The sequence below is a fragment of the Hypomesus transpacificus genome, chromosome 4 (assembly GCF_021917145.1).
Source record: "Hypomesus transpacificus isolate Combined female chromosome 4, fHypTra1, whole genome shotgun sequence".
Taxonomy (NCBI): domain Eukaryota; kingdom Metazoa; phylum Chordata; class Actinopteri; order Osmeriformes; family Osmeridae; genus Hypomesus; species Hypomesus transpacificus.
This window is the reverse complement of record NC_061063.1, coordinates 6,911,744-6,972,691: the sequence shown is the minus strand read 5'-3', so window position 1 is coordinate 6,972,691 and position 60,948 is coordinate 6,911,744. Positions and strand designations below refer to the sequence as shown.

General features: G+C 46.1%; 1 protein-coding gene across 1 annotated transcript; it reads left to right on the top strand.

Annotated features, from left to right (window-relative positions):
* Positions 1-1,385: 1,385 nt before the first annotated feature.
* efna3a (ephrin-A3a) lies at positions 1,386-42,275 on the top strand. Its single transcript, XM_047019005.1, has 5 exons — positions 1,386-2,141; positions 34,373-34,674; positions 35,144-35,209; positions 37,374-37,460; positions 40,016-42,275. Exons 1-5 carry the CDS (start codon positions 2,032-2,034, stop codon positions 40,132-40,134), a joined length of 684 nt encoding a protein of 227 aa, XP_046874961.1. The 5' UTR covers positions 1,386-2,031; the 3' UTR covers positions 40,135-42,275.
* Positions 42,276-60,948: the final 18,673 nt, after the last annotated feature.

Genomic DNA, 60,948 nt, shown 5'->3' with positions numbered 1-60,948 from the left:
CGGATCCTGCTGTCTTGGTTGGCTTCCCAAACTGGCATAAGAAGGTAGACTGAAAACAGAGGTAGACAGCAAAGATTGAAGAGGAAAAGCCAGCAATAGTTTGTGAACATATAAAGGTTGATTAATGATAACCACTAAATCTACAGAATCAAAGTACCCATAATAGTACTGGTCATGAATTAGTCACAAGGCTTTGGAGAACCATTTCCACCATTGGTTTTACTAGCATCAGCTATGTGCTAACAACACCACAGCAACAACATTAAAATGTATATATTAGCCAGCATCATATAACATTAAATCAAAACACATTACATCCTATATTACTCGGGAACTCGCTGGACATACCTTACCCTCATGCAAATATGTATACATGCACACGTGCGCACACATACATGCACACAGTATATATTTTGGAGAGGCATAGTATTTCCCTCATGAAACCTACTTGATCCTATTAAAAGTCTAAATCTCAACATTTGTTTAGATTATTTTTGTTTATTAAAGCAAGCAAGCTAGCGCAAATGTGTGCATAGATGAGGCTTACTGTAATGCCACTGGATCATAATGGCTCTAACTTGACTGAGGATGACAAATGTCGAAAGTGATCGGGTATAGAACGAACAGACAGAATAGGAGGATAGGACAGAGTTGGGGGAAAGTGTGTGTAGGTAGCGTCCTCTCTCTCCCTCTCTTTCATCCCCCTTTTCCCCTAGTCTCCACGGCAACATGCCTGGAGGGTACTCAAGAGAGGCGTCATCACTGACAAAAACAACAGAGGGAGAGGGAGAGAGAGTGAAAGGAAACCAGAGCGAAATAGACAGCGTGTGCGTGAAAGAGAGAGAGCGGGGTAAAACCATGTAGGCTGTCGACCTACTATGCCTTGGATAAAATCATTTGACTTATGAATTTGAGTTAAATAAGTAAAATGGAAATCACTTGACAGTGAACATTCACAGATGGTGGAATTATCGCAATAACTGGAAGGCTTTGGATTTTATGGTGCCTAGAAGTAAACTTTTATGTGATTGCAGCAGTTAATGAAACAGGCCCAAATGTTTATGCCTGCAACAGGGAAATTAACAGTTCCATCACTCTTGGTAGATAACATGGTAAAACCACCAGCAAAATGAAGCCTGTTAATTAAAATCTTAGAATTCTGATGAATTAATTAGAGTTTGGGTGAGAATCTCTCTCTCTCTCTCTCTCTCTCTCTCTCTCTCTCTCTCTCTCTCTCTCTCTATCTCTCTCTCTCTCTCTCTCTTTCTCTCTCTCTAACACACACTCTCTCACACTCTCACACACTCACACACACAACGTGGTTGGGGCGGTGCAGAATATGGACAGAGAAGAAGCGTATCCTGTCCATCACCAGAGGGCGGGATTGTTGCATGGCGCGCGAGAAGGTTTTTGAGGCAGCGGCAGGTGAGACAACCTTCAATAATTTCTACGAACAGCCCGAGTCTTAACGAAGCTTACTCAATTGTTCTCTGTAAAACTGGGAACACATATTAAAATAAGGATTAACGTTTTTAAATCAACTCTATTTTACCACATGACTGGCAGCTGTTCTGTAGAAAGAAGCCTGTTCAGGACAAAAAACGTCTTCTGAGGTGAGTTGCCAGTGATGATGAGGTGACTTGCAGCCTACTCTCATCTCTCACACGGGACTTCGAATGTAGCCAACCTGCCTTATCTCTCTTTCTACCATTGTTTCAAATCTGTGGAGAGTAGGCAACATAAAAAGGAATACCCAAAGCGCTGAGACTGACTTCAAAGTGCGCAGCAGTACGTAAAAATAGCAAAGTTGGAAAGAGGATGCAGAAATGGGGCTTTTCGCTATGGAATTTGAGTTAAAGAACACATAAGCAGTCCAAGTAGCATAGTCTGTTCGTCTCATCTGAAGCTGCGGGAAACATTTCAACGGCGTTTTGCTGACCGGTGGGATGTTGTGAGACATTCTCTCCTCAGGACGGAGAGACTAGGAGAGCGAAGACTGTAGAACAAGGGGTCGCGAGGAACTGAAGGATTATGGCTCTCGCAACGTTTTCTTTCAGCCTCTTAACGCTTGCCCTCACAAACTTGCACCTGGCTCGAGCCAACAACCGGCATGCTGTTTATTGGAACAGCTCAAATTTACAGTAAGTGAATACAAATCCTTAGCTATTGTATGGAGTGTAGTTTACAGTGTATTGTATGGTTAATGCTTGTCTGTGCACGTGAGTTGATTGTCACATTAGCAGCAGGAATCCAACCTGGCAGATGTCAACCTTTTCTTAAAAAATGCAAGGACATTATTACAAAGGGGAAATATCACACGTTTTTAAGTTATATAATTTCGCTTAACAAATGAAAATTGTGATTAATGTTCTGCCAGAAATCAATGACCTACATTCATTCCAACATGCCATTCGTGTCAACAGTGTTTGGAAACGCAAAAGTATATTTTTTTGTGTTTCAATAGTTTTTTTATTAAACAAATGTACTACCACAGTCCCCCAAAATAATAGGCTTTGTTTGCATTTTGCTAACAGCTGTGCTGCTTAAATGTTGCTAACCGCATGTAGGCAATATACTGGATAGTCTACTGTATATTTTATGGCCTCTTCTCACAGTTTACCGCCCATCCATGCCTACCACTGGCAGTGATGAGTCATATCTGTCATCTTTTGACCCTCTCCACTCAGTTCTCTGCTTTTGTTGTCTTTCACATTAAATTGACTTCTTTGCCCCCAGCCTCCGCCCCTACTTTGCAAATTCAGGAACACACAGCCTCCAAGAGACACACACGTAGACAGACAGCCCCCCCCTCCACCGCCACACACGTACTCACACACCAAACACTTTGTCCCACCTTGGACTAAACCCCCACACAGTACCTCAGGTACAGTACACCTCCACCTAGACCTTACTAACTCAATACTTGTTAAAGCAGTTGCGGCAGAGATCGATGTGGATTCTGGTGCCTTTGTCCCCTCATTAGTTAACAGTGAATCCATCTCTCTCACATTCTTTTATCTTCTCCCCTCATCCCACTCTCTGCTCCTCCTCCTGCTTTATCTGTTTTCCTCCTCTGGCCATTTATATTCAACTCAGACTCTGCTGGTCTCTCCTATCACCTCTCTCTATCGCATACTTGGTTATTTTCCTCCCTCTCTTATTTTTCTACTGTCTCTCACAGCCAGCTTGTCCCCCTCAATTCCTTTTTTTTTGCATCTCATTACCACCCCCCCCATCTGCTCTCGTTCCCTCATTCACTTCCAGAACCCAGACTGAGAAAGAGAGAGAGAGAGGACATGACAATAATTAAAAGGGACGGAGAGATTTGAATGCGTCTCTATGCCCATTTTAAGCATTTTGTCAAAACCCAAAAACTAGGAACGGCCCCGGTATCCTTGCTTACAGCATTAGTTAGGTATCTTAATCAACTCTTTGAATTAAAGTAGCCAAACGAGCACATTACAAATGGCAAGTCAAGTTCCTTCTAGCTTCGGCTGCGATTGCAATTAAGTGTGTCAGTATGAATATGAATCGAGGGGAAGGATATTAGAGGAGACTAATTAGCATTGAGAGTGTGTGTTCAAAGTGCTGTGAGGATTCGCAGGTTTGTGAGTGTCACAATCTGTATTAGCAGTATCTATCATTGTTAATTATTCATTTGCTGTGTGCTCCGTTTAGAATGACTTGCACAGCATGAGCATGCGAACGTGTTGTACGATACCATCATTCATCAGGTGTTGGCACATTTGGCAGCTTAATATAAAATTTTAAAGAATATTTTCCCATATTGATGTATTCCAGGGGTAATAATGACGTCTGTGTGGGACTGGGGCTGTGTGTATGTGTGTGTGCTTAAAATCTCCCCCCTTCTCCACACTAAGATAAGAATCTGTAAAATAATGCAAAAATTGACCCAGTTTGCAGGTAGCAGCCAAATCCACAGAGGCAATGGCAGGAATACTGATAGGCGATCAAGCTTTAAAGGCCGTAGGCTTCAGGCCACTACACCACTGCTGTGTCCACAGCCTGCCGCAGGCCCTCACTTACCCGACCCAGCTGTGGATGCTATCTCATGGGGAACAGTGAGGAGCCAAGGCTGGGGCAGAAGGCCAGGGACCAGGGGTTTCAGGGCAGAACTCTGGGTGAAGCCTCGCTGTTATACCCTTGAGCGAGGCATCCAGCCCAGATGGCTACAGAAAATACCCAGCTGTGAAAGATGGGATCACATGGAAACCAAGCTGTTTGTGCGAAGGCCATGAAAACAGCTTGTTATGGTTTCTGACTCTGCCGCAACTTTAAAGGAATATTGCAATTTTGGCATAGTTATTGCAACAGTAACATATCCTCCTCGTAGGTTTCAAGTACAGCATGTCACACTGTAGGATAAACTGTTTCATCTTCTCCACTTGGATAAATTCTAAAGAGGTGTCACGAACGTCCAGACAAAGTGTGTTGGGGTTATACGGAACCTTTAAGTGCTTTGATATCAGCTGTGATTTGACTGCTTTAGCGGCTGTACACTTTCTCCATTCAAATGTGTTGCTCTCAGCTTCCACTCTCGGCTTCCGCTCGCAGCAGTGCGCCCAGCCAACTCGTTACAGATGTCCCTGCTAATGGCTGACTGAGGCAGGAAAAAACGCACGCGCAGGCCATTAAATCATCTCGGATCTGAGGCCATCTGCCAATTAGAGAAGGGAGATGTGGAACATCTTGAGGAGCTCGCGGGAGCCGTGAGCGGGAGCCTGTGCGGCTCCATGGAGTCACATCGCTGCCGCAGCCAGTGGCCCACACTCCGGCACCCCATCAGGTGTTGGCTGTTGTCACCGGTGACACGGACCCATACATAATTGGCTGCACTCTATCAACATGATCAAAATAACAGTGTGGCTTTCACTCTGTCACTATCGCACTTTGATCCCCGGATAAAGGCTCACAACTTAGCAGTTGACTAAAAAAATAAAGACTGCCAGGCTTTGTAGAGACGTGGGAGGGGAGCAGGGAATCACTGTGGAAATGTAGCCCACCGTATTGCTCATACAGCATAGCCATGGCTTTCCAAACAAGATAAAAGCTTTCTGTTTCTCCTCCTGGCAGACTTCAGTGAGTTATTGCTCTGTGTGTTTCCATACCACATGCAGTGACCCTGATTTGAGACATTAAATTGAGTCTGTCAGGACCTCCCAAGCCAAATATAGAAAAAAAACAACTGTTCTTGGTACACCATATCCGGTGTTACAAAATAAATTATCACCTTCACAAAGCGCTTTCCCGAGAGTTGCGCAGGGGGGTAGCGGAGGGACATGATCAATGTGTAGCAGGTCTGCCATCTTACTCAACCACATCATTAACCAGTGGGGCTGTGTGGGGGTGTGGTGAGGATGGGGAGGAGAGGCTTGGGGGGTGGGGAACTCTGTGGGGGGGTGTGGCTAGGGGAGATTTGTGAAGAGTAGTGACATCCAAACTTGGTGGTCTGAGATACCCACCATGAGAGGGACAGTGAACGGTCAGAGAGTAGTAAGACAGAAAGTGGATAAGGGAGAGAGGAGGAGAGAAAGAAAGGAGAGGAAGGCGGCAGGTAGTGGAGTAAGGCACAGAGATCTAGTAGACCGATCTACTGAAGTGAGAGAATGAAGGATAGAAGTGTGAGGAACATTTCGGAATGAAGTGGTGGTGGGTAATGAATAACAGGAGATGGGAGTGATGGAAACTGTGCTGGAAAGGTAAAGGTAGAGTTTGAGATTGAGAGAGAATGATTGAAAGACGAAAGGGAGTAGGTGGGAGTGTTATACGTTTTTCCAAACCACATTTAAAGTTATTGTCGACTGTGCTGCAGCTGCCGTTTCTGGGGAGATTATACTTGAGGGAGTTGACCGATGCTAATGTGGACACACGTGGGATCATTCATGTGGACCAGTGCTCAAAGACAATAGTGCTCGGCCTACGCAACACAGCGCAACCGGCGCATAGTGAGACACTAGCGGATTTGCTAGATGATTACATGCAGGGCTGTCTGCTTGACTCGCTCTCTGAGCAGTCTCGCCAATTTTGCATACAAATGCGTCTTATTCACTGGCATTCAATTTGTTCTTTTCCACATCCATTGTGCCTCACAACCGTCTCAAAAAACATTAGATAGCATGCAAATATTTTTCCAAGTATTTTTTTCCCCTGTCTTGTAGTGCCAGGCTGTGGTGCTGAATGATAATAAAGTGTTTAACACGCAAAAACGTGTACAGTGACTTTCAGTACTGAATTAAGTGTTTGTTTATTTATTCATGCAGTTTGATTGTGTAATTCAAAAATGTTTGACAAATGTATTTTCAAATGTTTTCATGAAATATGTTCAACACAAAATACATAAAGTAAACACTGGCAAGGGCTGTCAAAGTGCACACGCGAACAAAGATGGGGGTAGTCTAGGTGGACTAAGGACCTGTTGTTTCCTTTGATGTAATTGGTTGCTAGTCCAGGGTTAGACTTGCAAATAGCTGAAAAGATGTTTCAGCTAAAAGCAAGCTGAAAGGATATTTAATGGTTCTTAAGGGTCCCAAGGGTGAGTGCGTCAATCAATAAAACTGCATGGGATGGGAATACTGTACTGGTTCATGGCTTAAAAAAACACTCAAACCAAGGCTGCACGCCCAGCTACAATCAATCCCAGGCCATCAGGTGATCAATGTTCAAATGCATTTTTAATTTGATTTCACAGTGTCAGTAAATTGCCATAAAGTATTCTTGGGGTGGATTTGAAAAGATCAAGTATTGGCTTTTGGTAATGTGTGTGTGGGCAGGCTTGTGCAGGCTTGCAACATAGTTCCTGAGTTTAGGCCTTGTCATGGCAGTTTTCTTCACACCTGTTGAATTCAGACAAAGGTAGAACCAGGAAAATAACAGAATGTTTCAATCAAAATATGTTTAACATGCTTACAGGCAAAGAGACAGGTAACTCCTACACTAGGTCTCTAACGCACATTGCAAAGACTTGTTTTCTAAAAGGGCTTCAGATAGTCAGTGGACTTTGTGCATTTGCGCAAACAAAGTATCTACAGATGTGTACACACAAGCTTTGTTTTCAGCAGTCAGGCCATCCCTTACTTAACAGCAATGTTTTACCTCAACATAGGTGGGCCTTGTACTGCTGCACAAGATGAGGTGGAGGATTGGAGGATTTTCTGAGGCAGTGAAGTGTCACCTTGTTTTGAAGATCCCTATCAGATGAAATTATTAAAATAGATTTTTTCAGCAAGATAATAGTGTTATCAGTTTAGCAGTGAATGGTTTTTCACCAACAGCAGAAAGGGGGCTGACCTGGTTCAGATAGTTGAGTCTACAGTACGACTGATGTGGAAATGTAGTTTGAAGTACATTTTCTCTGGTATAGAACTGTTCCACGTCATTACATGGTGATATACAGTATATAATCTTAATATTAAGTCTCCCTAACTGAATTCAATTATTATAGACCTATTATATTATATTGCAATATTTTGCATACCCTACAACTGCTGCACATTTCGGCATGAAAGTCCTGGAATCAGACAAGCAAAGCTCCAATTTATTTCTGCCACGATAGTGCAAAGAGTCGTGGTTTCATGAGACTTGATCTCACAAGATCTGATGACAATAATCAGTCCTGAGTGATAAGCCACTGACATTAATGAGTGGCTTATCTTATCTGTTAAAATAGCCCTCCGTGGCAGGACTACCAAATATGCAAGCAAAAGAACAAGGTACTCCAGCGCTACCTCTCAACCTCATTATCATCAGAAGAAATGCATTGTGGGCATTGTAGTCTGTAGGGAGGTGCCATGGGACCAATCTGTGTTAGGCCATGGCTTCTCAAGATGAACATGCAATGAAAACACAGGCCCTTCACATACTATCAAAAGCCATTAGTATTCCATCCGCTCCAAGGTTATAGAGACTGCACTTAACCAGCTCTGTAAACCCAGAGGAGATAGCCCTGATCCAGACAGGTATAACCAATTTCAGACTCAATGATTTGAATGCAAATGTTCCTTAGCAGAGGCCCTTCTTCTTTCAAACTCCTTTTCTTTTGGTACGGACTACAGTACATTACTCCGGCATTGCTGTGAGGCACCCATCTCCTGCTGGGAAATTGTATCGCCTTTGTAAATTGTCTGCCATGTAGGAAAAGATCAAAGCCACTGGATGGTGGATGATGGTCACCAGACAGATCGGCACCATTAGTGTAATGGACATTGCTACATGGACTGGAAAATATGATGTACTTTGTCAATAATGTTATTTTTGTGTCTCTTCCAGAAGGGCCTCATCTTGTGTGTGTGGAAACGGATCCTGTTATGCTACAGAAGCTGAACTAGCACCTTCAATACATCCCAATTCCTTCAGTTTACACACACATCTTCGCCCTGTCATATCTTGTTCACTGATTGTGTAACTCCCTACAGCTCCTGAGTCACCACGGATCTTTGCCCTAATCCTTATGAGTACTTCAACAATGCTGTCAGTTTTGAACAGCAGAAAGTCTCCTCTGAGCTCCATAGTCGAGGCATTAGTCCATTTATCAAATGGGGGCCATTTGAGTTTGGATGTAATAATTAGGGATTCTGTTATAATTGAGAATTTCCGATTGAAGCTGTAATTGTAGGAAGGTTTGAGACCCTTTGACAGCTGCCATCTTCATAATGAGGACATCTAAAGAAAATTGAAATCTCTCTCCAGTGATTTGCACATTTTAAAGTGACTAAATGTAATTTGACCCCCTTCAATGGCAGCAGTAGCTGCCATTGCCTCTAGAAGTTGAGTTGTCCAGTTGTAATGCTGGGGGCTTTAACATTTAAATCAGGACAACTTCAAGCGAAACAGTTTCATTACAAATATGATAGCCGACTCTTTGGAGCCTGAAAGTCAGAAGTAAGTGGATTGGACAGGAGGGCTACCTGAGGGTGCCAAATGGAAGTGAAACGATTGCGTGGAGAGAGAAGGAAACTTGGTTTAAGAGGGGAACTAATGGTGTTCTCACCTTTGTCGAGAAAGTAGCGGTTCTTTGAAAGAGCTATTACCAGTTTAGACTTGAACTGGCAATCAAATATGTACTTTAGGTCTGGCAATGAAACTGTTCATCGGTCCAGTTCTGCTTTCCATGTTTAAATCTCCTCAACCTCATCATTTAATCTGGTCTCGTGTTGGCCTGCATCAAAAATCTATTTGGAATTCATTTGCCGCCTTGATGTGTAAATTTGGTGATGGTTTATACATGAGCTACCACTACATGCATAACCATGCCTTTTTTCTTCACACACATGCACATGTTTTAATCCCTGTGTTATTCACGTTTATTTAACACTATCTATACAGTACGTGACTCATTCCACACTCATCTTTGTATTCCTTCAATGGGCGTCCCCTCATTGGTTCAGTGTATGTGCGCTTGACTGAGCTGTGTGTGTGTGTGTTTGCTCACCAAGGTATTTGCCATGTCAGTCATGCGTTGGTACTGTAGGTAGACTTTGTATGCAGGCAATCTTCATCCTTAGTTCATAGCTTGTGTGCCATTTTATTTTTGTATGCCGGCTTGTAACTGTATGTCTGACAGATGACGGTATTGCGCTCTGGGAATAGTGTATGCTTTGTGTATACGTTGAGCTGTGTGTGTGCGTGTGGCAGAATACTGTAGCCATGGGGCTGTGTGTGTATTTGTGTAAGGACTGACATGTAGTGTATGTGTAAAAGGGGCCCGTCTCGGTGTAATGCCATGTGATGTGTTTAGTGATGGTGCAGAACGATGCAGTACGGAAAGGGGGGGAGACACACAGCGATGAGCCCAGAACCCAGATCCTCAACACGCTGTGTGTGGGTGGACTGAATATCAATGTCCTGCTGTGCTCTGTGCATGTGTCTGTGTGCCAGTCTGTGTGTGTTTTTGACGGAGAGAAGGGGGGGTAGGATTTTAAATCAGAGTGTCTACAAGTTTTAGCACGAAGGAGACAGTGCACTGCATGTCTTTCATTACTTGGCAGTAATTTCCTTTTCAACGTATATTCATGTGGGAACCTTGATCGTACTGTATGTTTCCCAGTGAGAACAAGATACTTATCGCTCCCTGTCTCCCACCCACCGATTGCCGGCGTTTCTCTACCAGCTCACAGACCGCGGGTGCATGTGAGGTTTATGCGTGAGACACGGTTCTATCTCTCTCTTCCTGCGGAGCTGTTTGAAGTGTTGTTGCTCAGCCTCCTGTTCATGCTCTGTTCTCACCTTGTGTGGAGTCAATGGGAAGTCCCTGCGGGCCGCGCTCCACCGCATTGCCGTGCGTGGGCAGAGAGCGGACAGTCCCGCCCATTACCTCCCTTTCATTTAAAGCCGCTCTGACAGCGCCTGTGCGCGCGTATTGATGGGTAGACGGTAGTAAGAGGAGCGTTTGTGTCGGATGGGATATCCTTATGTTTGTTGGAGGATGTGTGTGCTTATATGTGGTTTTCCGTGAGTAGATAGTGAGGAGAAAGATGGTTGTGATAAATAGATTTGCTTTTACATCACTTAAAGGATTCTGTGCCACTTCCCAAGAGGGTGTGGGAGAGGTGGTAAAAGTAATGCCGATATAACCAAAAATGGAGCTGAAGAGAGATATGTAGTATGGGAGAAAGGCGGGAGGAAGAGAGGTGAAAGAGGGAGACAAAGTGGAGGCAGAGACGTTAAAGGAGATTGGAGACAGTGGAGTGGGGAAATGGAGGAGAGGGATGCCAAGGGAGATAGATAGAGGCATTGAGAATATGAATGTTGTCAGGGAGTCTCGTCACAGACTTGTACCCTTTCCCCTTCCTCACACACAGACACAGTATACAAAAATGAATTCAAGACGCTATTGCACCCTTTCAAACATCACGCTGATCTCAACACTCATCAGACTGCAACAATTCTCAGTGTTTCTAGAACCATCCAGAGGAACCACGGGGACTGGGTACGCCAATAAACAAATGTCACCTCACAGTTGTACAGTCCATGTAAAGTCAATACAGGAAGAGTTCTGGAATGAGATAGAATACTGAATGAATCATTCTGGCTAATTGAGAGGTGACTTATCTTCCATCTTTACCCATTTGTAATATCAGGCCGCAGTGCACCGAGGTAGGCTGTCTGGGGCTCCAACACCTGCTCCACTGCCCAATTTACACACAGCAAACATTGACATTCACACAGACACAAGCACACACACACACACACACACAGTGTCTGCTGAGTTACCACTGTGTCAGGGTTTCCAGATCCCTGCCAGCACCTGTCACCAGCTGGATCCACAATAAGCTGCAGGAAGAGGGGGAGCAGAGAGCTGCAAGTGTAGGAGGGAGAGAGAGATGTAGGGAGGGAGCAAGAGAGAGAGAGAAAGAGAGAGACATGTAGGGAGGGAGCAAGAGAGAGCAAGAGAGAGAGAGACTTGTAGGGAGGGAGCAAGAGAGAGAGAGAAAGAGAGAAAGAGACATGTAGGGAGGAAGCAAGAGAGAGAGAGAAAGAGAGAGAGAGAGAGACATGTAGGGAGGGAGCAAGAGAGAGAGAGAGGGAGAATAGGGTGGTGGATGGTGGGTGGGAAGCTGTAGATGATGCTCATTTACAATGCGGGGGTAGGGGCGGTGATAGCAGTTTGAGAGGGAGAGATCCCCTCTCTCTCTCCCAGGAGGCTGTGTGTGTCACAGGTGACAGCCAAACAACAGGACCAAGCATCGGGCTGTCTGGAACTGAGACAGAAGGAAGAGGGACAGACAGGAGGAGGGGAAGGGGATAGACTGATAGACTGACTATGGAGGGGAAGGGGATAGACTGACTATGGAATTTCACATAGAGAGAGAAAGAGAGACAGAGAGACAGAGAGAGAGAGAAAGAGAGAGAGAGAGAGAGCGAGAGAGGAAATGTTTTTTTTTGTCAGAGGAAGGGACCCCATTCTGCAGAGTTAAATGATGCAGATAGGAAATAACATAGGCAGCCTAGGGTGGTTGTTTGTGACTGAGAAACAAGTGTAGCACACAAAAGTAGTGGTGGATTTTTTGCCTGTGAAAATTGTTGTTGAGTTGGACTCTGATGCATTCATACCCCGAAGGGCAGATCGAGACAAAAAAGCCCCCTAATTGTGTAAAGCGGAAAATGGTACTGTAAATGACAATTATGTATGAATATTTATTTGATGTTAAGTAGAGCTCTTTGTGAAAGCATCTCAACGCTTATACACACTGTAGCTGGGCTTACGTAACTGCTGCTAAACTTTGAGTGCTTGTGAACGTGCATTACCAATACAAAGTAGTTGTTCCTCACATGCAGGGTTTTGTACTGAAGGTACAGTATCATTTAACATTTTAATTTGGAAGCAGCATGCATTCTAAGCAGTATATTTTGATACGAGTTTCATTTTCAAGATTTCTTATTAACTACCTATCTGATGAAGATAATGTGTAGTTTATTTACAGAAAAATTGCCTGTCTAAGGCATTAGCATTTCTGCTCTGTGCTGTGTGTGTGTTAGACTTGACAGTATGTGCTTTTTCCATCTGTATGTGTGTGTGTGCCTGCGTGCGTGCATGCACTTGTGTGCGCGCAAGGTTTCTTAAAAAAAAATCTATACAAAAAATAAATTGCTGTTCGTCAGCAAGCCCCTCTACCCCCACCTCATTAGAAAGTTCATCAGTAATCTATCAGCATATGTTTTATTTATGAGCAGGCAGAATTCATTTCTCTTTAAACACATTGCAGGTTCCTTATTTAGTCCTCAATGCTTGGGAGCTCAGTCAGCCCATTGTGAGGGAGTGCTCAGGGCCTTAAGGAAATGCTGCTTTTTACTAAATAAGAACTCATTCCCAGCACTCAACTGAAGTGAACAGGTCTACAGGCTCGCTGTCAGACGCTAGATACATTTGTATGCAAATGTCCATTTTTCAATCAACCTTGCGTTCATTCACAGGCGCTCGATACCAGCTCTGGTTAGGGATCATTTACCCAAGGTTCCCCTGACCCTTTAAGGTCACCTCACGCAATGATTCTTTTAATCACTCAATACCGTACCTATAGACCTAGACAAGAAACGTCAAAGACACTTACTTGCTAGTTAGCTGTTTGCTACTGTTGCTGAAATTACTTTTCGTGGTTTGCTTGATTGTGTCTGAGTGGTTCATTTAAGTGATTGTAAGTTTTTCCTGTTAGTTACATGTGGTGTATTTGGGTTGTAGTTAAAGGTTATTCTTGATTTGACAAGAAGCAGGAAAAAACATGGTGTCCCGCATCTCAGTTAGACAGCAAATTTCTTTGTTAACAAGTTAAAAGGTGAAAAGCAATTTTTTAGGCGGATTACACCTGAGAGCAACACTTCCCTCACTAGAGACATGTCTTACACATACTAACCCTGCTCAACAAAGCAGCCAGCTGCAACCAGTGAATAATTAGCGCCATGGAACATCATCATCCTGTCTACACTTGGAATCCACACTGCTTCACTGCAGGAGCCATGCTGCCATGATTCCCCTTGCCAACCTACAGGTGTGGTCCACTGGTTCATGATTAGCACTGGATATCATTGGTATTCATCCTTCACTCCTGATTCCCCTCCATGGTTTTTTTTCCCTTTCACTTGACAGAGGGCCGTGGGTTAACTGCCGGGGGAGCGCTCCATCACGACTAAATTTGATCCAATTAAATACAGATTTAATCAGATCCGCGGTCGGCATGTGAATACGGAATGTGATCCGGCCGGTAACCGGGATCTCCTTTGGCGTGGGCCGGGGTTTCCGTGACGCCGGGTGGACCGGCCTTGGCCGCGTTTCCCAGATTCGTTAAGAAGCTCTTAACGCTAAGAGCTTCTTAGGAGCGTTCTAAGAGCGTTCTATGACGTTTTTAGAACGCTCCCTAAGAAGCTCTTAGCGTTAAGAGCTTCTTAACGAATCTGGGAAACGCGGCCCTTGTGGGTGAGCCAGGGAGAGCGAGGGGAGCGAGGATACAGAGAGGGAAGGACTGACCTGCACTGCTCTGTGGTGTCAATCAGACTGGCTCAATCCAGCTATTTTTGTAAATTTGCTTCTTCATTTTTAAAGATCCAATTTGAACACATTGTTTTCTTTTCCTCTTGTTACTACAGTTAATAGTTTTGCCAATACCGAACTGGCTGATTTTGGAAGCAGGAGAGAGATCAGGGAGACCAGGGGGGTGGGGTGGAGGGAGGGGGGGGGAATGGGGTGGGCTGGGCTGGGGAGTGGAGGAATGATTTACTGTTGATGTAAACAATTGATTAATTAATGATTTAGTGATTGGATTAAATGTGTGGCGGGGCAGAAACGATCTGGAGGTGTTTCATCTTTCATTTACTGGCATGGACATAATTAGAATCTCACCTTCAGGACTTATAGAATACAGAGAGAGAGAAAAAGAGGAGAGAGAGAAAAAAGGAATCAGCCCCATTCTCTCTTACCAGTCGTCTGCAGACTGAGAGAATGTTCCTCCTCTCGGTAGAGCAGAGCTTCTCCAATATGAAATACGGCTCCCTTGTGACCCATCAACGTCCACTCTAACTGCGGTGTCACCTTCAGACTTCTTGGGGAGGCAAGATGCTGTCTTGAGTATCAATGAGAAGTCTTTGTAGGGAAGAAGCTGCACCTCAACATGTCCCCAACGTCTGGGCTGTCTTCCTGGCTCACTTCACGAGGAAAGACTTGATTACTAACTCTGCCATTTTGTGTTCGGCAGCTGTGTGTGTTAAACTTGGCTGTGACCAACTGTTTTGACAATGCTAATATGGTAGTCTTTGCTCTTTATTCTGTAAATATCAACTCAATTACTCTACATCTCACACTATGTAAATAGAACTGAGCTGTAAGTGCACAGTTTAGAGACTGACTCAAATTCAGACTGGCAAGCGCTGAGGGTAATTTTAACAAGCTGTTGGTTTGTTTCCTATCCAACATGTCAGTCACTTACGGTAATGCAAATAAGTTTTGCCTCCTCTGTGTCTTTCATGTTGGCTGTGATGAATTACGGCCTTCTTACCAGATCACGTCAGCCCACATCCCGTGTACATTCTCATTCATGTGCAAGAAGAGTGTAGGACGAATCATCCTTATCCAGTGGCTCTTAACCGTTCGAAAAACCCACAAATAGAACAAAACTCGAACAAGGATGTCACATTGGGTATCAAGGAAGAAGATCTGTGAGCAATTACACTGTGAAGTTATTCAACTTAACAGCGACGTCTCGCCTCATGCCCCTGGGACTTCCTTTACCCACCTCCACCCACATCTGACCAGGAGGCTTTAATTGGATCCTGCATCCGGAGGACGAGTCACCACACCGGTTATTTCCAAGTGTAAATGAGTGGGAGAGAGAAAGGTTAGCATCATCCCCACAGGACCCTCTGCTCCTCCAGGACTAGATGCGCTCACCCCACTTGTCCTAGCCTGATATCTCAAACAGAGCTGTGTTTGAAGTGCTCGGTTGGGTGCCCACATTCTGCACCCGGCGAGAAAGACGCCGGCGTTCAGCCGCCTGGCAGCCCCCCGTAACTTTCTGTTGTTTGGCATTTGCATACCGAACAAACAGGAAATTGTGTTCATTTGTATGCAAATGTGTTTGTCCCCAAGGCTTGGATTTTGAATTAAAAGTTTTACCGTCCCATTAATTCCAAATTACACACAGGCACTGACATGGGCCCCTCTTCCTAGCTGGGGGGGGATAGGGGGGTCCTTCGCGCCACCCCGATAGCAGCCCTGTCAGTTTAGGCTGTTTAGTTTGCCTTCTGCGAAACCACTTTGGAATTTGGATTTAATCTGGTCTGGTGATTTGCAGATTGATCGTCTGCGCCACATCGCAATCTGCTTTTAATTATCCCGCAGAAATATGCAGAGATTCGATGTGATTGATTGTCCGGGAGACTGCGCGAGACAGGCACGCAAGGGCCTTGGAGTTGTTGACTGACAGGTCGTGAGCCACATGGTAAATGGGCAGGGAGTGCTGAAGGCTGTCCTCTGTTCAGACGCAGAACACCTTATCCGCCTCCCTCAGTCATTTACATGTACATCTTATGAAAAATGGATGACCTCTCCATGATGTGTTATATGTGTAGACTGATGTTTACAATCAGAACAACGTGATGAACTAGATGTGTTGAAGCTGAATAGGGAGAGTAAAGGGCTGACTGACTCTGATTGGCTCTCAGTCGATAGCCTTCCCCTGCCTGTCTGCATTCTATGTTACTGTATGGAAAGAGGTGAAAGCAACCTTGTATTATCTCGTGTCAAAGCACTGGTTCAAAGGCTGCCATAGAATTGAAATGCTTCGAATTTCGTGCAGGGATGAGTTCAGCATGCTTGAAAGACATGAATGAGCGAGTTCGAGAGAATATGAATTAATCAGTGAAACCAGTGGATCGATAGATATCCCCAGACAAATGACAGCCTGCCCCTCGCCCCCGCCCCCCCGCTGCTACACACGTGTCAAGAAGGGGCAAAAAAGCCCCTTGTGTGAGGCAACGTCACACAAATGTCTCTGTTCCTGTAATAGAATTCACAGACCCAGCGTGTCTGTTCAAGTCGCTGGAAGGAAAACAAACAGAAAGAACAACCAGTCAAAGTGTCATGGCTTGTGGCCCTCCATTCAGATTGCATCTATTTCTACATCTCCCGTCTCTCAGACCCCGCGGCATCCAGCCCAGTGATGGAAGCCAGCGCGGCACGGTCCCCAATAATGGAGGCATATTGGAAATCGCATTAAGTCGCCCGAGCAATATGGCGGCTGATCTTGCTGTCACTTTTCACTGTCCCCCGGAGTCCTTCCCTCTAATAACAGAGCTGATCAGCGCCACTGTGAAATACGACACGCGGCACCCGGCCCCCCTACAGGAGACTAATCACTGGTATCACTCACATGTGGCTCCTCTGCAGTTCATCACAAAGAGATGAGATAGAGAGATCTGAAAGGGAGGATGGTTTGAAAGAAGGGGGAACAAGGGGATTGAGGAATGGATTTAGGTGGTTTAGGAAGAATGAGAGTGGAAAACAGATAGGTGATGATATTTGAAACAATGGGGTTTTGATATGGAAGGGAGATATTACAGGTGTTGCAAAAATATTCGGAAGGGAAAGAAACTAGAGAACAGAGAGTCCTAACCATGAAGACTTACATACAGATGGTAAAAAGTGAAAAAAATACAAACAGCTCAGCGATACTGAAATTCAGCATCGCTTTTAGCGACGATATGAGAGTTGTTGAGAAGTGCCAAGTTTTCGAAGGGACTTTAAAGATTCAACATCTGAGAAGTTTCTCAAAGGCGATGGATCAACTTTATTAGTCACCTGCGAGGGCAGGGAAATAAAGGATAAAGGGAGGAAGGGCTGATAATTGTCTTACCTTTCCCACTGGAAAGGTATTGAGAATGTTTTCAGTAAAGGCCTACATTTTTAAAATTCAATCTGCCGGATTTAGTCAAGCTCTTCACACTGCCTTGCTTAACTGCTTAACACTTAAGTCTGATTCAAAGACACACGCCACAGGAAGTACAGGGATCATCTCGCCATTACTGCCGTGTGAACTTGCATGCTCTGCATTGTAAATGTCAGCAGAACGAAATGGAATGGGGACAGGACATGTGTCAGTAATCTGGTACTTCCATCTGTGTGGAGGCCTTGCAGGGAGGTGGATGTCTGGGGAAGAGAAGGTGGTGCGTGGGAGGGTGAAGAAACGGTGCGAGGACGGAGGAGAGGACCAAACGAGGCAATGGACCTGGAGAGCGTTGAGGCGCCGCTTTTAAAGGCCATTATCGTGTACCTTAAACCCCATCTCCCCCTTTCCTACTCCCAACCCTCTCCGCTGCCACCTTCAGTTATTAGCAATGAAAGGAGCGAAATTGAATTAGGCGTGTCTGACGTGTCATTATAAGCGTCCGGAGCTAGGGCGGTGACGCTGTGCTAATCGAGCGTATTCTGCAGGTGGAGCTGGAGTTGGCAGCGGGGGGCTAGCAGGACCAAGCGGACACCGGGTGGGGACCATCAGTGCTCAAAAGCACACAGGAGGGGAGAGAGTAGGCTGGGCTCTGCGGCGCAGTGCAGAGCAGACCTGGCTCTGCCAGCTCCACTGGAGGCTGATAAGCCTTAATGGCGTGGGCACAATGATTCACACCACGTCTCCCTGCCACACACACACCTCTCGGGGCTGTAAAGAGTCATTTTCAGGACCCGGGGCAAATTTGCAATAGCAGGGAGCCTCTATTTACCAGTAATTGCATTTCTGTCCTTCGTCAGAACTCCCTTCGAAATGTTCAGCCTCGGGAACTGGAGCGGGAAGAAACGCAAATGTGTTCCGGGCATCCCGCAACGTTCTGCCACACGCTTTTAGTAGCTGCAAAATGTGTTAGAACTGTGAGCTTGAAGGGAGGATGAACAGAGTTTGTCGCTTATCCTTCTCTCAAACCAATTCTGCTGAAGAGCTAAAGGTGTGCCAATCCCAGATCAATAATTTTACATTGATCAATTAAATCCCCGGTCTTGATAGAGATCTGTACCTATGGGGTCCAACAGGATTGAACGAAAATGCTCCAACAATAGACCATCAGCATTATCCACACGTGTCTTGACCCAAATTATGATAAATAGTCTTGATATGTGGCTACTTTTGCACAAGGGACAAGAGAGGAAGAAGTTTGCCTGCAGGATCTCAGCAAGCCCAAGGGAATCATCTCAAACAAAACAAAACATTACTCAAAAAGACAATAGAAAGAGAGAGAGAGGTTATCAAACTGTAAAATATATCCCATTGGATTGTAATGGACTGATCTAAGGCTTCTACTGAGATGAAGGGGCTGAATGTCCAGATACATATTCGAGCAGAGAAAACAGGAACAAGGTAAAAAAGTAAGAGGTAGAGTTATGCCATGAAGGAGTGCTTTGCGTCACCCACACACACCTAAGATGGAGATACAGAGCCGCAACACGTGCACTAAAATCAATTGACCAAAGCAATTCCTTTTGTGATTTGCCAAATGTTTGTGAGCCAAGTGTTGGCAATCGGTCAAAGAATAGTTTGTCTTTGGTCTATGTTCAAAACAAATCGTTGTTGGCCACAAGTTAGTGTAACGTTGTTGGTCAGTTGCATTAAGATTGCAGAACATGACTCCAAATGCCCATCTGCCCCTTTTTCACTTAATTGTCTGTTTTCACTGGTTTCAGGATTGTGAAAGAACAATCATTCTACCTTGTGACGGTTCCACTGCACAGATCTAATTTTTCTGTAATTGGAGCACACCTACACACACACACCTACACACACACACACCTATGTGCCCCTTACACACACTCAAAAAAAACACTGATAAAGAACCCAAATCCGTATAATTCATGCATGCTTTTCTTACTCTTTCACTCACCGACACAAACACACATATACAGCCTCCAACTTTGACCGTTGACTGGTATGTAGGTGGTCTGTCGTTGTGTTTACACATGCGTGGCCAGGCACTGCAGAGTTTGTTTGGCCTACCGCTTATCCACACAAAGCGGGTGGTTTCCCCCCCTTACTGGAGAACTAGTTGTGCTCAAACCGCAAATAAATGGAACATGAGTTAAGTGATATTTCTAGACTCTCAAGAGAAGGACACGGAGCAGCACCACCTGAGCCCAGTGCCACCTGTCACAACCCACAACACAGCCGGTACAGGGACGAGGAACAAGCCTCCTAGCCCCCCTTCTCTACACTCGAATGTTCTACACCCATTCTCTGGATTAGAGGTTTAATTGAGCCTCATAATCACCACTGTTGTTCTCACTTATTGTTTCCTTGCTCAATTTGTTTTCTGTTTTTTTATTTTATTTCATGCTTCGGCAACACAAATGTTCCTTTGTCATGCCAACGAAGCAATTTCCGTTCAATGCAATCCAATTTAATTGAATTTAAGGAGAGAGAGCGAAGGAAGAGGGAAAAGGAAAAAGAAAAGGCAGTGTTTGAAAGAGAAGCCTGCGGACAGAAGAAAGGAGGGGAATAGAGGAGAAGAACCGTTCGTCTCAAAGTTGGGTTAACATTCTATATCCTGTGGCTGTTTCTACCAGGATAAAGACTACAGAACGATGGAACATGGCTCTCAAATTCTACAATAAAATCTTTAGGAAGGTTGATGTTAATTAGTCTCAATCAATCAACCTGTTTATGAAAGCTTGGGACATTCTGTATTTCCTGTGGTAAGCAAAAGCTATTGTCTTGGGGGATCACATGCTTAAAGAGATTATCTTTGGTGGCTCCAGGTCACTTTCTCTTCATTATATCAAGATTAAAAGAGGAAAGGCTTCCAATAATCCCAGATAGGATTGGATTTTTATCACAGCTGTCTTAGCCTTCTGTATCTGCACCCATTTCACAATGCTCAATGATAAAGGAGAGAGAGGAGTAGCCTATAGTGTATTTTAATCTTAACCAAAGACAGCCTAAAACTACACAGTAAAATCAACCTTAATCTTTCCTTGAAAAATATAATGTATGACCCATCTCTGATGGTGATTGATTAAGAAAGCAGCTATGCATTTGTATGTACATGGGAATTGGTGTGTAGTTTAATGGTATTGCATTGTGTTATTTGAACAGTGTAAGACCTAGTATGGGGAGCAGTGTAAGGGAGAAGTGGATGTTTTAAAGCGGCAGTTGAAGGTTGTGATACCAAAACACAATCAATGTTAACATCCACTTTCCTTGGAAGGACCCATCTCCCCCATACCAAGTTTCACTGTAAGAAGTGTATTACACTAGACCAAAAGAAACTATAACAAAATAGCTGTCAATATGTAACTACATATTATATGTTGTTACTATAGGTATTGCTCTAATCTGCAGTTAAATGGAGATTAATGTAACCGTAATGTAGATTTTTGCCGATTTTATTTTTTTCCATTATTGTGTATATTTTTTTACAAATACAGGGAACACACTTCTCTTCAATACCAGTGCACCTGATCCACAGGAGTGTGCTGGTCACACTCACACAGCTCCTGCCAACGCAGACTAGTGCCTGGGGAAGGCTGAGGGTGTTATCCAGCTGGTTTTACACCAGGGGAATCTAAGCCCCCCACAACACACACACACTCACTTTGCAAATCAATACTGGTCTTGACTGTGGCCAACCGGCTGGAACTGGGTCCAATTTCCTGGTGAATCAGGCTGTGTTCGTTCACCTTACTCATCAGTGGTGACTGGGCAGACAGCACCCCTGCCAACCCTCGACCAAAACACCGTCTGGACTCGCGTCGCTGGCGCACATTAGGCACATTAATAATGCATTATTACACGGCGCAACATGTCGTAATTAACCAAGGTGATTAAAGTCAGTGCCGATATGCTAGACTGCGTATTACCGAGTGAGCACAGGCGATGACTAAGCTACACATCTATCTCTCTGCTGAGGCTGTGTGTGCATCCATTTAGATGATCCAGCCATTCATCCAGCCATTCATCCAGCCATTCATCCAGCCTCTGGATAAGAGCGTGTGCTAAAATGAATAAATGTAATGTAAATCCAGCCATCCATCCGTCCATGCTCCGCTGGCGATGATTGCTAGATTGTGACGTGGTGATTCATGGCTAATGCGTGCTCATTAGAAAGCAGGAAGTGATATTTAGCTGAATACAGTCAAGCATTTAATCAAAATGTCAATCAAACGTATAATGCCATAATTTCTGGAAAGAATTTAACAGGGCAGTAGAAATGAGCACATGCTTCACTCTGTTGCTCGCTCTCTCTATCATTGATTCTTCTCCTTCACCCTCCCTCTCACTCACTCTGCTCTTTTCCTCGTCTCCTTCCCTCTGTAATCTCCCAGACAGGTTTTCTCCAGTCCGGTGGTTCTGCTCCACTACCCTCTGTCCTCCATCTTCCTGGTTCTTCATTGAACCCCAGGGTGTAAAACACTGTTAAACCAGCATCAGTGTAATAGTTGGCATTAGCCCTTTGAACTAACCTTAATCAGACTGTAATAAACTCACAGTTGCTTTTTGATAAGGCGGTACACGCATGCACACACACACACTACACACTTTTGTGTCTAGACACTTCTGGGAAGTGTGTTAGTTTTGGTGTGTTTTTGTCTCTGTGTTTGAAAGAGAGAGAGAGAGGTGGAAAGAGAGAGGCAATTCTTGCCTATTGTTATGGATATAACGTTGGCAATACAAAGCCTGTCAGAATCTCTTCTGCAGATGCAGTGTACTAGAGCTGTGCTCGAGACACAACTTTAATTGGAATGTAATTGGAGAAGCACCATTGATCATAAATCACATTCGGCTACCTCTCTCTCCTTCCCTCCCTTTCCTCGGTTCAGGGCTCCTTCATGTCCTATGCTGTACCTCCCCTGTTCTCTCCTCCTCCTCGCTCCTCCTTCACTTTTTCTTTTCTCCTCCTCCCTCTCTGTCCTTCCTTTCACCAACTACCTTCCTGTCTACCTTCTCTGTCTGTCACGTTCCTGCCTTCTCTCCCCTATGCCTTCCCTCGCTCTCTTTCTCTCCTTCTCCCCTTCCCTAACTCTCGCCCTCCCTCGCTATCTCGTACGGAGAACGTCAGTCATGTGCAGTGGAGCGACGCCGAGGAACAAGGCCCCCCTGCTGGGTCCACAGTGCCAGGGTCAATGTACGTCTTGGACGCTTACCACTATCGAGCAGGAGAGGAGGCAGGGGGGAGAGCAGAGGAGTGGAGAGGCCAAGAGAGGAAAGGAGACGAGAGATCAGGAGGAGAGAGACGGGGATACGCCAACGGATGAGGAGGGAGTGGGGGGATCATTTGTAATTGCCTGTGCTCTACTCCATTGTGTTATTTCTTCCAGCATTCAGTTAAGTGAGATTTGTTTTTCCTTTTTGTTGTTTCGCAGTCTTCGGAGAAGTCAATTTGACGCCTCATTTGTCAACCACTGGTACACGTCAGTGGCCTCTCAACGGTGTCAGAAGCAAAGCCTCCTCGTTCAGCTGGAGTGTAGATGCGAATCAAGCTCGAGGAGATTGGCTGGGCACCATTTTGAATGCAGGGTCTCCCGCAACAATGAAAGCTGAGGGAACTCTTGGAGCACCCCTGTCCCAAATTGATTCTGAAGTGGAAGAGGAAACACAAAAGAAAGAGAATGAGGTGGAGAGGAGAAGCGAGGGTCACAGGGTCATATCATTTTTTTAAGACAAAGAAAAAAAAATATGAATGGATGAACAACTGTTGGGAAAGTTCAACAGTTGATAGAAGGAGGACAGTCGTGGAGATTGAGGGAGGACCATGACCAGTTGCTGATGACCAGTTGCTGATGAAAACAGCACTTGGTCAAGGACCAGGTCAAATTCCTGAATGAGTAAGGCATTAAGAGTTAAGATGGATGGAAAGGGAAAAGGAAAGGGAAGTGTGAGGAAGACAGAGTGAGAAAGAGAAAGAGAGAGAAAGCGAGGGGTCGTGAGTAGATTCCGAGAGGAGGGTGAAATGTCGCGAGCCAGGGGATGGGAGAGAGGCAAGGGGAGAGAAGAGGAGTGCGAGAGAGCGAGGGAAGAAGGCTGTTGTTTTAAGATCAGTACGGATGAGTGCATTTCCGTCCTCTAGGGAGGGGGCCTGTTGGCTCTCTCTGTCTGTCATTCCACTCGTTTATGCTCCGCTCGGAGAGAGAGGGAAAGGGCACTGTCTTGGTGTGATGAAGAAAGTGGGAGGGGGGGGTGGCAGGGTGCCATACTGCCGTTTTCATCATTTCACGCACTTTTTTTGTTTTTACCTCTCCCTCTTGGTCTCTTTTTCGTTTTCCTCTTTTGCATCTCTCACCCACAGCTGTCATCCCTCGCTGTCGCTCTCCCCCTTCCTCACCTCGCGTCGGATGTTCCGTACGTCCCCTCGGTTTGACTTGTTCGGTTTCCCCCGTCTCCAAGCCTGGCAGTCTTCACAGAACATCCCTACAGAAAACAGAGTGTTATCGTCGACACGAAGGAGGATACTTGGGCAGTCACACAAGAACTGTGGCTGGCTCCGTGTCTCTGCTTATGGTTTTGGACCAACATCCGTATATCCAAAGCCAATGCTGTCATCCACATACCCATGATGGATAATGTCCACTCACACTGTCACGAGTGCTCCCCTCCCAGACCCGAGCACACAGCCATTCAGTCTTGCTCCCTGAACCAACTGAAGTCCTCTGCAACACAACCCCCAGGTGTTCCGACAAACAGTCGCATGCCGCTTTATGCTATGATTCTAAACTTAGAAACAGCTTTGAAATCCTGCACTGCAGATTATTCACAGAGATTTTCACCATGTTTTCAGCTCGTCTTTTTTTGTTGTTGGAAAGGTTTGAAGTATGGTGAGGGTTTATTTGATGTGTTTGATGTATTCAGTAACCAGGACAGTGTCAAACTCTATTGTTGTTGTTTATTTCAGGCTGTCTTGTGATACAGGTATGTACGAGTCATGTGAAGGTTATCAGGCTTGTTCTCACTTTGGGCTAGAGGTGGATGGGAAACATGACTGGCTCCCCACTGGTTTGGCATAAGTATTCATAAGACGCTTATTTTTACCCCTTAATGTGCATGTGCCTCACAGTGGGAGCAGCCAAAGGGTGTAACACTAATGTCATCCTGTGGCCGTCCTCCAGCTAAAAACCAGGTTCCCCTCTCCTGCTTACTCCAATGTCACCTTCATTTCTAACACTTTCTCTCTCTCTCCCTCTATCTCTCTCTCTCTCATACTGTCTTCTGCCCTCTCCCTCCCTCTCTCTCACCTCCTCCTCTAACCCCTCTCCCTGTTTGTCATTTTTCATCATCTGTCTGTGTTTCCTAATCTCTGTCCTTTCTCTTCGTCTCCGTCTCAATTCATCATCTCAAGTTCAGTCTTGTGCTGAAGGTTACTGACTCGCTGATAGAGAGAACAGGAGGAACAGACGATCACAGAAAATGACAGAAAGGAGGAGGGGGGGTGGCGGTCATCTCTTCATCCCTTCCTCATCTCTCTTTTCCCCTTCCTCTCTATTTCTTCTGCCCTTTATTTGTGTCCCTCCATCTGGCTCTGCCTTTCACCCTCACCCTGACATCCATCCCTCACTCCTTCTCTTCTCCTCCTGGTGATCCCTGTCTTCCTGACAGTGACAGCCGTCAATCACTGAGAGCTTTCTGCCATGGCTGCAACACGGGACTGTTGTGCCCAGCTCCAGTGTGTGTGTGTATGTTGGTGTGGGGCGTACGTGTGCATGCTAACGTGCGTGTGTGTGTGTCTGCATGTCTGTATGTACCATTTAAGTACTCAGTATGACACTAACTCATCACAGTGTGAAGCAAACCGTCCCACGACCAACATCTCGTAAATCAAACAACCTTAACCCTCTCTCCACCCCGCAGCCATGTAGCCAGAGTCCTGAACCCCACTCTCTGCCATGTCCTCAGCAGTAGAGCTCTTTGAAACACAATGACTCTGACCCGCTCCATCACGCGCCAGCGCCATCACACGCCAGCGCTAACACCCGCAGGCTCACACTCACATCAGTACAAGAGAAGCACATTAGTTGTGTGTGTGTGTGTGTGTGTGTGCACCGTGTATGCTATCTTTACACCCACTCAGGTGCCTGTGTTGGGGACCAGGCCCATGGCATAATTTGACTCTCTACTCTCTTAATCTGGAATTTGAATCAAGACACACACACAGAGACAGTTCGACCTCTGTCTAACCTGCTAAGTTCTGTACAACAAGTTTTGGTTACACCGTGAAGGCCATATCCGAAGCTCACAGTCGTATTACATATTGATAAAACATCTATTTCAAACTTCCTTCAGTCCCTTTCACCCACACCCCGCCTTTCTTTCGGCCTCCCTCTATCTCTCTTTTGTCCCCCGCTCCCAAGTTCAACTCTATCATTTTCAGCTCACCTTAACATATTCCTCTTCCTCTCCCCCATCCCTTTGTCATGATTTATTTATACATTACACATCTTTTCTTAATAATCTTTCCGCTTATCTTTCTATTCCCCCCCCCCCCTCCCCCCCTCTTTGCCTCCCTCCATCTCAGCCTCCCTTTCTTCTCCTCACGGCTAAAGCACATTGCCTCTCCTCTATCTCTGTTTCTGGGTGCTGTTGCACCCCCCCCCCCCCCCATCCACCTCCACCCCCCACCTCCACCCCCTCCCATTCACCCCCCCCCCTCCTCCCCTCCCAAGCTCCAAAGCCACCTCCCCTTATCTTGTCTCCCTATATCCCTTCATCTCTTCTTCTTTCCTACCCTCTCCCTCCTCTATCTCTCTGCCCGGCTTCCTCTGCAGTCCTCGCTCCCTCCATCCCTCCCTCCATCCCTCCCTGGCGCTCTGTCCCTCTGCCCCTGACTGAAATTAAAACCCGGCGGTGCGGGCTTGGCCTGACCACCTCCCCCGCCCCGGCACAGCCATATGGGCCTTAAGAAACAGACCTTGAAAAACAAGATAAAGTACATCAAAACTGCTCCAGAATCACGGCTCTGTGGGCCGTGTGGGTATTTTTAGATACAATTTTTCCAATTTTGCAGTCCGTATTCAGCCTTTTCTCTTCGTCCCTCTTTCTCCCTCCCTTCCTTTTTCTATATATCTCTCTATCTCTCTCTCTTTCTATCTCTCTCTCCCCCTCTCTCTCTCTCTCTCTAGTTCTCTGTATTTTTGTCTCTTTCCATCTCCTTCTCTCCCTCTCTCTCTCTGTCTTTCTCTCCCTCTCTCTCCCTCTCTTCCTGTCTCTGTCTCTGTTAAAGCCAGCCAGACAGGTCCGATTCTGACAGTGGGCCGAGAGTCTGCAGTGATTAACACTGATTAAAGTAGCTAACGAGCCTTTTTCTCATTTGGAGTGTGTGAGTGAGGGGTTATGTGTGACAGTGAGTGTGCGAGTGAGGGGCGATGTGTGACAGTGAGTGTGTGAGACAGTGCATGTGTGGAGAGATTGTGTGTGTGTGTGTTTTACCATAAATGTCACTGGCATCGATTGGATGCACAACTAAATGGGTCTTTTTACGTGTGTGTGTTTACGTGTGTGTGTTTACGTATGTGTGTGTGTGTGCACACGTAAGCTCAGTTTCAGTACGCATGTGTGTGCTTAAAGCAGATCCTTACAACAATATCTCCTTGTCTCTTTGCCACATGAAAAACACCCACACCCATAAATGACAACGACACTGAAGCCTCGCTGCATCACCTGCGTCTTTGTTTCGAGTCAGAGTCAGGGTTTTTGCAGACGCTCATGTGTTGTATCTCCTCACGTAACCTTCCTGCATGCGTTCAGGCCGGCTGAGATGTTTGGTTTAGAGCTTGAATATGCAGCACCTTGACCCACAGCCTCCTCTCCCTGACGGAGTCTGACTGAGTGAGTCTTTCAGCTAGGATTCAGATCCGACATGGCTGCCTCAGCCATAAGAACAACTCCATGAATTATGAAAGGGCACAAGCACATCACTGAGCCACACGGTGCTCCGAGGAGGAGAGGGAAAGAAAGAAAGGGGGGCGGGGGGGGGGGGGAGAAAGAGAGAGGAGAGAAAGATGAAGAAAGATAGAGATACTGAGGGCTGCAGTGCATGTGTGTTTTTTAAGGTGTGCGTGTGTGTGCGTGTGAGAGAGAGAGACAAACGAGTAATAAAAAAAAAAGAGAGATGGAGAGAGAGATCAGCGCTGCATCCTCCCATATCCAGCCAGAGAGAGATCAGCTCTGCATGCTCCCATATCCAGCCAGAGAGAGATCAGCTCTGCATGCAGGTGGTGGTGAGGGGGGGGGGGGAGTATGCTTGTCCGCCACATTGCTTCCTTACCCCCCCCCCCCCACACACACACACACACACACACCCTCAAGCCACCCACTCGGGTAGAAGACGGCTTTTTACACCAATTATCTAATGTGTGATCTTGGAGGGCCTGTCCGCCTGTCATTGCAGTGTTCCCTTCTGTTTTTCTTCCCTCCTCCGGTCCTCCGGTCCTCTCCTCCGTGGGGCTCTCTGTCTCGGCCGTGTTTTGGCAGGCGTGCAAAGGGCTTGCTTCCAGTAGGCGGTGGCACGTGGCACAACCCCTTAATACCACCAGGCAGCTGCTGCAGCCTTGCCGGATCCCAGCGACGCACTGTCCCTCGTCTCAGCGACGCACTGTCCCTTGTCTCAGCGACGCGCTGTCCCTCGTCCCAGCGACGCACTGTCCCTCGTCTCGGCGACGCACTGTCCCTCATCTCAGCGACGCACTGTCCCTCGTCTCAGCGACGCACTGTCCCTCGTCTCAGCGACGCACTGTCCCTCGTCTCAGCGACGCACTGTCCCTCGTCTCAGTGACGCACTGTCCTTCGTCTCAGCGACGCACTGTCCCTCGTCTCAGCGACGTGCACTCACCAAGACACTAACGTGCACACAAGTTCACTAACTGTATCGAGCCTTTAGACAGAGAACATTGATACAAGGTAAACAGCGTTCATGAACGACATTGTTCCCTAGTGGGAATGGATGAAAGCCACGTGTCTGGTCTTGGACTTTCCATGGCGCTTGGCAAGTCGGCTCTTTGTCTAGGGTCTGAAAAAAAAATTAAATGCATCCACGTTAGGTGCTGGCGCAAGGTCTTAACTACCTCATGATAGGGAGTACCTTATGAATGCTTTCTTTTGTACACCTGCTCTTATGTATATATGGTCTTTGCCATGGTCTTGAGAGAGCGAGACAGTGGGGGAAAAGAGAGAGTGACGTGAGAGAGAAAACGTGGGCTAGGGTCAGTCAATTATTCAGAGAGTGAAATATGGCCCATCTTACCTCCGGCAGCTCAGAGCCAGCCCAGCATCACCTCCTCTCTGGCTGCAGAGATACCTTCCCAGTCTGCTCTCTCTCTAGTCCTGCCTTTTTAGAGGGCTGCAGAGAGAGACCTACCTGTCTTCCTCTCTCCCCAGCACCAGTGGGCTGTGTGGACTGACCTGTGCACTCTGCTGTCAGGTGTTAATACAGTAATGACCTCCCCTCCACTGGCCTGAAGCTGTACATGTGGTTGTTTACACAAAGAGACAGTGGACCGGGAAAGGGACGGGTTATTTTAAGAACAGATCAAATATGAATATAGGAAGAGGTCTGTGTGTGTTCTGTAATCTGCGTGTGTGTATGTGTGTGGGTGGCAAGTGTAATTTGTGTATGTTGAAGTGTTTTATGTGTGGGAAGAGGTGATTGAACAATATGTGTGTTTGTGTATGCTTGTTTGTGTGGGTGTGTGTGTGTGTGTGTGTGTGCATGTAGAAGTGTGTGAGGTTGTATGAGGCGAATCCGGTGTGTCTTTGCTAATCATGTATGTGTGGACACGGGTGAGACTGTATTATAATTCTAATGGCACTATGTAGGTGTGTGTGTGCAGTTACATCCCTGCAGTTGTTCTGGCTTAGAGTCAAAAGCCAGGTTCTATTTGGTTGGCACTGTCCCTGTGTGTAAGGTCCAATCTAGAAATAGGTCCTACACTCTTGTTCTCTTTTCCCCTCTCCTTCCATCTCTCTCTCTCTCTCTCTTTCTCTCTCTCTCTCTCTCTCTCTCTCTCTCTCTCTCTCCCTCCCTCTCTCTCTCTCTCTCTCTCTCTCTCTCTCTCTCTCTCTCTCTCTCTCTCTCTCTCTCTCTCTCTCTCTCTCTCTCACACACACACTCCTTCTCTTACTCTCTCTCAGTGCCGACCCAAAGGAGAGGCTTAGAGAGTTAGGTTTGTGAAAGGTAGGACCCCACTGTGGCAGTCTTCCTGTGAGAGTGAGCAGGGGCTCTCACACGCGCCACTTCAAAGCACACACACACGGTGCTTTGAACAGATGGAAGTAGTTCTCTTGTTCTACGGCCTGTGTGCTACTTCACCGGCTCAGCCTGATAATATGACATTTTTGGGGGAGTTACTGCTCAGCAGAAACTCATTCCGCACCCCGGTGTCAGTGCACTTGTACGATATAACCACGTAGCCCGTGTGTGTGTCGAGTGTGTGAGAGAAAGAGTGTGGGCCCACGTTGTGTGTGTGGACTGTGTGGTCCCGTTTGGGCCCTTATCTCACCCATACCGCCTATGGCCTGACTTTAGACGTCTCCCCAAGATAAGAGCTTTTGTTTTCCTTCGATGGCCGCCGCCACCCCCCCCCCCCCCTCCCCCACCCCCTCCCACCTTCCCCCACCCCCTCCCCCCCTCCTTTTCCTACTCTGAACATGGCGATGACATTCCCACTGAGGCGGCGAACGGTGAAAGAATCCGTCCTGATGAAGGGGGCCTCCATTGTCTGACACAACCTTTTACAGTCTCGAGAAAAATCCCTGTCAGCACCGACACCTGCATGCCTCCTTCTGAGCAAACAGGACAATAGGAAGAGAGAGGCGAGGTAGAGAACAAGCTTCACTGTTCAACTGCGGGCTTTGAAAAACACGGATGAATAGAGAGAGCTCAGCCCTTCAGTAGTAATATGGGCATACAAGTAGATGGCCGCCTTGGAAAGGTCCCCTTGTCACTTGTCACTGCAGCAGGACGGGGAAAGACACTCCAAAACTGACTTCTGTTGAGATTTGACGTGCAGCACATTAGTATGCCAATGATTCTTACTACAGTGTCCGTATTTGCGAGATTGCTTTTGGAAGTGATTTGGTTGTCTCGTTTTCTAAATGACTATGGCTGCTGTCGCAGAAGTCCACACAGAAGTCTCCAGCTAATTGTGTACAGCCTGTATCCAGCCCAGCCAGTCCAGCCAGCCCAGCCAGCCCAGCCAGTCAAGCCAGCCCAGCCAGTCAGCCAGTCAAGCCAGCCCAGCCAGTCAGCCAGCCAGTCTGTCCAGCCAGCCAGCCAGCCTGCCAGTCCAAAAACCTCCCTTGATGCCCTCCCTCCCTCCTTCTCCTTCCCACTTTCCCTTCTAGTCTCCCCAAGGTGTGAGCCACCACACTGAGGGGCTATAGCATCGTTTAGATGGCCCAACCCCTAACCCTTTTCCTCTATCCCCCCACCCACCCACCTCCCTCACACACACACACACTAACACTGAGCGCTCAGGCTACGCAATCCAAGCCCCCCCACCCCCTTTTCCACCACCAACCCATCAGCGTCGCCAAAGCCCTGACTCATCTCTGAATCATCACCACTGCTCGCCAATGGTGGCAGCCGGGGACTCTGGATACCCTCCGGTACTGGGAGGCTGCTGCAGTAGCGTCTGCCACTTTTCTCCGCGAAGCCTCTCAGGTCCTCAGTGACGGCTCTCCTCCTCCGCCATTTTGGATTGGAACAACTTCGGAGTATGGGCACTGAATAACGAGGCTAACTCAATCAATTGGCGCGTTGTCAGGAGACAGAGGGCTTGTGGAAGGAGTTTTGAGGCTGAGGTACAGGGAGAAGAAACAGGCGAGACTGGCTCTTCATAGCACAGACAAGACCAGACAGACTGTCTAACACCCTGAGAAAAAATCAGATGAATCCTGTTTTCTAAGCTGGTTGATGTTGTTAGATGAGTTGATGGTGTTTTAGCATCCGTCCATCCTGGTTACCTCATGTAACGAGTGATGTTATGATGACCTCATGGTGGTTTGATCCAAGCTTGTATGATGGTTAACTACAACAGACTGAGTTTGGAATAGAGGTTTTGGGTAATTGTGTGATCACCCATTTAGGTGTTTGTTTAGGAATGGCCTACCCGGTACCACCTGGAAGATTTCTCTCTCTCTCTCTCTCTCTCTCTCTCTCTCTCTCTCTCTCTCTCTCTCTCTCTCTCGTGCTCTCTCCCCACCTCCCTTCTCCCTTGTTGTCCCCACCCCCCACCCCCCTCCCTCGCCTGTCTCCAGTTTGGGCTGGCTTTACTAACGAGGCCTGCTTTCCCACTCAGGAAAATGATGATGAGACAGCAAAACCGACATGGAGACAATGCTCAGCACAGAAGGCTGGAGGGGGGGGGGGGGGGGGGGGGATGGAGGGGGGGGAACGAGAGGACGAGAGAGAAAGAGAGGGAGAGTTTTTCCTTGCGCTTTACTACATATATACGCTACCCTGGGGAACACTTTATCTCTGTCTCCCCCTCTGCTTTTCTCCCCTCGCTTCTTTCACGTTTGTCATCGCTCACACGCTTCTCCTCCATTCCTTTAGCTTTTTACCCTTAACCCCTCCCTCTCTCTTTCTCATCCTCTCCCCAGCTGGTTCTCTTGTTCCCTGTCTTCTCCCCCCCCCCCCCCCGACTCTCCTTTCCTCCCCCCTCTCTTTCCCCATCACTCCATCTCTGTCTGAGGCTCTCTGCTGTGCCTTTCCTCTCCCTCCCAACCTTTGTTTTCCCCTCTTCTCTCTCTCTCCCTCCCTCCCTGTTACAGCATCCCTCGCTCTCTGCCTTGCCCCAGCACCTCTGCGTTGTGGCTCTAAGTGGAGTGCTTATATAAGTCCTTGCCCCTATAGATACCCTCTCCTCTCAGCCTGTCTCATCCGCTCTCCTCTCCTACTCCTGCCTTACACTAGGCCGTGCCTTTGTGACTGAATGATGATATAACCGCGTGGTCTGACGTTCCATCCAGAACAACACTAAGCAGAATATGAAGAAGTCTAAAACGCACACACACACGCACAGAAGCGCGTGTTACCCGCAAGGGAGTCGCAAGGCGTACTCTCTCCCTCGTTTTCTCTCGTTTCTGCTCCACTCAGTGACGGCATCTCTCTTCCTCTCTGCATTTCCACCCCATTTGTGTCTATGATTCCCCATATGTCATCACATTCCTCTTCTCCTTTCCTGTACTCCCTCTCTTCTACCTCCTCTACTCCCACCCTCCTCTATCTCTCTCTCTCTCTCAAACCTCTCCATGCTTCACCCCCTCCTCCTCCCCGCACACATACACACACACATCTCTCTTTCCCTCCCCCCATACCCCCCCTCCCTCTCTAAATATAGTCCCTTTGAAGCATGGCTGTGTTGTTTCTTCTCGCAACACTGCAAGACTCAAATCTGTCATCCTGCATCAGAGAGACATGGGTGGGGGAGAGATAAGATTGATGGCAGGGAAGGAATAGTGGTTAAAAGATACGATATTCATCTGCCTTAGCATGTGTGTAATGGCAAAAGAGGGAAAGGAGAAGAGAGAGGGAGAGAGAGAGAGAGAGAGAGAGAGAGGGCGGGAGCGCAATACAAATAAAAAAGACAAAGAGATGCAGCCACATTGTAGTAAGAGAGATAGTATTTATAAGACAGTTAAAGAGAGAGAGAGAAAGGGAGAGGTGTTGTGACATTCCTGATCCTCATTTTGCAATTGAATAATAATCTCTCTTGAGACCTGACCTAGTACAGACTACCGCGTACGTGTATGTGTGTGCGTGTGTGTGTGTGCGTGCGTGTCTGTTTGTGCGTTTGCATACATATACTGTGTGACAAAGAACAATGACAGTGCGTTAAAAAAAAAGTACAGAACAAGAGAAAATGAAAGAAAGAAGAGCACAAGAAAGTGTAAGAGTAAAGCCTTGGGCAGAATGCAGCACAATACTGCCATCCGCTGGTGGCTAACTGTTACTGCTACTCCAGTAAATGGACCACTCCAACACGCCGCCAGGGAAGAATGCAATCCTACTCCTACGTTCTCCCTTCTGCACCTGCAGGATCATGTTAATGATATCTGCTTGTTATTGTCAACCTTTGTCTAATGATCTTAATAAGTGTACTTAGTACCTTAAACAGAGTAATGACATGGGGGAAAGTTGAAATCCATTTGCACACGCATTGTGTCCTGACTTAGAGTCATCAGAATTGTGTGTGTGTGTGTGGGTTTGTGTACTTGTGGTAACTTGTGTATGTGTGTGAATTTGTGTAAGTGTCTGAGTGATAATGCGACTATGTGTATCGTGTTTCCAGTATATTATGTCCAGTATATGTGTCCAGTATGTGTCCAGTATATGTGTCCAGTATATGTGTCCAGTATGTGTCCAGTGTATGTGTCCAGTATGTGTCCAGTATATGTGTCCAGTATGTGTCCAGTATATGTGTCCAGTATGTGTCCAGTATATGTGTCCAGTATGTGTCCAGTATGTGTCCAGTATATGTGAGTGCATCTCTCTGTCCTCCACAATGTCACGGCACACACCCCAGGACTGACCCTATGTACCGGCTAACACAACGTTGGTCATCAGTGCTATCCAGAAGCCCTTCACATGTTACTGTGTGTTCCCCTGAAGCAGAAGAACACCTCTCAGGCCACTGACACAGTCTCCTTCCACCTCAGTGACTGCAGCCTTCTGGGAGTTGTAGTTTGGGAGAATATTATTTTCCGCAGCTAGGTTCCGTGGCAGGGGCCTTGGGGAACAGAATGAGGAAATGGGTATTTTATGCAGAGGGAGGAAAATATCTCTCTGTAGCAGAGTCTTACAGTTGTGTGATATATTCCTGTATCATTGCACTCATCCTTTCTTTTCTCTTCTAACCTCTCTATCTCCCCCCCCCCCCTGCTTTCCTTCTCTTTTTCTCCAGCTTGCGTAGGGAAGGCTACACAGTGCAGGTCAGCGTTAATGACTATCTGGATATCTACTGCCCGCACTACAACTCCAGCCAGCGGGGGGCGCTAGAGCGCTCCACCGCCGAGCAGTATGTCCTCTACATGGTCAGTTACCGTGGCTACCGCACCTGCGACCCTCAGATGGGCTTCAAGAGGTGGGAGTGTAACCGCCCCCACGCGCCCCACGCACCCATCAAGTTCTCTGAAAAGTTTCAGCGATACAGCGCCTTCTCGCTGGGCTACGAGTTCAACGTGGGCCACGAGTACTACTACATCTGTGAGTCCCCCGTGATGATGATAATGTTGAGGAAGAGGAGAAGGTTGATGATTATATTGATAGTGAGGAGGAGGATGATGATGGTGACGATGATGGGTGGGGGGGGAATCAGAAGTGGGATGAAGTAGGAGGATGATGATTGGAGGAGGAGGAAAGGGATGGTGATTGTAGGAAGAGTAGAACGATCATTAAGAGTAAGAGGTGGATGATGATTGGAGGAGGAGGAAGGGGATGGTGATTGTAGGAAGAGTAGAACGATCATTAAGAGGAGGAGGAGGATGAATGGGGAGAGCAGCAGGACGATGATGATGGTGAAGACGAGAAGGATGATGAAGAGTAGAATGAGAACAACAACATGAGGAGGGATGTGGTCGCCCCCATGGTTGTCTGTGTCTTGTGTCATGAGTGTTGGCTTGTGCGGCGGCCTGCAGAGGGCAGAGGACTAACACATATCTGTACTCTTTGGCAGCCACGCCCACGCATCACCACGGCCACAGCTGTCTGAGACTGAGGGTGTATGTCTGCTGCTCCACGGGTAAGCATCTGTCTGCCCTCTGTCCTTCCACTGTCTGCCCTATGTCCCTCCACTGTCTCCCCTCTGTCCCTCCAGTGTCTGCCCTCTGTCCCTCCACTGTCTCCCCTCTGTCCCTCCACTGTCTGCCCTCTGTCCCTCCACTGTCTCCCCTCTGTCCCTCCACTGTCTCCCCTCTGTCCCTCCACTGTCTGCCCTCTGTCCCTCCACTGTCTTCCCTCTGTCCCTCCACTGTCTGCCCTCTGTCCCTCCACTGTCTGCCCTCTGTCCTTCCACTGTCTGCCCTCTGTCCTTCCACTGTCTGCCCTCTGTCCCTCCACTGTCTCCCCTCTGTCCCTCCACTGTCTCCCCTCTGTCCCTCCACTGTCTGCCCTCTTTATCCTTCCACTGTCTGCACTCTCTTCCTCCACTGTCTGCCCTCTGTCCCTCCACTGTCTCCCCTCTGTCCCTCCACTGTCTCCCCTCTGTCCCTCCACTGTCTGCCCTCTGTCCCTCCACTGTCTGCACTCTCTTCCTCCACTGTCTGCCCTCTGTCCCTCCACTGTCTGCCCTCTCTTCCTCCACTGTCTGCCCTCTCTTCTTCCACTGTCTGCCCTCTCTTCTTCCACTGTCTGCCCTCTCTTCCTCCACTGTCTGCCCTCTCTTCCTACACTGTCTGCCCTCTCTGTCCCTCCACTGTCTGCGCTCTCTTCCTCCACTGTCTGCACTCTCTCATATCTCTATAAAGAAAACATTCAAAAGCACATAAGCACATAAGTTCAGACAAAAGCACTTACTGTAAGCACAGACCAAGTCTCTCTGCTCTGTTGTCTCTCTCTTTTTCTCTGTCTGGCTTTTTCCCTTTCAGGTGTGTGGACTTTCCATACAGTGTTTTGTCTCACTCGATTCCTTGTTGTAGTCTTTGTCAAGCCTATCTTTCTTTCTATTAACCATATGAATCAAACAATGGCTACAGCAATAATGTAACAGTAATGGTTCTTGCAGGCTTTTTATGTTATTCAATGCAATCCTCAACAACAATTTTTATTATTATTTTTGTCAGTTTCTCCATCTCTCTCTCTCTCTCTCTTTCTGTGCTTTGTCTCTCAGATGGTAATGCCTTTCTGTGGCAGTTGATGTGATTTTTTTTACCCCAGTTGCCTCCCTCCCCCCGAGGGCCTTTGATCAGAGCCCGGTACTGAAAGCACCCCACCACACACACAGACACACACACCCCTAACCTTGTCAGCATTCATCTATACCACTCTCAGGCCAGTGTCAGCCTCTGTGTACACATCACCTTAACCCCCACTCTTTTAATGTCACGGCTCATCTATCCTCGGGTCCACTCCTTTTAGTATGTGTGTGTGTGTGTGGGTGGGTGTGTACGTGCATGTCCATGTGTGTTTGTAAGGGACTGTATGTCTGTATATTTGGTTTGAGATTTAGATGGTTGCTGTGTGTCTGTGTGTAGACTCATGTGTGGGTGCATGGATGTGTGTGCGAGCGTTTCTGTGTATACGCTGTTTCAAATGTTCTTCTTTTTACCCACAACCTTTGTCCAGCCAGGTCAGACACAGCGACCCGCTGAACCCCACTTAGTCTCTGTGGTATTCTTTCACCTCTTATTTTGTTTCATTCCTCTCGTCTCACTTTAGAGAGCTAGGCACACATCCAGAACATATGCGTCTTATTTGTTCAGATATTACCTGGTTCAACAACATCCACCACCAAGGCGTTAAATCCCTGTACATCCAGCAACACATGCTGCTTCCACTTGTTAATATGGATCAGCCACATACTCATTTCCCACAGTGACACAGGTAGGAGTTTATTTGAATTCAGCGTCTAGACTCTGTCAGATGCTCTTCTTCTCTGTGCCTCAATGCACTGCTCAACAGCTGTTATTGTCAAGTTCTCTATATACCCGTCATTATGTTAGTGCAGTGGGTGTTATGAAAAACATTTCATATGTTTGGTGTGGGTGTTGGGCACTGAATGCCGATAACACCTTGTCCCTGTGCATACAATGTGTGTGTGTGTGTGTGTGTGTGTGTGCGTGTGTGTGTATGAGTGCATGTGTCAGTACATGCATCCCTGTCCAGTAACAGTGTACACGGTGTGTGTGTGTGTGCGGGTGTGTGTGTGTGTATAATCATGTGTGTGCCTTGCTGTCTTTGTCTGTCAGTGTCCCAGGCAGATGAGGATGATAATGATGACAGCCAAACCCCTCCTGACTACACCGTCAGACCCAATATCAAAATAAACGACATTGGTGAGTAACAACTTGTCTCAGTACAGCCACCTCTTCTTCCAGCTCGGAATACAGTAACCGTACTCACGAAACTAACTGTGCAGACGACCGCACATAGGAAAGACATCCACCCAACTCACTCTGTACACTCAAACACCAAAATCGGAACATGGGGTGTCTTACAATTCGTGGAATATGCCTAGTTACTTCACCTTCCTAGGAAAGGCAAGTGTTCGATCGAATAGTTATGACTGCAGCAGAGTGGTTATGTAAAAGGTCATTCCTATTCTCTCAGCGTAGATGACAATTATTAGGTCTGGAGGATTATGGGAGTTAAAAGGTCAGCTGAAAGTGTGTGACCTGCCTGAGATGGAAACTCCGACCAGGGCACAGAACGAGAGTGGGTGCGTGGGTAGAGAGTAAAAGAGAAAGAGAGAGGTAGAGAGAGGTAGGGAGAGGGAGAGCAAGAGAGGTAAAGAGAGAGAGAACAAGGGAGGGGGACGGGAAGAGAGCACGATGGAGAGATGCGCGAGTGAGGGAGAGAGTGGGGGAGAGAGAGAGGAAAAGCTCCGGGGCTATGGGGAAAGTGCATTCGGATTCTCAGAGAGGCTCAATGGCCAGGCCAGTTCACAGTAACCCATGCCTGAGAGAAAACAAAGAATTACGAAATCAAACAAATCGCAAAGCCTCCGGCACGCCATACCACTGTGTGCATTAGCCCCATGAAAGAGTTCACACACACACACTCACACACTGTCACACATAAACGCTTGCATAACACTGATGGCCTTGCTGACCGCTGGTCACCAGCTCTCTCTCTCTCCCCCCTCTCTCTCTCTCTCTCTCTCTCTCTCTCTCTCTCTCTCTCTCTCTCTCTCTACCTATCTCTCTCTTTCTCTCTTTCTCTCTCTCCCTCCATCCCTCTCTCTCTCCCTTTCTCTCTCTCTCTCTCTCTCCTTCCCTCTCTCTCTCCCCCCCTCTCTCTCTCTCTCTCTCTCTCTCCTCCCCCTCTCTCTCTCTCCCCCCCTCTCTCTCTCTCTCTCTCTCTCTCTCTATCCCTCTCTCCTCTCTCTCTCTCTCTCCTCCCTTTCTCTCTCTCTCCCCCTCTCTCTCTCTCTCTCTCTTTGTCCTTCGTTGACTCACCCCGGCCATCTCTATGACGTTTCGCGCTCCGTTTATCAAAAAGCTCACGTCTGAACGAACTAGACCCCTGATGGTGGTAAAGAACATGTTGTCCAGCCGTGTCTTCTGAATGTGACAACACCACCCGCAGTACGGAAGAACAAAACCCACCACAGGCTTATCCTGGCAACATATGTCTCCGTCTGTAACCCTTTTGTTATTGGACAGATTACTGTAAAGCTGGTCTGGGAGTATTTTTTCTATAATTCTTTTCAATCGAAAATATTGAATGTTATAGCTATAATAATGTATCTATAATACCTAGAGAATTGTTACGTTTTATTGGGGTACCTCTAATGCTTGCTGTGGAGTAAGTAAAACACTCACTTTTAGAATAGTAATATACAGTAATCATAGTAACATATTGAAACCAGTTTGATGTGTCTCTTTACTGAGCTGTCTGTCCACTCTACCTCTCTTCCTGTTCCTCCTCTCCTCTGGTAAAAGTGTTTGTTTTTCTACTCAGATCTATTTCCTTGTTTACTCATTGAATTCCCCAAGTCAGGTGTGTAGATGTCATGGCTTTGTGTCACCAGACAGATAATAACATGGTGTGACTCAGCAGACTTGACAGGGACCGTGCCAAAGGACTAACCAGTCCGGCCAGATCGGATTTTTCCACCTAGAACCAACAACAACAAGAACCTTCCAGACATTCCCCTCCCTGCTTCTCCTTCCAGTCTGACGTCACATGTGTTATCAGCACCATCTCGACGCCGGTCTCCTGTCACACTTGTGTGCTGGACAGAGGACAAGGCCTTGAGACACCTGACTTGCCTGACTAGTTCTGACTAGCTCTGACAAGTTCTGACTAGATCTGACTAGTTCTTACTAGTTCCTGACTAGTTCTCTCCTGACTAGTTCTCTCCTTACTTCCAGTTGCCCCACTCCCCTCACACCATTCGTTCCCCCCACAGAACACAGGGTTTCCCCCTGCCCATCCCTGACTACATCCCTCTCTCATCTGTGTTTAACATCACCCCCCATACAGGCTGCTTATGCATGTACAGCATGACCAGAACCAGATGTGCTCTCTCCCATCTCTGACCCTCTGGCTGTGCATAATTGAGACCAATCAATGCTAACACATTATGGTTTATGGTAATTTCATTTGATTGAAATTCCTGTATGATGAAAGAAAATCATTGGAATAGAGATATATGAAGAAAAAAAAGGGAATTTGTTATTCCCATGGGGCTAAAAGACCTTGTGTACATGTACTAGCTTTGATGATAATTGGTGGTTTGTGGGTAAAATGTGTTGAATATGGTGTTTGATTCTCTCTTTCTCCCTTTTTTTTCTCCTCTCTGCCTGTCTGCCGGTCTGCCCATCTCTCCGCCCTCCTCTCCCCTCTCTCCATCCTCCCTTCCTGATCCCTTCTCCCTCTGTCCCAGATGAATTTAACCCCGAAGTTCCCAAACTGGAGAAGAGCGTAAGTGGCAGCAGCCCGTCACGTGACCGCCTGTTACTCACCGTGGCAACGCTGCTCATTTCCGCCTACTTGGTGTCCTAGCGACGTCTTAAGGACAGCTGGGCCGCTCCGTCCAAAGGGCTTCGCGTCCGATGACCCCTTGTTTCATTCAAACGTGGGAAGTAAGCCGACCAATCAGAAGACAGATTTACAATCAAATTGATGCCAGTTCAAAAAAGTTTAAAAGAAATCAAGAAGCAACACTCCCTTTCATGGGACTCATTTATGAAGAGGCCTTCAGATCCTATCTCAAGACACCTTTCGGCACGCTGTTCATGTAACTTAACATGTTGCAGGGCTTTTAGCATGTGCCACAGAGTTTCCTGCAGTTTGCTGAACTGACAGCACACCAGGCATTCAGACAGCAGCCATACTGCCACCATGCCCAGTACGGATAGGTTACACCAGCACTCACACCCAATCAGGACTCGTAATTGGAGCACGACCATCCATCTAGTAATAAAGCCAAATGGCATTTTGTTTCGATAGCTGAAATGACCCAGGACATTGGAGCTGAATGGAACACAAGGATTCTAAACCTAAATGGACTTATAGACCTTGAGAAACACAAGCAGGCTTCTAATGTGGAGCCGACTCAGCCTTGACTGTGTTGCAGTGGAGGCCTTGCAGGACCCTTCTGTATGCTGTACGACAGGCCTCTAATGTACTGTGCCACTACTTTGCTAGATGCTTTGCTAGATGGGCCAGGGTCAGACTGGAGTGGGTATCAGACAAGCCCTGGTGTGGGTCCCTGGAAAGATACAAGCGGCGTGAGAGGATCTCTGCCGAGCTTTCAAGTGCGGTATCTATTCCCGGCAGACATCAAAACAGCGTTACTTTGACGATGGGCGGAGATGAGAAGCTGTTCTCTGCGGAGGCAAAGAGGTCCCTCTCAGCACTAGTCCGTTGTCTATCTCGTTTCTGCCTTTGAACCATAAACACGTAGAAAAGTACAAACTAGTGCTTAAAGGCCACTTTCGGAAGCATATCTGCGCTAGGTCTGCCTGAGACAAGGGTCCGCCCACAGCACTCTCTCAGGCTGTGGCTGTCAGACCCTTTTTCAGCAATCAAACAACAGAGTGGTTTCGAATAGTGCTAAATTACAATGCTAAAATCTCCCACTGTTGCAGTGAATTTCCATTCCAATACAGGCACAAGTCTCTTTTCTTCAACCATTTCAGAGAATCTTATAAAAACACGACTGGTCATTATAGCAAGCTCCAGTCACCATGGAAATGACCCCATACAGTCGCCAGAGTGCGGCAGGTGCCTGAGGAGACTGTGCTCTGTGTCACAGATCACTGTTGCCGCCATTTTGTTACCATGCGTGAATGTGCTACTAAAACAACAGCTTACATGTTTTATACTTGTAACGAAGGACAACATAGAATTATCAAGAGCTAAGCTGTGTTTTTTTTATTTGTTTGTTTCACATTTGATAACATTATTTATGTATGCATTACTTTATGTATTTATTTATGCGCATTTCTAGACTTTTTTATTAAGCTACTGTGCCAAACTTCCTTTTTTCTCAATGTTTTGATTCCTACCAAGGATTCTTTAAAGTAGATGGACGTACAGTTGTAATACAGTCCAATGGAGAGAAGTATTGGCTGAGACCTGTGACCAGAGATAATGTAGAGTCAACCTGTTCTTATGCAACAGATCCTCCAAACTCAATTACTTAGCCGACACAAGACGTATATGATGTCAGCATGAAACAAGAGGAGTGGTGAAATTGGCTTAAAGTCCGGGCTCCTTCAGTGCTGCACTTAGTCTTGACACACACAAAATAAGGACATTGCATTGTAATGTTTATACAGGCTGGTTAGGAAATCATTGTGTGTCAGAAAAAAAGAGAAAGAAAGAGCAAACATATGTGTGCACAAGTATGTGCGTATGTATGTGCTAGGAATGTGTTTGTCCCTGCTTCGAATATGTGTGCATTTTAGAAATTTCGTATTCGTTAAAGGACTTGTTTGTAGGATATGAATATGCAAGCGTGTATGAGAGGGTGTGTGGCTCTATAATGTTAACTTAGTTTACGTTAGTAGGGGGTGGGGAGGAAAAAAAAGCATTTACTAATGTTGGAGACAACAATAAGAATTGTGTTTACCTTTGACAGGAATGAATTTGAGAAAAACTGTACATTGAACTAAGAATTAATAAATTAATGACAATAAAAAACCCTACTTTTAGCTATATCATTTTTGTTTATTCTCACTGTCTCTGGGTTATACACTATCTAAAAAATGTATTTTATACACCAGTCATCACTTACCTGTTCAGCTATTTGTGTTTGTATTTATGTTGGCCCCTAGCTAACCTCTCCCTTACTCTCAATCTACCTCAATAACATACACAACTCATCCTCCGCACGCTCAGTCTCCATCGCCAACCTCTCACAACCTTTACCTGTTACAGTTCACACAGACATAAACTGTGGCAATGAAAAGTAATGACCACATGGGAAGATAATGCTACTCTGATAGCCCACCCCATTTTCAACACCCAATTAAACACCTGCAGCAGATTCATGTCTCTTCATATCTTTCATTCCCCCTCTCCTCCCTCCCTCCACCCATCTCTCCTCCCCCCCTCGTTTCCTCTCAATTCCTTTTTAATCTCTGTACAGAGCACTCAAAGAAGACGACCGATGACACATCCATCCACCCTGACACTGTCGTCTGTGTCAGAAGGACAGGGTACATCACATCTTTGGGCTGTGATATTTTTCATCATTCGACCCTGAAAATCACACTAAAGAGGAAGAGAAAGGGGCCTGCTCTTAGCTCTTCCTCTGATGTTCAAGTCTGTTTGGCTGGAAGTGTAGGAGTGGAGTGTTCACTGGAGGCTAGTTACAATTAAATATGTACCCAGCTCCTTGATTAGAACTGACAGTCCTTTAATTGAAAAAGAAAGATAGATAACTGCCATGTTTATTCAGTTGCTTCTAAGGTCTTCCAAACCTATCTCTCTGACTCTATCTCTGGTCTGGACTGGGACTGAAAAACGGCCCCGGACTGTGAAACGCAGACCGGACCACGACCGTTTCGGGAAATCTTTCGACGGCCAGTCCGACCCAATGGTCGGTGGTTCACTTATTTTGACAGACTTTCAAGCTGTTCACTGAAGGGTAGAGAAAGTGCTTGAGGGCTAAATAGGTTTACTAAGAAAACACACCTGGCTAGTTTTGTACACAACATTATTAATGATGGTGCACATTTTGTTTACATAAGTAAAAAGTACAGTATGTTCAGCATATTTAAATGTTAACTGATATCGCCAAAAAGGAGTTTGAAGGCTCAAGGCGTTGTCAAGCCTGTGTAGAATTTCGCTACTTTGAAATCAAGGAAAATACATTCCATTAGTAAAAGTAGACGACTTTTCTTTGTTTAGACACATTTATCATTTTCTGAATCATTTACCGTGAGATAAGCCATCTGTACTGGATGAATGGGGACGGAGGGGGTAGCATTCCCCAGACGACGTGTGCCGTCTGGTCCCAACAATGCAACAGATGCCTCCTCCTTAGAGAACATGTTATCTTGCGACATCGATGAACAATCTCTTCTGCGAAGGGGTAGAGCTGCAGTCTAATTCCAGCTGGGCCTGACATCGACGGCTAAAGATTCTTGATTCATCCAAAAGAGACATGTTGCTGAAAAGGAAATTACATGTAGTGGAAGAATGACTGGTTAAAGAAAATATTTTGTCACTGCATCAACCTCAATTCATTTTGAGAGATCAATTCAAATATTATGCAGTTCTTATTTTAAATCTATAGATGTCGCTGTGGCGCTCTGACTTACAGTTGAGCATAGAGGCAACCTAGTTGGTTTCAAAGCAGGTGTCTACACTCTCAATTTTAACATATATTATGTAATGAATTGTATGTACATTCATATGTAATGAAGGTACCAGAATTACTATCTGAATTGCTTTGCTTCTGCAGTCATTCAATATGTCTGTTCCGTGGTCACTAAATAAACCTAAAGTCCCCAAGCTGGATCATAGGCATTTTTATGTTTACGTAACTCTGGCATGATGTCACAAACCTACTTTTAAACACGTTGTGCTGATCTCTTTTACACTATTGTGAAATGTCGAAAAGCATAATGCGATATACATATAGCTCATCTGGACGTCCCACTTGGTCAGTGGTCCAGATCTCTGCAAGACCTTTATTAAACATCAGCAGATGCCAGCCCTCCGATGCCGACCGTCCTCTGGTGCCAAGTAGCACAGTGACCAGGTGAGGGAGAGGTTGGGGCTTTTTACACCCACTGCCGGCAGCACAGGAGCAGCTGGCCCTGTAGAGGCAAGCAGGCACGTGACTTCAACACCTCTGGGTCAACGTCTGCTGTTTGGGTGGGTGGATGCGTTGGATTCATGCCTCATTAAAGACGACAGCCCTGGTCTTTGTATTGGGTTTTGTTCCTGTAGGCTGTTAAAGTCTTGCTGATTCTGAAAGTCTGTCATCTCCCGGGTGATTGACTGGGTCATTAATTCCACAAATTGCTCAGAGGCTTCACACACCTTTACCTTTACATCCACTGTCATTAAATGCTACAAAACTCTGCCTCGACATCACCTCAGCCACTAATCTAGACAACAACCCTACGTCTTTTTTACACAAGAAACATGGTCCAAATAATGTTAATTTATGTCTTAAGTTTATTTATTTTCTAATGCAGAATGATAATGCTATATTTGTGTAGGTGTGATTGAAACACATTCTGCCATTGCATACAACCTTTGCCGGAAGCAGGAAAATGTCAATGTCTATTTTAATTAGAAAGCCTGTTAAGCTCAGTTCCTAGAGGGCTTTGCGCACATTAATTTAGTTCCCTGCCAATCCTCTCTGGATCAGCTAGTTCTAAAGCACTGAAGGAAGATATTTATCACAGAATATCAAGCAGTCCACTGTCGCCAACCCAATCTCACTTCCAGTTAGGTGCAAAAATGTTCCGGAATATGAAGTGGTGTAAACTCTCTGTCCAAGAAAATCTCTATTCATTGTCCAGATGTCGTCTCTTGTGTACTGCAGATTCTCAGAAGGTGTCTCAGAAAACAGGAAGCAATCAGGGATCAAGTGCCATCCCTCAGATCTCAAAATAAAGTGATCATTTTTTAATATGCTTCATATATCATTACATTACATTTATAATGATCATGCTAAAAGTTAGTTTGTCATATCACTTTTTTTTGCTTGAGCTTCTTCTAATTTAGAAAACCAACACACTACTGTAAGCTCCCCGGGCCCTCTGTGCTACCTCTGATAAGCGTAACACTCCCTTGTGTGACTACATAAATGGATATTCAACTTAAGATGCTTTACCCGTGATTTATTTTTGACCAGGGACAGTTGTGTAACACTACTGTTTGGCTCGACACAGATTTTCCGTACAAAATCTACCAAACAAACAAACAAACATTAAACCCCATGAAAGCATTGCTTATGTAACTGTCTAGAATGCGACTGTTTTTTGAATAACTCTTTTGATCTGTGTCAATCCGTTAGTTTTTGTCTGTCCAACATATGAATTATTAAAGAGTGAGTCCACCTGTCATCTGGTCTCTTCCTCTGGTCCCTGTGTTTCCTTTCACACTTTCTTCTTCTTCGCTCCACATCTGTCCATGTCTGCCTGTTGTTTACTCCCATTTCTTTCTTATCTCTCCCTTCATCGCCTTGCTTTTCCTCGGTTGTTCCCCTTTAACCCTGGCTTCTTATTTTAACTGTCACACCCTCCTTTTCAGTCCTCTCTGTACCCTATTATCCCCTCTCTCTCTCTCTCTCTCTCTCTCTCTCTCTCTCTCTCTCTCTCTCTCTCTCTCTCTCTCCCCTCTCTCTCTCTCTCACACACACTCACTCTCTCTCTCTCTCTCCTCTCTCTCTCTCTCTCTCTCTCTCTCCCTCTCTCTCTCTCTCTCTCTCTCTCTCTCTCCCCTTCTCCCTATATTTAGTTGTAATCCCCTATTTATGGTTGCCGCATCTGCCCAACACTCAACAGCTGGAGATATATTCACACAAGCAGCCACACCCCAACACACACACACTTATACACACACATACACACACACTCACACATAGGGCATCTGATCAACACTTGAGCCCAGGGATTTTTAATCCTAGCTTTGGAAGTGACATCAATATACTACTGATTGTCCGTGTTTTCCCAACGTGCAATTATTCAGGAAGTTGACAAGTCAGAAAGGGCTTGAAAATCATCACTTAGAATCTGATTAATTCTAAGAGAAAGTATTTGAAATTTTGGACAGCTGGTTGTTTTTACAGCATGACTTGCATTATGTAAGTACCTGTCTACTGTTATAACCATGCTATTCCCTTAAACCTAAGTTTATCTCTAGCTGATAAACAAGTTTACTCTGAAAATCCAGTATGACTACAACTGTACATTTAGTCAGACAAGCGGTTCTGTATGCCGATGGCCCTGCATGAACCTGACACAACGGGACTGATTGAATGTGACAGATTTCTGACATTGTCGTTTAGACTGTTTCTGTGCTCCTGAAACATGTTGTGACTCATCATGGGCTTTTCATGTGTCAAACCTACTTACCTCAGCATTTGACTTCAGTCGACTTGCAGATCCTATCATGGGGGAGAAACCTAATACCCATTTCTCACTGATGGGAACTTCACCAGATTGGGCGTGTCAAATGTTTGTCTTTCCCCGAAATTTAGAGTAAATCCTGAGTTTGAAGAGATTTGCATCAAAGGAATCTTCATTTTCACTGTCCCAGAAACACTTCCAGGAAAACAATACACGTTACAGTAACAAAGACAACCAGACTGCCTATCAGACTGTCTTTTCAGCTGAGCCCATTGTCAGTGTTTTCAGTAAAAATACAAGCAACCACTTTCCATGAATGTTAATGTGTAAAAATGGGAGATTGTACCTGTTCATATAGGCAGAAATCAGACTGGCATGTTTATGGACTGGTCTTCTCTGGCCTGACCTGGTCTGATGTTGTCTGACTTGGCCTGCAGTCTGCTCTGGCCTGAACTGGGAAGGATCCATTCATTACAATTCACTTCAAATGATCACAAGTTGCTCGGACATTTTTTTCACTGCTCTCTCTCTCTCTCTCTCTCTCTCTCTCTCTCTCTCTCTCTCTCTCTCTCTCTCTCTCTCTCTCTCCTCTCTCTCTTTCTCTCTCTCTCTCTCTCACTCTCTCTCCCTCTCTCTCTCTCTCTCTCTCTCTCTCTCCTCTCTCTCTCCTCTCTCTCTTCTCTCTCTCTCTCTCTCTCTCTGTTTCTGGTCCATTGATTCCTTGGTGATAAATGGGGTGGTTAACAGGCTCAATAATCAACAGCTGTCCTTATGTTGCCCTCTTGCGTAATTATGGGCATCCCTGTTTGTGTGTGCGTGTGCGTGCATGAGTTAGCAAGGGCCACAACAAGCGGGCAAGCGCCCATTTTCTTGGTAATGGGGCTCTAGGAATGACTAATATTGAACAGGGGACACAGTATATCTATTCCCATCTGCCCTTGGGATGGGAATGGAAGCGTTTTTTTAATGAATGAAAGCCTCAATGTGACATCATAGCAATTAGAAAACCTAACCTTGGTTGGTCTTTTAGCAAATATTTACTGGCCCTTTCTGAGAATAGTCATCATGGCCTATGTCCAGGCTGAGCTAAGCCTGATGAGACAGAAGCATTATGAAACAGGGCCTAGTTTAATGGATGGAAACATCTGTTACACTAATAGCTTCAGAATGGAACAGAAGCCTGACTGTTACAGAGAAATTGTAGAGGACACTATTTCCACGTTCATACGTGTGTGGTCTAAATGTGTATGGGTTTATTTCCGTGCCTGCGTTAGCTATAGAAACGGTACCCATGCTAGTCACTGAGCTCTTCAGTACGACCCATTGCACTGTTTGTCAATGGTGATTCCATGGTTATGTGCTGAATGCACCTGTGAGCAGTTGGTGTGGCTGAAACACCTGAACTCAATAATTAGTGTCCACATACTTTGGGCCATATACTGTATCTAGTTATATGTTAGTGTTTACCCTGGCAAAGCACCTCCTTAACAAAATTTGGACTACAAGTCTTAACATGACTGACCTCACCACAACTCTTTACACAACCCCAATTCCCTTACTGACTCACTACGTATTTGTCATTCAACCCAAAAGGAGGTTTTGAGACATGAACCAGAACAAAGTCTTTGACTTTGTCTTTCCAGCTTTGTTTTGTAAAGGGAAGCGGGGGAGATGGGAATGGCGTGTTTACTTTTGTTCTTGGCCCTGCTGAGGAACTCACATGGAAACTTACATAGACCTGACTAAATGATGCCGGTTAAACGTCTAAGGGACTGTTAGGTAACATTCTCAGAACCAGCACCTCCCCTTGGGTTGTAGAAGGATGGATGTAGTCAGCTGTTACTATCCAGAGGACTGAATATATTCATAGAGAATCCCACCTGGCAAAACAAAACCTCATGCAGCACTAATGTATGCCAAGCATTTAGCCAGTATGTAGCCTGTACAGCCTGAACACACATCATGCTCTGCTCAACTTTTCTCCAGACATTGGTACAGCAGTTCCAAGGGCACCAGCCAGTCTGTACTGTACGTAGCCCTCCTCTGTGGAGTGGCTTGGATAAACCATCCAGATGTCGGTCCTGCGGTAAACAAGGCTGGGATTAACCCCTTATTCTTAAGCTTTTATGTAATGATTTTTAAAAAGCAGGGGTGAGAGGTTGATTGCTCTTGTTGTGTCCTGTGGCCTGAATAATGTGTTTCCCTATAGGGCCTCCCCTTAAATAGAGAGGGCCGAAGGGGCCCCCTGAGCAGCCTCTGTCACACTGCATCCGGACTTGAGACAGACACACAGCCTACGCCCCCCAGTTGGACACACAGGTGCGTGTGCGGACACACACACTTACACAGACACACACGCTGTACAATGCACAGACGAATATACACACGTACACCACACGCCCAGTGTAAACGCAAACACTCGCACACACGAACACGCTGGCACACACCGGCACAAACGCGTACACACACAGACCCAGAGGCACCTCGGATCCCATGGCTGAAATTGTATTCATACAAGGTCACCTTGTGTCTCGGCCAGAGTAATGGCTGTTGGGTTGGATCACCTCATGAGAACGTTTGACCCTGGAGGGGTCAGATGATGTCACCGTTGGTCCTACTGGCTGATTGTGGCGTACCATTACACAACATCTGCAAGGCGCTTATTGCATACACATACATTAGTTGAACTGTAGCCCCCTGTAGCAAAAAAACATCTGTTCAGCACACCACATTTTCTTCCATAAACTGACCGATTAGGCTTTTGTGTTGTCATCATGAAAAGTCCTCGGTTATGCAATACATGTGCCATCAGAGGTGTGGATTCTCGAGTTCTTCAGACAAGTTTGTGTGGATGGCTTTCAAACAGATGGGTCTTTTTTGTCAAGTTTCTCACATACACGGTCCTCCTACGGTGAGATTCCAGACAGTACAGTCAGAACGCGTCTCACACTTCTTCAGTCCTGCACACTCGGCTCTCCACGTAGCGCTGTGTTGTGAAGAGCTCTTCTGCGCCCCGATGGACCAAGCACAAAGACAAGCAAGGCTACATGCATATTCATGACTGTCAAATGTATTATCATATTTAAAGAAAAAATCCACTCCATACAGACACTCTGTGGCACAACAGCACAGTGGACAGCAGTAGTGCATTATGCATAATAGCAAATATGCACTGAAGACACTGGAGCGTGGAAAGGAAGAAGGATGGATTTGGACAATAAAAGAATCTCTACTCAGTGGGTTGTGAGGCGATCTGTTTCAGAATGACACCTAAAAGCAAAAAAAATAAAAAATGATAATAATTTGAGGTGGTGGGTGGAGGAAAAATTCCAATGTAACACCTGCTTAGGCTTACGTGTGCGCATGCTCGCACACGCTCTCTCTCTCCTACACGCACTCACACACACATAGTACTGTTCAGAAACAAGCCCCCCCTTTCTTGCCCCCTTTCCCCCTCTCTCTTTCACCCTTTTGCTCCCCACTACACACACACACACACACACACACACAATGAACACACACACAAACACACAAGAGCCAGGGGGGGCTGTTTCGGTGTTGTGAGGTTCAGAGTGGGCCCCTCTTTTGGGCCAGGGGTCTTTGTTACTCATTCACGGACCCTGCTCTCCTCTGATTTTAGGCCCATTATCCCCAACCGCTGCAGGACCTGAACCATTCAGACCCACTGATAAAGCTCCCTTTCACCCCACAACCCACAGACAGAGAAAGAGAGAGGGAAGGAGAGATGCCAAAGAAAAGCAGAGCTGGGACAGTGGAAAGGCAGAAGGGATGGGCAGAGGAGGTGTGAAGAGGACGAGAGGTTGTTACACTACGGACAAAGAGAAGAAGGAGAGAGGGGCAACAGGAGTAGAGTACTGGAAGGGTGTGAGAGATTAAAAGGGGTGATTTGGAGGGGGGGCTTAGATGAGGGAGAAGAGAAAGGGAATGTGACGGAGTGATGGAAAGAAAAAGAAACTTGAAAGAAGGCCGGAAAAAAGAAGGTTAAAGTTTGGAATAGAATGTGAAGACTTGGAAAGGAAACAAAAGTCACTATCTGTCTATCAGACAGTGATCCAAGACCCCGCTGAGAGTGGGAAATAGTTCTCACTCTCTCAAGCTGCCTCCCTCGGCCTGCACCAAATCACACCATACAGCCAAACTCCTCCAACATGTCCCATGCACAAACCCAACCTGCAAGCTCACTCCCAACGTACAGTATTTGGCATGCTTAAAGCCTACAGGAGATATTCATATTTCAAGCAACCAGTTTGAATGCTCTTTTAGAAAAAGAAGTAAAGAGCCTGATATAATTTTTTAAATGTTTTTTTTCTTTTTCCACAAAGTTATTCTTGCTGGCCTTTAATGAGCACTGGGATCAGCCCCTGATTTGCAATGCTCTTGAGCTCCTGCTCAACAAACACATCTTAAATAATCATGCAGATTATTTATTTATTGTGTGTAACCATGCGACTGAACCAAACCAAAAACCAGACTTGTTTTTTTTTGTTCTTTTTTTTCTCAAAGTCGAAGAGGAGAAGAAGGAGGAAGAGGAGAAGTCAGTGAACCGTCTGGCCTTGCTAAGGAGTCCGAGGGGCCCTTGTGGTGGAGAATGTCACCCAGGGCTTTGGTCATCCCTTCCTTCACGGTCCAGCCTCAAGGCGATCTCTGCCAGCCACAGGATTAGGTGGCCTCGGAGTCGCAGACTCATAGTGGTCATGTGTTTCAGCAGGTCATTCTGCATGCGGTGGGCAGATGTGCACTGCCACTAGCGGAGGAAGCTATGGATTAGCACTGGGCCAGAGGAATGGGAGGAGGGGAGGCAGCTGGTCACTTCAAAGGTTAACGATCCTATGGGCTGCTGCTCTGACAGAGCTGCATGAACCGGAAACAGACATGATCTGAAAAGGGCTTCTGAGAGGCTTAAACGTGAATTGCTCTAACCTATAGATATACAAGCCATTTTCACACTCAACAGCTACCATAAAAATATGTAACAGTATTTTACATGTAGATTATCCTTGCTAAAAATAGTGCGATTTGGGCCAGTGGATCATAAGCTTGCGGCTCAGGACGTGTCCAATGCCTGACACAAATAATCAGGTTTTACATAACATTTAGAGAAATGGAAGAATATAAAAGAACATGAGAGGACAGTTATTACTGTAAAACGCTGACCTAACTTCAAGTAATCAAATTTTATCAATTTTATCTAACATTCAAAACATTTCGGGAATTGTTTTGCACATAGACCCTTTCAGCTTTTCTGACTTTTAAAGATTGCTTTGTTGACCTTATCCAGGGTAAAATATGAGTTATACTTATCCTTTCCTATGTATCTCACACAAGCCCTGCTGAGATATCACCTTAACGGATGGCATGAATGACCTTTGAAAAGAGTGACATGTTCAGCAGGGATGAAGTGCCGGTGACTGTGAGGTTTGTTTCGGTTGGTGAACACACTGAACGGACCCTGAAGGGCTTCAGCTTCTAACATGCTACAAACATCCCACATATCACAAACTCAATACTGTAAGTGTGCTTTCACTTACTAATGTGGGAATAAGGAAACAAAATATACTTAACCGGTGTTTAGAATAGACGTGTGAAACTTAATTAGCACACAGACTGGCCAAATGAGAACATTTTACCCAAATAAGCACACCATACACATCCCTGAAAAAAAAAACATATATATCTACTCATAAACATTCGCACTCTGAAAAAAGATCATGACATACTATCCATATTATGAACATCCAATTACACACAACTCATTATCATAAATGTTTATGCAACTCTTTCTCTCTCACACACAAACACACACAAATACTCACAAACCCACACACAAACTAATGTTTGTGAATGGTGAGGAGATGACTATGTATGCATGGTGATTGCACAAGAGGTGGAAGAGGGAGGGGGAAGAGAGAGAGAAAGGAAGAAAGGCAGTTTAGAAAGCCACAGAGGGGACATGTTTTTAAAGGAGAAGTGGTTTTTATTCATGACATCCGCTCAGCAACAGGCAGCGACACTAAACAACAGAGAATGAGATGAATTAAAAGGAGAGGAGGAGGAAAAGAGAATGTGGAGTGGCGATGTGGGGAGCGAGAGAACTGTAGTGGAGAGAGGGATGGAAATGCAAACAGAAAGATGGCAGGTTTTGGAAAACAAAGCATAAATGGAGTAAAATACGTGAGGTAAAGAGATGGGGACAATTGTAGGGAAGAAGAGAGAAAACTGGGATTGGTAAACAACTGGAAGGAGAAAGGGAGAAAGGTGGAAGGAAGGAAGAGGAAGAGAAATTGGGAGAAGAGTAGGAAAGGAGAGGCCGAGAGATGGGGGAGAAAGGCCAGAGGAGGGAGAGGGCTAGACCAGGAGGGGTAGGTTAAGTACAAATTCAGAACCACACAAGCCAACCACACACTGAAAGACTGTAATTTGGAAGGTCCCAGAATAGAGGGTAAATGAGGGAAGGAAGGAGGGACAGAATAACATAAACTCTTTAGCAGCACGCAATACACACAACAACAACACTCCCCAAGCTATCCACACACACATACACACAAAAGCACACACGTCATACACACACTGGCAGTAAGTCTACATGTTGGAGCAAAAACACACAGGTCCAGTGCTAGAACATATATACACACAATGGGAAAAACGCAGTCAGACCCGTTTTTGAATTTCTATAGGATTTGACGACACCACAGTCCCTTATCTCATTAACAACCGAAAACATTCACTCTAGTGTGTTTGTTCTTTTCCAGGGCTCAGCTGCCAGCTTGATCCTTGATCCTCCTGGACAACTGGGTGATTTCAATTTTTTCCTTTCATCATTGGGACATCATTGGACAGAGGGTCAAAGCGCTGACAGTACCGTTAGGCTTCTGTCAACGTGTGTTTGCAGAGCACCATCCCCAGCCCCGTGAAGCTTTGTTACGGTACAGTAGGTCGAGCGGAAGAACTAGGCCACTTGCTAAGATAGGAAGTGGGTCAATCAGCAGACAGTTCAAGCCTTGAGCGACCCCGTGTAGCACATGGTGTTTTCACTACGAATATCAAACAAGATTTCAACGCAGGGTTACCATCCTACAAACCTAGTTTGGGTTTATGGAGGGTTTTGTGAATCCATGGGTGTTTAACAGTGATTGTCATGTACTGTGACTCTTGTGTTTCTACAGTGAGACAGTTTATGAGTTAATATATGGGCTGCCGTTCCTTTCATCACATAGGTATCTTCATGTCCTTCTGCAGTCCTTACTGATCCTGTCAGGGAATCCCTGATCCACCTCCATCCTCCATCTTCCTGTGAGAGTGGGAGGAACATCTTGGACCTGGAACAGACACAACATATGTGTGCCTTCATTAAACCACGCAAATAACCTGAGGTAGAACACCGGCTCAAACTGCAACAAGCCTGAACATTTCCCCTCTCTCTCTTTCTCTCTCTCTCTCTCTGTCTCTCTCTCTCTCTCTCTCTCTCTCTCTCTCTCTCTCTCTCTCTCTCTGTCTCTTCTCTTTCTCTCTCTCTCTCTCTCTCTCTCTCTCTCTCTCTCTCTCTCTCTCTCTCTCTCTCTCTCTCTCGTTCTCTCTCTTTCTCTCTCTCTCTCTCTCTTTCTCTCTCTCTCTTTTTCCTCCTCTCATACCTCTCTTTCTTTCTATCTTCCCCCACTCCCCTCTCCCTCTTTCTATCCTCTCTGTGTTTGATTTGATTTGAGATTAAACGTTTTAACCAACCATCAACAACCCTGAGGCCAGTGAATAACAAGCCTCCGTTGTCATGGTGAGTCAGGAGGAGAGAGTTGATGGCATTGTTTTCTTCCCTGAGCAGAGAGACATTTACAGACATGTCTCGGTTGGGACTAATATGCTCTCTTCTCTTTATGTTTCTGGGATTTGTTCTAACTCCCTGCCACTGAGACGAGGGGCACAGATCATGTTCACCCCCCTCTCAGTCAGGACATGTGTTTACAGATTCCATGTGCTGAGATCTCCTTGTGTGCTTAATGTATTGACGTGGTCTGCCATGTAGAATTGATGGGCCTGTTGTCTGACATCACCACGGGAACGCACTGACATTCCCAGATTTTTTCCAGAAAACCAAACAGCGTGGCTACCAACATCCTAAGGTCAGACCTAAGGCCAATGATTGAAATCTTGAAATATCACACATTCGATGGCTTTGATTCAAAGTGCAACAAATCACTGTGTTCAGACACAGACAAAAATAGTGGGGGGATTTTGTGTCTTCAATGTCTTTTGAAGTTTCTGGACATGCTGGATAGTAAAGCCTTGCTTTTTTGGGGGGGGGAATAGAATAGGTTTTGATTAAAGATTATCATCACGCCTTACGGTTACTCAGGTGTGTTTGTTCAGCTTTCTAAAAACACCCGAGGGACATAATTACCCACCCTGCAAACGCGTACACACATCTACAGAAAGCACGCCCACATCTCACCTTTCTAATAGACAGGGAACACCTTCACACGTGAGTGATATTGAGCTCTCTCTCTTGGAGCACAAAGGTGAAAACACACCTACAGCAAAACCAATAGCTTCAATCTTTCAGGCGAGCCCAGATTAGCCTGTAATTTTAAACCATCATAAAAAAGTGTGGGAACTGTAACTTAGACTGTGTGGGAGAATTGAAGAGTTGTTTCATATTCTCTCCGGTCAGGGAATCCTCCTCTATTTCAAAACTTCAAGTTCAGGGGTCGGAGGTCGAAGGTCAGAAAGGGAGAGGTCAGCCTGGATGGTTCGAGGGCATGTCCAGTCTGTGGCCACGTCTCTGTCTGTGTCCCGCCCTGGGGTCAAGCTTCTCGGTAGAGCTAGTGCAAGTCACGATTGGCAGCGGTCACAGTGCTTTTGGAAAAACATCATCGACAAATAACCGCACAGCAGTGGAGGCTTTCAGGACGTTTAGCTGGAAACCCTTGACACCGTCAATTTTTGCCATCTCTGTCCTCTCAGTACTGACCTTGGCTAAGTGCTTTTAGGCAGGGATTCTTTAAGGGAATTCTTTGTAATGTCAATAAAGTTCTAAACTGTCTAACAATCGCTTTTGGTGTGGAGCCTTGGGGCTGAACAAATGGCAAACAGTACACTTTCAGAGAAATGATTTGACTGATAACTTATCGACCCTGGTAAATTTGTTTTAAAGGCTATCAGCCACCTGAAACATATTGACTACTTTTCAACAAAAACATACTTTCAACAACCCTGTTACCCCAGAGATTTTTTTTTATCTCAATGTGAACTTCATGCCCTTATTGTCAGGATAAACACCACAATTTTGTCCAAGCTCATGCTGTTATTTAAATAAGATGGCTGTGTCTCATGTGTATGGCATTATATGGAGTATGTTTGGTTTCAGCATTTGTTGTGTGGTTGGGACTCACACGAGAGGCATGTCAAAGTGGAAACGAATAAGCAGTAATCTACAGTGGAAATGCCGATCAAAAGCGTCCATGTTGAACTGTATGTGGACCTGGGAACGTATGTGTCTGTGTGTGTGTGTGTGTTTATTTGTACTGGACCAGACCTGGGACTGTCCTCAATCTTGACAGACAGACAGACTGTCATGCCAAAACCAGACTGAGGGGAGAGAACTCAGAAACAAATGAGGGAAGACAAGAAAAGGAAAGATAGTGGGAAAGAGTGGAGGAGAGAGTGGAGGAGAGAGCGGAGGAGAGAGCGGAGGAGAGAGCGGAAGAGAGAGCGGAGGAGAGAGCGGAGGAGAGAGACAGGGCCCCTGACCTGACCACACTGACACACTCGGGTCCCTCTCTCTCTGCCAGCTGTGCACTGTGGTCAAGTCTGAGAGGACGCTCTTTCACACACATATACTTATCTACGCATGCACGCAGATGAGGACATCGTTGGCTTGTGTGCCCGTGTGTGCATTTGCATGTGTTTGTGAGTGTGAATATCCACATTTGACCGTGTCTGTGTGTGTATGCATGTGTGTGTGTGTCTGTGTGTGTATGCATGTGTGTGTGTGTGTCTGTCTGTCTGTGTGTGTGTGTCCAGACACGCCAAAGAGAGCATGAACATACGTCAATGCGCAAGCGCCTGTTTGTTTTCCTTCTTTGTGTTTATGTAGGCCTGTGAACTCGCGCGTGCAAACGGTGTTTGGATGCGTGTATTTACACATCTGCCGGAGTGTGCAAGACCCCAATTTCCAGCTGTTGATCTTGCTCCCCGGCCTGAGTGAGCAGTGGCGTCCGTGTGAAGCACGTCCCCACTCAGCGCTCCATCCTTCTCCCTGGACACGTGTGGCACGGCTGGGAACCATTAGCAGGGTGCCGCCCAACAGGAGTCATTAAGACTAAATGCTCAAAGGTGCCAGTTCACACCGGGTGCCCCCCTCCCCCCTGTTCCTCCTTCTAAAGATTCCTTTCCCATAAGTCCTTGCTGCATTCAGCGACCGCCGCTCGCCCGCCACCGGAGCTTGAATGTACTCATCTCCTCAAATAGCATCTCGTTGCTAACAGGCGGTGTGGGTAGCCTGTGTTTTCAGAGCGGGCTAGGCTACTGCTGACTGGGTCCCCAGATGGTTATTTTTACTGCGTGCGGAGTTCCGTTCTACTGGTGAGACAGAGAGAAAGAAAGAGAGAGAGAGAGAGAGAGAGAGAGAGAGAGAGAGAGAGAGAGAGAGAGAGAGAGAGAGAGAGAGAGAGAGGTGCAGGAAATCAAAATGGTCAAGGAGGGATAGATCACTGAACACAGCACAATTGTCAGATGTGCTTGTGTGTTATGTGTTCGAGTCGACCCTTGTAATTACAGTATGTTCTGCTTTACCTGTGTTGTTAAACAGGAGAGCTGTTTTTGTGTGTGTGTGTGTGTGTGTGTGTGTGTGTGTGTTTGTTTGTTTGTTTCTCCATTTCTAGGAAACAGGCTTTTCTTGGCACGAAAAGCAGGCCACAGTCTGGGTAACCTCCACAACCCCCACCCACTACCCCTCCAGGAGAGAGAGAGGGAGCTGGGAATCAATACTCCACAATCTGGGGGAGTGAACGTGCCAACATCCGTAAGCTTGAGGTTTGGGCATGGAACATCTCCCACAAACAAACACAAACACACACACACAAATGCTGAGACACACGGTCTCACATGGACACACACACACATATGCTCACATTTGTGTGCGGTTGTGAACATGGGGACTTCCCACACAGTCTCCTGACATCTTAATTTTAGCGGGACCAGAGCAAGAGAGAACACAGGGGAGAGAAGATGAAGGAGGGGATGGAAAACTGCTGCTCCTTCTGAGGTCTGTGTTGGAGACAAAACCCTTCTTGAGAGTTGGACAGAAAACCTGAAATATGTGCTTTCATGGCTGTCCTCACATTGCCCTCCAGAGTTACGTGCTCGATCATGAGTTAGACTCAGGGCAAAGGAACAACGTTACCACCAACACATTTACATACACATTAGAGTCTCACACAAGCACAAGCAAGCTTTTGAAAACCAGACTGGTGTGAATAATACACACAGTTCTAAAAGACACATACTGTACAACACACTGTTTAATACACATAATCAATTGTACATACAAACTAATCTACCCTGGTATGCATGTGCTTAACGAATACATACTGCACACACTCTTACACACACACATCCACACACAAACACTCTTGGCTGTAAATTGCAGTCAACCCATCTGGGAGTATTAAGAAGCTGTTAATGAATAGGGTGCTGGAGTAGTGACCACAAGTGGAGAGAAGCAGCATGAGGAGGGAGGGAGAGAAGAAGGGAGAGGGAAGGAACTGAGGGGTGAGGGGGGTAGGGGGGTAGGGGGGGGGAGGTGGCATCTGTGCTGCAGATACGTGGATATGTGTGTAGCCATGGAAAAGAGTCTGTGGTGAACAGCATTCTGATGGGGGAGGAGGAGAAAGATCTCAGAGATGTTTGTCAGCGCCGGTGCTCTCAGTGACCCGTGCGGAGAGCCAGGAAACAAGGTAGCAATCTGTTGAGTCATTCAGATAAGATGGAGGTGAATCTAATGTGCTGCTGTAACTCTCAGCTGTGAAGGTCGAATGTGTGAGCGAGTGAAGCTGGAGCTTCAAGAGTGATTATTCCTGGTGTACAGGACATTAGAGAGGGTCTCTACCCACATGTCCTCATATGAAATGAACAGACACAGAAAAGATAGAAAGACAAATGGAAAGAAAGAAAGAAAAAAAGAATGAAAGAAAGAGCCACAGAGGCCTCAGCCAGACAATCAACTACACATCACCAGGGAAGGTGTCAGAAGGGGGTGTGGCGACAGAAGGGTGGGTCATCAGTTATCTGAAGTGACCTTTTAATACCCTCCATCCCTTTCAACCCGCCCCCCCCCCCCACACACACACACACACGCACACACACACACACACACACACACACATACACACCCCTTCGGCATGCACTCCAAGTGGCCACATGGACACTACAGAGGAGCAGAAGTGTGCCTCGCCGCCCAGCACAATGGAGACCACCTGTATGCTAATGCAGAACTGGGAAGAGGGAGGGCGAGAGGGAGGGTGGGGGGGGGGGGTGGGTGCGAGGCTAGCCGCCACCTAGGAGGCCACAGTGACGAAGTGGGCCTCTCTCGGGAGGGCGAAGGCTGACTGTAAAACATGAGCCGGGGCCGTAAATTGATTTTTCCCTCTCCTTTAAAGCAAAAAAAAAAAAAGACCAGATACAAGAATACCCGAAAGTGTGCCGTTCTTTTTACGAGGGGGGGGGGGGCTATAAAATTGATTTTCTTCTCCTTTAAGACTGTGAAAGAGAGAGACAAAGGGGTAGACGTGAGGCTTGGAGGGTGATGGACGGAGGGAGTAGGGGAAAAGGGGATACAGCAGTAAAATTCATTTTCCAATCGCTCTGTTAAGTAATGAAGGAGATGATGGCACGGTGTGACACTTCATTGGGGTTGTGCTGGGGAAGGAAGGGGGCATTCTAAAGGGACTGATAGTGCTGGGGGCTGTAAAATTCATTTTCCTGTTCCCTCTTTTAAGTAATGAGTTCGGAGAGTGGCGAAGAGATGTGGGCTCCTGTCAATAAGCAGAAAGAGAGGGAAAAGGGAAGGCAGTAAAAATCATTTCCTTGCTTTTTCCTTGTTTCCTGAAGAAGGGGTGAATGGGTGAATAGATGAGAAGTGTGCCATGGCAGAAGGGGGGCTACAGAAAGGGACAAAAAGGAGAGGAGGTCAGAAGGTCATAAAATTCATTTTCTCATTCTCTTAAGTAATGAGGCAGAAGGAGAAGAGTTAGCATGTGTGTCTCTGAATAGAGGGTGGGGTAATGGCCTTTAAGCAGATTTTCAGTCCGGCACACTTTCACTTTTGTTAGGAGACGGGGCGGGGGGGGGGGGCGACTGGCAGAATGTAACAGCCGTTTGATGGTCCAGACCACACATACTGTATACTCACGTGTAAACATGCCCATGTAAACACACACGAGCACTGCTTCATCTATATGTTTTAAGACCACATTGAATTTACACAGCAAAGTGGTGCACATTTGACTCAAAAAGAGGTGAAATATAAACTTTTTGGGATCTACATAGTATGACACACAACGTTTTAGAATTAAAATAGAAATGCCATATCATGTATTTTTATAATATATAATGTTCAAATGAACATCTTTTGGAGTTCTTCAACTGCTTCAACTCCAGGATGGAACACCTGACTGACATGTTTATTTTGACTTCTGAAGTTCAAACTACTCCAGAATCTTAACACTTCACTCCCAGAAGATTTTGAAATCAGTAACACCAGAACTAGTAACTGGCAGCTCTCACTAAGGGAGTGTTACTACCTGTGTGTACTTAAAATAAATGATGCTGCATCTTTTGGTTCATATTTCAATCGTAAACAGAGACAACTATACTGTTCCTATCACTCTGTTAGTTATATATTCATCAATGCAGGCCAACAGTCCTCAGTCAGCACAATAAGTTGCCAAGATGCAACTTTTACAGTTGGGAATATTGCCTCCCCATCTTGTCAGATAAAGTCAACAACAGCGCAGACGGTCACAAAATCTGAACGTAAATATTGTCTCTTGTTAGCATTGGTGTCACTCACTGTCCCCATCGCCATGACAGCCACAGTGGAAGTACTTTGGACAAGCCTGAAGCTCAATCTTGGCCCCAAAGGCTTCTAGGATCCCATCACTGTCAGCTTGGCCTGGGTGCATTGGACAGATCTACTGGTCTTTGGCAAAAAGAGTCGTGGCTTGCACTTCAATTTTTTTTTTGAAATAATGAGCAAATGTGAGCTTGT

What these genes read in the sequence shown, in the direction of transcription:
- efna3a (XM_047019005.1), top strand. Translation starts at nt 2,032, where the DNA reads ATGGCTCTCGCAACGTTTTCTTTCAGCCTCTTAACGCTTGCCCTCACA. An exon ending in CCACGAGTACTACTACATCT is followed by an intron (nt 34,675 to 35,143) that starts GTGAGTCCCCCG and finishes ACTCTTTGGCAG; the next exon opens with CCACGCCCACGCATCACCAC. An exon ending in TATCAAAATAAACGACATTG is followed by an intron (nt 37,461 to 40,015) that starts GTGAGTAACAAC and finishes CCTCTGTCCCAG; the next exon opens with ATGAATTTAACCCCGAAGTT.